At 48.0% G+C, this 69341-nt stretch overlaps 7 protein-coding genes across 7 annotated transcripts in view; 4 read left to right on the top strand and 3 right to left on the bottom strand.

Annotated features, from left to right (window-relative positions):
• Window positions 1–4765: 4765 nt before the first annotated feature.
• PIF1 (PIF1 5'-to-3' DNA helicase) lies at window positions 4766–10913 on the bottom strand (the record flags this gene model as incomplete). The annotated part of the gene is made up of 12 exons (XM_080348754.1): window positions 4766–4822; window positions 5156–5347; window positions 6083–6228; window positions 6821–6908; window positions 7694–7800; window positions 8433–8572; window positions 8963–9069; window positions 9148–9262; window positions 9782–9935; window positions 10033–10158; window positions 10240–10345; window positions 10431–10913. The coding sequence occupies 12 exons, from the start codon at window positions 10911–10913 to the stop codon at window positions 4766–4768; spliced, it is 1821 nt and encodes a 606-aa protein (XP_080204880.1).
• A 70-nt stretch (window positions 10914–10983) lies between these two features.
• CFAP144 (cilia and flagella associated protein 144) lies at window positions 10984–14413 on the top strand. Its single transcript, XM_080348806.1, has 4 exons — window positions 10984–11258; window positions 12042–12101; window positions 12984–13087; window positions 14090–14413. Exons 1-4 carry the CDS (start codon window positions 11129–11131, stop codon window positions 14189–14191), a joined length of 396 nt encoding a protein of 131 aa, XP_080204932.1. The 5' UTR covers window positions 10984–11128; the 3' UTR covers window positions 14192–14413.
• A 212-nt stretch (window positions 14414–14625) lies between these two features.
• EBNA1BP2 (EBNA1 binding protein 2) lies at window positions 14626–19177 on the bottom strand. Its single transcript, XM_080348851.1, has 9 exons — window positions 19073–19177; window positions 18885–18968; window positions 18492–18649; window positions 17784–17907; window positions 16405–16494; window positions 16106–16181; window positions 15761–15851; window positions 15258–15429; window positions 14626–14901 (listed from the first exon to the last, which is right to left on the bottom strand). The coding sequence occupies exons 1-9, from the start codon at window positions 19133–19135 to the stop codon at window positions 14851–14853; spliced, it is 909 nt and encodes a 302-aa protein (XP_080204977.1). The 5' UTR covers window positions 19136–19177; the 3' UTR covers window positions 14626–14850.
• A 72-nt stretch (window positions 19178–19249) lies between these two features.
• On the top strand, window positions 19250–41910 carry CFAP57 (cilia and flagella associated protein 57; the record flags this gene model as incomplete). The annotated part of the gene is made up of 22 exons (XM_080348923.1): window positions 19250–19406; window positions 19481–19797; window positions 21821–22104; window positions 22291–22474; window positions 23426–23578; window positions 24661–24800; window positions 25496–25661; window positions 26056–26169; window positions 26666–26878; window positions 27420–27593; window positions 28425–28586; window positions 29069–29224; window positions 31300–31393; window positions 32374–32564; window positions 33550–33723; window positions 34734–34892; window positions 35315–35458; window positions 36602–36718; window positions 37721–37855; window positions 37939–38082; window positions 41301–41427; window positions 41711–41910. 22 exons carry the CDS (start codon window positions 19250–19252, stop codon window positions 41908–41910), a joined length of 3705 nt encoding a protein of 1234 aa, XP_080205049.1.
• Window positions 41911–50788: 8878 nt separating this feature from the next.
• Window positions 50789–51451, top strand: TMEM125 (transmembrane protein 125; the record flags this gene model as incomplete). The annotated part of the gene is made up of 1 exon (XM_080349014.1): window positions 50789–51451. One exon carries the CDS (start codon window positions 50789–50791, stop codon window positions 51449–51451), a length of 663 nt encoding a protein of 220 aa, XP_080205140.1.
• Window positions 51452–56622: 5171 nt separating this feature from the next.
• LOC308043139 (leucine-rich repeat-containing protein 19) lies at window positions 56623–60843 on the bottom strand (the record flags this gene model as incomplete). Its single annotated transcript, XM_080349058.1, has 4 exons — window positions 56623–56987; window positions 57481–57627; window positions 58303–58810; window positions 60757–60843. The coding sequence occupies 4 exons, from the start codon at window positions 60841–60843 to the stop codon at window positions 56623–56625; spliced, it is 1107 nt and encodes a 368-aa protein (XP_080205184.1).
• Window positions 60844–64946: 4103 nt separating this feature from the next.
• TIE1 (tyrosine kinase with immunoglobulin like and EGF like domains 1) overlaps window positions 64947–69341 on the top strand; it is a gene marked incomplete at both ends in the record, with an annotated part of 10416 nt that continues 6021 nt past the window's right edge. Inside the window, 8 exons of the mRNA XM_080349236.1 lie at window positions 64947–64992; window positions 65467–65754; window positions 67329–67439; window positions 67548–67703; window positions 67800–67931; window positions 68232–68372; window positions 68568–68696; window positions 69068–69213. Of these exons, the coding sequence (XP_080205362.1) occupies window positions 64947–64992; window positions 65467–65754; window positions 67329–67439; window positions 67548–67703; window positions 67800–67931; window positions 68232–68372; window positions 68568–68696; window positions 69068–69213 (1149 nt within the window). The remainder of the gene's footprint in view (window positions 64993–65466; window positions 65755–67328; window positions 67440–67547; window positions 67704–67799; window positions 67932–68231; window positions 68373–68567; window positions 68697–69067; window positions 69214–69341) is intronic.

The following is a 69341-nucleotide window of genomic DNA, read 5'->3' on the forward strand; positions in this document are numbered from 1 at the left end:
AAGACAAAGCAGATCTATTACAGGACTAATTTTTGGCACTACTATCTAGGTGTTTAGCACAAAGATAATATTCCAGTAATGATCAAATCCCATGTATTCTACACTTACCTCAGACATGTTAGTCTTGTTTTTCACACAAACTGCCCACAAGCTTCACTCTGTAACAAGTGCATTTTTATTAACACACTTTCCTTGGCAGTGCGTCAAGAGTTAGTTTGAATGTGCGTACTGTTTCAGTGCAAGAGTCCTCCTCAGGCTCTTTCAGAGAGATTCCCATTGCTTAGAACAAATCATCACAAACAGTACATGCTTAGAGAAGCTTAATGTTCCGTTACTTCTGTTTCTCCTTAAAGGACCTGACCTCTGCATTTCAGACCTTACTCCCAACCAATCTTCATTCACATCACGTAGAAGCTTTAATCCGGCCATAGAGACAAATAATTTACCACATTAAACCAACTATTTGAGATCAGTGCTATTCCCTGAAAAATCCCACTACTTAATTTCACCTCTAAAAAGTTAAATGCCAAATAAATGTACTGGTTTTGGTTAGGACAAGCTCTGCACTGGGGGGTTATCACACATTCTTTCTTGTTAACTAGAAACTCAAGCAGCCCATAGCAGTTACATCATTTCAACTACTCCATACTATTGCTTTTCAGTTACAGAAAGAAGTTAATATTCACAAGTTGTAAAAAAAGTCTTATGGCAACCGAGAAGCAAGCAGCTTACCAAGCAGATGTCACAGAGTATCCAGCAGTTCTCTCATTCTCAAATTTAGGATACACACATAAGAAAATGAGACTCAATCCAATGCTGATGTTACTCTAGCGCCCCACGACTTCCAGAAACTCCTTTGCCCATTACTTTCACAACCATCCTTGTACCTTATCACTGTCTTTGGTCACAAAGTGTGAGATTCAATCCCTAGCACCTCAGGTAACCGAACTCTGCTGATAAGCTGTGATCTACTGGTAGAGGTAAGAAAATCATCAAGGAACTTTCTGCTTAACACTGCAGCTACACCACAATTAGAGCTGAGCATCTGATAACCTCCCCAGCACCAGTTCCGACCAGGCAAATGCGTTTTCTGGCCACTTACTTCTGCGGGTAGCACCACCAACTGCATCACCCCACAGCTCCACCGCAGCAGCCCTGGAAGCAAAGTGTCAGGCGAGCGCAGAAGCGAGCACACAAGGATGAAATCTTGCCAGGCGCCTGAAGTCAGATAGAGCTAATTGCAGACCTCCAGGACTGAAGTCAGGGCAGTCATGTCTCATCACACAGGCAGCTCACGCTGTCAATCACTCAACACCTATCTGCTTTAGGCTGAGGTTGCTACAGGGAGGAGGGCAAATACACAAATAGCACAACTCCGTGAGCCCACAGGCACACAGTGAAGAGTTTAGCACAAGCCAGCCTGCCAAGGCTGAGCCTTAGCCAGCAGCTCCCCTCTAAGTATCCTTTGCTTTTGGACAAGATGCAAGCAGCAGCAAACACTGGCCCCTTGCACCTCCCTCCCAGCTTACGTGCAGTTAAATACTTTATTTCTAGGCAGATTTTTTTAATGCTAATACTTGCAAAGTTAAAACGAGTACTTACATCACAATGAGAAATGCCTCAGAAGCCTGTAAAGGAAAAGTTGCTATTAGGTAGAGGCCAGCAGAAAGTTTCAGCACAAGAACAGTTTCAGGGAAATACTGTATCAGCGTTTAGTTCCAAAAACTAGGGGCTACTTGCACAGCTTATATCTTCATCTCCCAGGGCCTGTAACAAAAGAAAATAATAAATCCCATTCCCTCAGCCTTTATGGTCAAGCCTACACCTGCCAGCAAGAGATCACAAGAGCCAGACACATCAGATAGGAGCGAAAGACAAAACTGTTCTTCACAGTATATTCTGCTGCACTATGTCATCATCATTCTATCTGCCTTGGAATCAGAGTACCAAGCAATCACCTCTTGTGACAGCTTTGAAAAATTGAAGTTCCCCACATAAAACACAAATATTCAAGGGTTTTTGAATAATAGCAAGTACCATTTTTTTCTGCGGATCAGTGGAAATGAACCCCAAAATGTTTCCTCCTCATTTTAAACATCCCACCCTTTCCACCACAGTGCTTCAACAGCTCCATGGAAGAAACCCCTACCCAAACTTCACATCTCTCACCAGGTGATGTTCCTCTTCAGGTCTTTCAAGTGCACAATTCAAATCCTGGAAGAAAAAAGCTTATGAGCAGTATATTCAGAAATCAAAACATCAAAAGGAATTCTAAGTTGTGCCTCAGATAAGAGTTATGGTGGTAAATGTGCTCATCATCCTCTTGATTAAGAGTAGCAAATAAATATCATCGTTGTGGCACAAAAGGGAAACTTAGGTCGGGGATTAAAGTCTGTCTATTGATGATATTGGAATGAAAGACAAAACACCACTAAGTGCCTTTTAATGTTGAATTTTGAAGTTATTTTTTACCTTGTGAAGTAGCATCAAGTCTCCATATTCAGCAGCAGATCTGGAAGAGACAGAGCAGTTTCAGACCCCTGCAGAAGCAGAGGGAGCTCTCTGGCACTGACGGCAAACACAGAATAAAACCTCAGCACAAGAGTTTTCAGAAATCCCTTCTGTCCACTACTCTCATACTGAAACCATCATCGGCTCTCCGCTTTAATTCACATCGATCCTGATAGTTACAGGTTCTTTTTGAAACACGCATCAGGCGCTCTTCTCCAAATTATTCATCACCGTGGATGGTGAAACGGCAGCAATGAAGGAAAAAATGCATCTAGGGTACTGCTGCCAGCCCTTGGCTGTTGGGCAGACCATTACCGCGCCCGGTGCCGCGGTTGCCACGGTGACAGCAGCAGCATGGCGGCAGCATGGCGGCAGCATGGGCGCAGCCCGTGGCCGTTTTCGGCTGCCGGCCGCGGGTCACCGGCAGCGTCTGCTTCTTGGAGGATCAGGCCGTGCTGCACGCGGCGGGGCGGGCTGGCTGCAGCTCCACCTTGAGCAGAAACGGCACAAGGGAGTGGAGCACCTCCCTTGTGAGGAAAGGCTGAGAGAGCTGGGTCTCTTTAGTTTGGAGGAGACTGAGGGGTGACCTTGTTGATGTTTGTAAATATGTAGAGGGTGGGTGCCACGAGGATGGAGACAGGCTCTTCTCGGTGGCAAACAATGATAGGACGGGGGGTGGTGGGGTCAAGCTGGAGCACAGGAGGTTCCACTTAAGTTTGAGAGGGAACTTCTCAGTGGGGTGGCAGAGCCTGGTCCAGGCTGCCCAGAGGGGTTGTGGAGTCTCCTTCTCTGCAGACATTCCAACCCGCCTGGACATGTTCCTGTGCGACCTCACCTAGGCGTTCCTGCTCCAGCAGGGGGATTGGACTAGATGATCTTTTGAGGTCCCTTCCAATCCCAAACATACTGTGATACTGTGAAGTTCATCCCAGGTCGCCCCGACCACAAGCCTCCCAGGGCCAGAAAATCAATTCTCACTTTAAAAAATATATTTTGAAATCCCACCAAAAGTCTGCTTTCTGTTATGTTAACCACTGGCTAGTCAACATCCTTCCCTGGCTTTGAGAAGAGCAGTTGAAGTGGCCTTCACCTCGATCCAACTACAAGGCTTTGTTACAGAGAGCCTACTCTGCAAGAGATTAATTCCACGTGGATGTTGATTTTCACATTATTCCCACACGTTAAACATTTAAAAATATACAAGGTACTTAAGCTTTAAGCAGTGTGCTAAAATACAAAGACCAAAGCTTCTGCTTTATTAAGACTTCAAAAATACAGTGTGTTAATTCTGCTCAGCCCTGCTTTTGCTGAAGCAGGTGAAGTTACAGCTCCCTTCACATGTCCTTGCCCATTATTTCATATTGCACATTCAACTTCCACCTCATTAGTCTGATGTGTTGTTTCCATCAGAAATTCACTCCCATTTGAGTGAGCCTCTTGTGTTTAAACAAGAGGGGCTCCCACAAGCACCCATCTCATCTCTCTCCTTTCTATCTAATAGGGTAACTGAGCTCCACGATTCTTGTAGTTTCATTATCAGGGGTACAAGATGTAGGACTTCTTCCTGTTTTTAACAACACCAGCTCATTTCAGAAGGTTAAAAAAAAATAAAATCACACCTCTTTGTATGCAACAGACTGATTAAAAGGCTATGGATCAGCGTAACAGGCCAGGTATAACTCTTCGTTCTGCTTGTGGATGAAGTTATGCAAAGCCTCCTGGTGGTAAATATCTGGAAAGCAAGAACACCCCAGCATGCTATGCAGAGATAACCCAGTTCCTGGCAGCCCCTCACTTGCAGAAGCACTGCTTTCCCTCCTGTGAACAGGTCCAATCCATCCAGGCAAATAGGACACAAACCTTTTATGTCTCAGCTGTGGTACACTTGAAGAAAAGCACACGAGTTTCAGTCTGCATAGGTGGAGAATAAAATGCAACAAAGTGGACAGTACAGAACTGTAGGAAGGTCCCTCGGGCATGTCCTTGTTCAGTTATTTCATTTGATAGAATTGCATCTGTGACAAACAAGTATTCAAGACTGTGGGCCCATGAAGAAGCTACAGAAGCCTTCCAAATTTCAGAGGCATGAGGCAGAGAGACTTCTACACATCCAGGAACAACTGAATGAAGCACACATTATAAAAAAATAAAAGAATTTCCTCTGACTTTGTCTGTGTTACCAAATATACTTAATAGCAAGGTAGCTGCAAATCAGCATTCTGTCCATTGCCTCATAGAGGCCAGAAGAGCACTCTCAACTGCGTTTCCAGTTCTCCTTTTCATCAGCACCTGAATGAGTGTGTAGGGAATCCTAAGGGAAAAAAATGAAAAAGAAAACCAAACACAACTAAGATTTCTTGTGTGCCCACTTCCCCTTCAGCCCTTACTGCAAGGGGAGGATCAAAGAACCCCAACCCTTCCTTTCACCCACAGGGCCAGGCAGTGTTATACCATCCAAACACTACAGTGGATGTTTTGCCATCAAGAGCTGCTCCACCACATTCCCTCTTTGCAGTTTCAAGTCTCCTAACTCTGCAAGTTTTTGAACGGTCTTGTTACAGAAGCAAAAGGAAGGATCTCAGCACAAACAACTCTCATCCTGCTTGCACAAGGCAGTCTTTGCTAGCATGAGATTTTTCTTTACCTGGGTTAGAAGTTGATGTCGTCTCAGCTGTTTATAGAACTGCAACACAGAAGGATCAGCTCTCACTGCTTTTGGGTCAAAATCCAGAACACGGAGACCTGCAAGGCTGCGGGCTCGGGAAAGGGCTACATAAGCCTGCCCACTTTCAAAGACACGAGACAGGGAGATTTCCACACAGTCTAAAGACATGCCCTGTCAAAGACACAGAAAAGCTTGTTAAAAAACAAACAAAAAAAGAACACCACATTGTATGGACACTAACCTGTCAACCTGTTGTTTTCACTCCCAGTAATTAACTGGAGGAGGGACAGCCAGGCTCAAGCAGACCATCTGAGGCAGAGTTTGGGTAGACCTGGCCAGCCCTGTCTGCACCAAGACACATCCCAGGAAGCAACAGTATTAACAACACTGACTGTTTTCAACAGTGACACGGGAACAAACTCACGAGTCTTTTACCGAGAGATGTGTTTATCAAAGCGTATGGAGACTTCTGGAAAGGTATTACTTAGTTTGACAAAAATACAACACAACTTTGAAGGAAAAGTTCAGCCCAAAGAGCATACCTGTGACTCCTGCACCTTCCTCATGTACACTGCAAACCTCAGTGTCACTAATGGTGATGCTGTCAGGGAAACACTGCCCTGATCACAGCAGTGAACAATGATACTTTATAGTCCAACAGCAAGTATAGAGTTCACAGCACCCTTACGGAAACTCTAGGCTAGCAATACTGCTATGGACAAGCACCACAAACAGGTAAGGAGGTGCTGCCTTCTCTACCGCTAAAGACACACACACCTCCTAGACCTCCCCCACAACAAAGGCCTTTCAGTTTTCCTCCCCGTTTTACCAGCAACGTGAGCTCACTCAGAAAATAAGGCTTATGATGGTGTAAAAGTCTGTAGGCAGCTGCAAAAGAACACTCACCTGACTCTTGTGAATGGAAATAGCCCATGCCAATTTTAAAGGCAACTGTTGACGACTCAGATGAACTCCTGATGGTCCTTTGAAGACCCATTTCTCCATTTTGATGACCTGTGTGACCCCACATAGAAATCTAACCTTAGGCAGCCCTGTAGGAATGGGAGCAGGAGAGAAATAGGGATGTTTTCCTGACACTCAACAGCCAGGAGCCTAAGAACAGTTTTTCCTCCCTCCTTTCCCATGTCAGTCTTTCACGAATTTTAGAGCTGCATTAAAAAAAAAAAACCATCCCACACTAAAAATAAACTAAACCCACACACAGTAAATAGAACATCCTGAAATTACATCTGGGACCTACTTAAGCAGGAGAATTAAACTCAGATACTTTATCAGTTGGGATACAGAGAAAAATACACATGGCAGGTAGCAGAACGTTATTCTATGAGAAAAACAAACAAACTACACAGCCACTAAGATTTGCTTCAACAGAACAGACAGGAAATGCAAACAAGCATACATAGCTAGAGAATAAAGATAAGGAAACATAAGAAGCCCGACAGATAGGTACAGCTGATGCAGCATATGACACCACGGCTCATGAGAACCTCAAACCTCTCATTGTAGAGAAGACCTCCTCCCTGCTTTCTTTTAAATTATCCTTATCAGGCAGTAGACAGTCAGTAATAAGTTGCTTTCATTTTTTCCCCCCTTCCTCAATAAAGGATCAAAAAGTTTACTTACCCTTCTCTTCACTTTCAAATCCTATAACAACTCCTCGTGCCCCATTCACCAGCCCTTGAGATACATCCAGATTCTTAGCTAGCATCACCTACAGAGAAAAAGAAAAACCCCTCAGCGCTCTGGCTTTCCAGCCCATTCAGCCACCTGCAGCTCAGCTTCTAGACAGGAATCATAAGCACAGCAGGCGCATGTGGCCACAGCCACATATTGCAACTGCAGAATACAGCATCATCTCCATTTGGAACGAAACTGTTTAACAGCCTTTGCTTCCTAAGATTCCCAGCTATAACATTCTGCAGCACTATGCACTTCAGTTGCTTCTGTCCCCAGCTGTGAGCTCAGATTCAGGGAACAGATTCACCTTCCCCAAACACCAGCAAGCCTAGAACCTAGCAAACAACTTCCCAAGGCAAACAGTGCTGCTGCTAAGCACAGCCCTGCATCCTTTTCACTCTGACAGCCCTAGCTCACAGCAACCTGCCCACTCCTGTAAATATGGCAACCTGTGCTATACTCTCACAGGTCAGGAGGGCTGCTGTACGTGGAGCTGAGACTGCAGACAAGGACTGTCTGTGCTCTCTGCTACTTGGAAGCTTTAAACCTGATTTAAGGTATGTGCCAAAGTCACAGTGGTCACCACTGTCCACAAGACATGGACCTGCGCTCAAATCAAATAAATTCTCTATCTGGATAAGATTCCGAGCTGAAAGGATATGCAGACTAGGCTAGAATTTTCTGTTGGTCTGGCACAACTGTTCTATACAGAATCTGCATTCTATACATTAATCTAATATACACATCTATCTGCTGTTCCTTTATTTTTTATGCCATTTGACCCACCGGTCTTTCACAAGTGTATGTGCACACACTCACCTGAGCTCCAGGCTTTAGCTCAACTCTACCACCCACAGGACACTGAGCATCAATTAACTTCACTAGCATTGGGTCACTGTCCAAAGCCTCAAAAGCATGAACTTCTCCTGTTAAAGAAGAAAAGATGTGACAAATTGCAATTATTGAATTCATCATTCAGCAATTCATCTTTTAATATCCATTCTGCTCTGCTAATAAGACATCTTGTCATATCTAACAGCAGAATGTTCACTGTTGCCTCTCTTCCCAACATACCTCCCAGAGCATAAGAAGGCTCAGAAATCAAAGGCCAGCAGTACATAGGAACTGAGCAGTCACCATTTTGAACCTATGACTAGTTTCACTTGCTGCCAACACCAGTTCTCCAAAGAGGGCTAAGGAAGATTCCCAGGGACAGAAAGGGAGGCAGAAATGAAATAGCCCTTAATTCCAGTTGTGGCTGGATAGAGCACAGCCTTTCTGAGATGCTATGGAGAGAAGCAGCAGGGGTATGGAGGCAATACTGACCCACCATACTCCTCAGCAAGCAATGAGCTCACAATCTGTTACACACCAAGAAGTAACAGTGTGGATTTTTAAGTAAAAATCTGTGAAGTTTTGCCCCCAGGCAGCTCAGCTACAACACGCACAGCTTAGACTTGTACTGCTGTGCATGACACACCACCAATTCCTCCTGACACCCTATTGCATCCACTCAGAGCGCAGCCCCAAAGCCAGCAGCTTCCTCCAAGGAGTTCACCTGATAGCTGTTGCAAGCGTCTCTCGTTAGTTATCTCTACATCATCTTTATGGGTGCAGAGCCGCGTAGCCAGGATCCCATCGCGCTCAGACCTGTTAGTGGCAGTCTGCATCAGCAGTCTGGTAACCTCCTCTGTGCACCTTGTAACCGGGAAAAGAAGATTGTTATTTAAAGTCACCAGGAACAGGTGTTGAGCAGCGGTAAACTTCACACAGCTGGATCAGGCTGTGCAAGCCCCAGACCTCTGAAGCAATGGGCAGAGAAAGTGCAATGTCCGCCTCAGCCCTGCCCTGGCCACTGTCAGCTCAGGGTCCATTGCATTCCTCAGCAGAAACTGCAAAGAGGGACTCTAGAAAGTGTCCTACCTTATCAGAGGAGCATATATAAAACCCGCTTACATTAACTAAAGCATTTATAGCTACTGCTCCCAGCCACACGTTCCCGATAGAGCACAGAGAAGTGACAAACTGGTCTTTCTTCTGGTCCATTAGTAGGGAGCAGGGATTAAAAAGAGAGCAGTTTTTCCTTACCTGCCTAAACGGACTGCACTCAGGAGCGAGACAAAGGTCTTGTCAGTCTGTCTCCGCACTTCGGTCAGCTCCATGTTTATGTGGATGCATTTCCTCCAGCTTTTTGCCTAGCAAATCATTCTCTTGTTAAGAAAGGAAAGCAGCAGACTTGAAGGATAAGAATAAATTTCAGGTCAATTTTGTACCTGGAAGCAGAACTTGGTTTCTTCATGAGCCTTGCAGACTGGGGGTAGTTGCAAGAAGTCCCCACAGATGATCAGCTGAATTCCTCCAAAAGGCTCATCTCGTTTTCTGACTGCCCTGAAAAGGAAGGAAGAGAAGCTCTGGATGCTCTCCAGGACCTGCACATAGTCAGGTCTCAGAAGTTACTTCTTAGTCTGCCAGTATATTCAAACATACACCTGCTGCGGTAAAAGAGTATTATCCTCAGCTGAGTCAGAAGAACTCAAATAATTAAGCAATGCTATTATAAGGCATTTGTTTTGCTTTTGCCTACCTATCCCAGGTATCCTTACTCATCTTGTTTCCTTGGTAGCTGTTACACTGCTTCTTTCTCCAACAAAGAATTGCTGGACACAGCATAGACAGCTCTATAGACAACACTTGGCTTGGGAGACGGAAAGAACAACCACAACAGCCGTGGCTGGGAAACAGGGACATGATCAAAACCTATCTGAAGATAAAGGCCTGCTGGCTGTGAATTCATGCTTCCTTCCAGTCCTATCCCAATGGTTGCCTTGCACCCATTCACATAACCAGAGGAAGGAAGCAGCTTGGAAATTCAGGGAAAGTAATTTCTTTTAGGTGTTTGACACTCGCCTCGCCACTGCCTCCAGCCTGTCAAAGAACTTGCCATCCACCATGGAGATCTCATCGATAATCAAGTGCTGGCAGGCCAGCCAGTGCTGGCGCACCCCAGGCCGCTCCGCCAGCTGAACACACTGTTCCAGCGGTGCCTTCCCAGAGCCGATCCCTGGCAGGGGAAGAAGAAAGCAAAACTTTGGGAAGCTCCTGACTCTTTGAGATAGGAGCAAGAGCTCCCAGCCCTTTGGTGTTGTGCAGACCATTACCTGCAAAGGCATGGAGAGTGGTGCCACCGATGTGGCAAGCTGCCACTCCCGTGCTGGCTGTGGCATAGGTGCTCTTTGGAGGGAGGGAGCCCACGATCCTCTTCAGCAGGAACGATTTCCCGGTCCCTTAGCAGAGGGAGAAGCAGCAGGTCAGCAGTGAGCGAGGCCCGAGAACTCCACTCGGTGACAGCTGCCCCGGCCCCTCACCTGCACAGCCGGTGAAGAAGATGCTCTTCCCGCTCCGCACGGCGCCCAGCACCGCCTCCTGCTCCGCCGAGAGCCTCGCCAGGGGCCGCCTTTCCGCACGGGGCACCTGCGGGGCGGGCAGCGGCGCTGTGACGGCAGGGCCGGTAACCGGGGCCGGTAACGGGAGCTGTCCCCCTCGCCCCGGGACTCACCTCGGCCGGGCGCTCTCCCTGCCCCTCGCCGCCGCGGGGGCGGCCGGGGGCGCGCAGCAGGTCGCGCTCCTGCAGCGGGCTGATGACAGAGAAGGCCGGCGGTGGACGGTCCAGCAGGCGGGGTCCGCGGGGGGCGACCCGCGGCCCAGCTGCGACCTTGAGCCGCAGGAGGCGGAGGAAGAGGCGCAGCGCGTCCGGAGGGCAGTCGGAGAGCAGGACCTGGGCGCCGCCCGGCCCCACCCGCACCGCCGCCCGCCCGTGTCCCGCGAACCGCGTGAAGAGCCGCACAGCATCACCGACCAGCGCGAAGCTCAGCGCCGCCGCCGCCGCGCCGCTGCCGCCGACCACCCGCAGCACCGGCTGCCGCAGCTCGTTGCGGCCCAGCAGCACCAGCGCGCCCCGCATCACACGGCGCCGCAGGCCCTGTCCCCCCGGCAGCGGCTGCTCCACGGCCACCGTGCAGCGCAGCTCCGCGTCCTCCATCCCGCTGCCACCACTACCCACCGCCCGTTCAAACCCGCCGCGTGCGGCCGCCGCCAATCAGCGCCAGGGGCTTTAACTCGGCGGCCAATGGAAGGTGGGAAAAGAATCTGACCCGGGAAGGTGGGACGAAGCACCACCCGGGCCAATCAGCAGCCTCGGGGCGGACCACGTGAGGCGTTGCCAGGCTACGGGACGCCGCGTAGCCCGGCGGAGCCATGGCCGCCCGCGGCGGGAAGGAGCCGCCGAACGCGGTGCAGCTGAACCAGCTCATGTGCGAGCGGGTGCGGAAGGAGCTGCGGTGCCAGAAGCTGCACACGGAATACGGCGTGAACCCGCTGCAACGCGGTGAGGCGGCGCGGCCGGCCCCACGGTCACACAGAACCGGCGCGGAAGCCCCGAGGGCGGGACACGGATGGCACCGAGCAGCGGGGCGGAGGGAGCGGGAGGGTCCAGAACATCAACAGTGGCAAGAGGGGCAGATCTAGGAGGAGCAAGCGGTAGGGTTTTCTTTTACCCAGTGAACCCGCCTACACACTCAGAGACAGCATGGAGACATAGGGCGAATTCGCCCCGCTTAGATGGTGCTTTCGTGAGTACGACCTGGAACCCACAGATCCTGAGCAAACACCACAGAGCTAAGATGGGGCAGAGAGCTCCAACACTACACCATGTTTCTTCAGCCCCTGGGCTAATTTCTACCTGCTAATTCACAGTTGTAGAGTATCATAAACTGTGGTGGCACAGATGGGTGACATGAATGAATTCTTTCAGGTCTAGCTTTTACAATAAAACAAAAACAAACCAAAGCAAAACAATTTGCTGAAGCTTCAATCTCTGCAGGCCACCACCTGGGTGGGGTAGAACTTCGATGTGGTGAGTGCAGGCACCATCCAGGAGAAGGACCATCAGCAACACCTAACCCCTTCCCTTTCTACGAAGTTGCTATTAGTCACTATTCTAACTTGTTTTGGTCTGTTCACGTGTTGTTCTTCCTTTGCAACATGAGTGAAATAGCTGGGCCCACACTGGGGAATAACCAAAAAGAACAACTGCAATAACAGATATCCTATATCTGTCTGTGATGATAAATTCACATTAAAGTAATCCACCTCCATCATTTCTTTTCAGTTCATGCAATTGCCAAGAAGCCCATGTCTTGGCATGATAATATAGAAGAGCCAGCAGATGGTAAGAAATCTCTGAGGAGCTTGTGATAATTACATAAGAAAATGACTAATAAATAAGATTTTAAAATTCCAATTAGTCTAAAGTATTACATACAAGGAAACATCTGTGACAATATAAGAAAGTTAAACTAATTTGTGATTTTTTTTGTTAAACATAAGGTAGGGCTTTTTCTACTTTAAGGCCATTTCCTGTTACTTTTTATTATTACTACAAGCTTGCATAGAGGCAACTAGGCTTTTTTGTTGCTACAATTCTATAAAATGATGTTTGTGAATATAAATGTTAGGGGAAAACAAACAAAATCCAGAAACATATTCTATACATACATGTTGCTTATCACTGCAGATTCTACACAGCCATTGCATACGGTAAATGCTGAAATAGCTGCTGAGTCTTGCTTTAGAGCACTAAAATCAGAAACTCTTACAGCAATTGCTCCCTTATTTCTAACACACCAATTCTGTCTAAAAACCTTAATAGCTGGTTAAGGTGGGCCTGCTCTAGTCAGAGACTAAGTGGAGAGCAGGGGAACAAAATGGAAAGGCAGCAGGTCTCAGGCAACTGAGAAAGATGACAGCTGACACGGAGCACTGCTGGACACTACATGTGGTATAAGAAAAGATGCTGCAACAGAGTAGACAGGGATGGTAGAATTAACAGGACAGTATGGGCAAGCAAATCTTGAAACTTCATCAGGGTAAATTTTAGTAGAAATGTCACCCTGCGTTCTCTTACAAGAGAAGCACAGCGGTTGCCTCCAACCTTGGCTTTCTTGCTGTTGCTTGTACAGCATTAGGATGTCTCATTCTAACATACATCCACAGGTAACTACTTTTTACACATACTTTCCTTCATTTGTATTTGTGTTTCTTAAACCAACAGCCAAGTTTCTGAGCGTTATTCACGATGCAGCACTGGAGCCAACAAAAAAGTATTCGGAGCCACAAACTGAAAGCCAAGAAATTGGCTGGAACACGACACCTTTGGTGAGTAAGGTGCTTAAGGACTCAGCGCTTTGCAGATTCAGAGATTCAGCCCATCACACCAAAAGATATTCAAGCAAGAAAATAATTTATGGCAAACATGGAAAACAGGAATGACTAGGAATGAGCAGAGCTGTTCATAGACAACAAGTTTTTAAAATTTACACATAGGAGGACTCTTCACAGTGACAAAATTGAACGCAAAATATCTACAGTGACAACAGACCCCAGACATATTGTCAAACAGGTAGTCACGGCTGTTTATTAAAGCATTCAGCCATGAGAAATAGCATAGTGAGCAATATGAAGCGGCATATGTAAGTACTGTGAAAAGAAATGTGCTGCTGTAAAGTATGTTTCAAACAAATGGCAAGCAGAACCTTAAAATTAATAATCAGCGAAGTATACCCGAGGCAGAATACACCAGTGCGGATTCATCTGGGGAAGCGTGATTAAACAGGAGGAAAAGAAATCTTATGAACAAGCTGAGACATCAGTCATATCTGACAAAAGCAAATAGCTGTGTTGATGATTGACTTTTCAGATTAGTGTTTTGAGAAAGGCAAATGAAGGCTTGATTAATTTTAGCCTGTTGCAAAGAAATCGAAGATAAATAAGAAAATAAGATATTCTTGTGCAACTTTTCATATTACACTTCAAGTAAACTAGCTACTCATAACAAGGCTAAAGACACATCCCAATGGGGTTTTACGCTGTCAGGCACAATTAGGGTGGCAGGAAAGAGGCAACTAAATTTGCATGTAGGGAAGTGAGTTAAACTTAGAATCGGGACTCATGATGCTGTTTCGTATTTCAAGTTTTCCTTTTTCACCAGGTTCTACAGTTATATAGCAGTGAACAGTATAATCTCAAATAAACCGTACCCTACTCATTTGTCATACAGGCATTTCTCAGCAGGAACACCGTGCATTACTCTTCTGAGGAGGGACTACTACTCCTAATTCTAGTAGAAGCACATGACTATTCATCACTTTTCTTTCCCAGATTCAGATGGACCGTACTGATTGCAGACTCTTCTTCCCACGTCGGAAAACCGAGGTCACTAAACTAAATTGCAGCTATGGGAAACGGGGAGGAACAGTCTGAGAACTTGCAGTAGTAGAGTGGCAAAGCCACACAGCTTAGAAGAAGCTAACGACAACTGTTGGGCCTTGCTTGTCACTGGGTGAGTCTGGTAGATTTCTGACAAGAGATGGCATCTAGAAAAGGGAAGAGAGAATCTCAGTCTGTCCAGATTTGCAGCCTGACAATAGCTACAGAAATAAACCTATTGATAACATTGCTGCATTTGTCTCACTGCTGCTTCCAAACCCATCTGTACGAATAGTCTAAAAAACACTTTAACATCCTGACAGGCTTCAGACTTCTTATTCTGATGTCAATGACAAGACCCAGAACTCACATTCACGAGGTACATGTCAACAGTAGCTGTGGAAAAAGCTGCCAGAATGAAAGAAGCAAAGGGCAGGCTCCAGCCACCGTTCATAACACAACTAAACAAGAATTAGACATAATTCCGTGCAAACTATTTAATGTGTTCACACAACAAAGGTTTAAGTAGAAAACAATCCTTCAACAAAACGGACAGTAAGAAGAAATTAGTGATAAGGCACTAGTTTCCACTGACTTTTACTCTTGCCACTTGGAAGCATCCAGCTCGCTCCGCAGTTAACTGCGTGATGACAGTAGAAACACATCTTGCAACACCCAGAAACAGAGGAACCCCACTGGGGTGCACAGTCCTCTTAGCGTGCTCGGCTCTTCATTTTCTGTCTTGCTCTCTTTCCAGGTCTCTTCTGCAAAAAAAAAAAGACAGATTCAGATCTTTAGTTTCACATCCTCAATCTTTGTTCTAGCTCTATAGCTTGTGGAGGATACCAAGGAGAGGACATTTGTCAGCACCTCTGGAGAGGGAGCTTTTGGGACACAGGTAGCAACAAACAGTACTTGCTGACTCCTCCACTCGTATCCCTGCTGAGATACTGCATAACCATCCTCAACTCTGCCTGCAGCTGAATTACGGTCAGCTCCCAAAGACAGGCATTATCACTTCCAGATGCTGGAGGCACCCACCGTGTACTCAGCTCTCCCTCCCAGACCAGGGCTGGCTTCCTGGCCAACCACAATAATTTGAATGCAACATTTTACTTACATTAAGGGCTTTCTTTCCTCCTTTTCCTGCTTTTCCTGGGCCTTTGTTGTGAGCTACTTTTGATCGGAAGCTGGATACGTCATTAAAACTCTCCTTTGTGTTCCATTTTGAGCCCTTTTTCTTCCCACCAAAACCAAACTTCTGATTCTTGTACCGTCTTTTGGCATTTGGTCTGAAAAACAAATGAACAGCATCACTGCCTGTATCCTGTATTCCTTTCCTCAAGAAGCTCTGAAGAAGGCACAAGTATCTGCTGACGGACTCCCGTCAGCCATCATAAACCTTTTCCCTCTTATTGAAAAGGCAGAAATTAGCACATTTCAGTCTCTGTTCCATTCGGGCCACAGTTTTCCTCCTCTCTAGGGCCAGAAAGCCGCTTGGACTTATTTTAACAAACATTAATCAGAACCGTTTTGTCATTCTACAAACAGATCCCCTAAAAGACTGAAAACAAAAAAAACCCAGAGATTCTGCTTTTAAATATCTTTCTTTTCTGGTCTCACCCCTTCTTCATCCGTTGGCTTGCACTGCCTTTTTTATTCCCCTGAGACGATGTCTGTTCTTCATCTAGAAAATCCAGCTTGTCAGAGAGACCTGCAAGAGTGAAGACATAACAGCTGCCACCACAGAAAACACAAATTTTCAGTCAAAGTAATTTACAGCAACAAGTCTCCCTCACTGACAAACGGCTACTTGGGAGGCCTTTCCCAGGCACCGGCATTTGGTTCTGTACAACGGCAGCGTTTCAAGCTCACTGCCCAGCACTACAGACTGACACCACACATCACACTGCCTGACACCGCTCACACATCATTGTTCCCATTACACATTAGACAAGTTAACTTTACCTTTCTGGTATTTCTTGACTGCATTCAACATATTTTTTTTCTCCTTTTGCCTCCTCTGCAGAATCTCAGTTTGCACCTGCGATTAGAAGCAGAATGTTAGTGTTGCTCCTTGTAGTGTCCCATACTTGCTTTTTTAAAGGTATCCCATATTTTACTCTGCCTTTTTTCAAAGCAGCTACACAGAAGACTAGACAGATTCCATATATTTTGGGCAGCCTCCTGTGGTCTCATTTGCTAAGCTACTCATTCAGACTTTAGATTCTTGTCATACACAGGTCCCTTTTGTAGCTTCCCCTCACCTTCTTGCCATATTTTCTCATTGCACGGAGCTGTTTCGCTTTCTCGGACCTTTCCATTGCTTCCTGTTTACTCTTTAGCTTCTGTCGAATCTTATCAGATAGAAGAAAGAAAATTTATCAGTAATGTGAAAGAAAATATGAGAATTATGATTGCTCAGTAACAATATCTGAACTATCAATGACTATCGATGAGTGTATAAAAGAAAACATCTCTCAATCAGATAATGCTTTGAGGCATGACGTTCTTTCAACTCAAGGCTGAAACAGTTATTACAGAAACTCCTGAACTGATCTGTAGCCAAAATGTGGTTAAAAAGACAAAACACACAAGAGACAAGACAAAGCCTTATAATGGGATCTAGTGGAACCACTACATAAGAGTATCTTGTCACATCTTGTCAACCTACTCAGGTGTTTGTACAAGACTTGGTGGTTTCTTTCTTGTCATTATAAAAGTAAAGCACTGAAGAAGAGTCAACAACCCTTCTGTGCCATAGAAAAAACCTTTTTTGTTCCCTCCTTGTTCACAAACATTTATATAAGGATGCCAGATTACAAAGTATTACAAATATTTCAAGATAGATCTTCTAGATTCAGTCTGTGACTCCACGAGGAGATAAAAAAGCTCTGTTCTTCAAACAGAAGCCAGCAAAAGAAGCTAACAGTAATGGGCAGAATTGACTTCAGTCTCAGCACAAGCTAATTATTAACCTTCATCTTCTCCAGGAAGATTCTATCAGCCATCAAAACAGTGACCAAATCATACATGAACCTCCAGCTCATGGTTGTTTAAATTAAAATGTAGTCTTTTTTCCAAAACAAAAATTAGGGATCCATTTTGAACAAAGACCACAATCAAGAGGCAAGTTTGTGAAATTCCTACTTCCTACACAAATCTGACTTACTACCCATGATAGATTAAATCAATAACACACAGTCGACAACCACAGAGAACCACAACACGCTGATTATGAACGAAGGGTGATAGTCAAATAGGGAAAATGGAACACATTAATATCACAGTTGGTTGCAAGTCTTAGGACAAAGCATAAACACAGACAACGTTACTACCACTGTTCCACACATGGATAAAAAAGAATCTCAATTTTAATATTATATACATCCAAGACAGAATATAAACTGTGCTTTTCTACGTTATGTTCCAACTTGTTATGGAAATCCCCACATTGCACTGCAATACCTAAACAGTCACAAATTTATTTCCTGTCACAAATAAATTTCAAACACTAACACCGTCATAGGCATTTGTCAAAGAGATGAAGGTAAGTATTCCCAGATGACACCTTAAAGTTGATCCCTAACACAGGCTACAACCAACACATAACGTGGGAAAGAAAGTCGTAATTCACTGCACATACCTTCTGCATCTGTTGGTCTGATTTGGCCATCTCTGCAAAGTAATCATCTGGCCTTCTAGTAGGAACTTGGAGCTTACGCAGCTTTGGTAGGGCTTCCAGGACCGCTGCCTGAGCCTGCCGGTAACTAGGGACACAGAACAGCAGCAGCTCTGTCACTGGGTACTGGGCATCTCACAGCGCTGATAGACACTCTGCTCACATAAGATACTGGGATCTAACAAGCATTGATCTAGAATTATATCAACATTCTGTGCCCTACAGCATTCAGTGCTACTAAAAGCAATTTAGGTGCCAGTACAATATTACCACTTATAACTCGCACACATACATTTATCTAGTTTCCAGTTGCAGTTTTATATGTTGGATAATAAAAGGCAAGATAAAACAAGAGAACTGCAGTAACACCAAACCCAATCTACAAAGAAAAATCCATATCCTGTGTTAAAGCCACACTGCTGCAAGCAAGGAACTTCTAAGTAAACTTTTCATTGGAAGTCTGCTGTGAGGAGGGAAACTATTTCCAGTCACAAGAGAAGTTAAATGTACTAGCGTTATAGTTATTCTGGAAAACATTCAGAGCTATCAAATGTAAAACACACGGCCCCAGATTGCCACAGTGACAGCCAGTGTGGCAGTGTGCAGCACAGCTGTGACACAAGCCTCCAAGCATGCCGCAGTGTGCCGAGACATCTCATTTTTGACACTCACAAGCTCATCTCTCTCTGGAAATCATTCTCAGCGTCAACGGCATCTTTGTCAGACGCACTCTGCGAGGTGGGATCTGCGACCTGGCCCGAAGTCACGTCCAGCCGCTCCACCCACGCCAGCTGCTGCTTGAACTCGGCCAGGCAGTGCCTCAGGCCGGCCTGGGGAAGAAGCACAGCTCTGCACAGCTCTGCACAGCTCTGCACAGCCCCGCACAGCGCCCCACGGAACCACCTCCCCGAGGCGCGACGGCTGTGACCCCCAAGCCCCCAGGGCGGTGCAGGAGCCCCGCAGACCCCCCCTGCCCCGGCACCCCGGCCCCAGCCGCGGCTCCTCTGCCCCGCACCCGGCGCTGGGGGACGCGGGTGCGGCCCTGCCCCGGCAGGCCCCACTCACCACGTCGTTGCGCCGCTTCGGCCGCTCCTCCAGCACCACGTTGAGCCCCGGCTTCAGCGCGCCCCTGGCGAAGGCCTCCTGGAGCTGTGGGGAGGCCACGGTCAGGCCGCGCTGCCGGCGGGAGCACCGGGCGGCTTTGCCCCTCGGGGGAGGCGTCCCCGCGGGCCCGCAGCGGGCCCCAGGCTCACCTCCGAGTCTGAGAGAGACGAGTCCTCCGAGTCCGAGTCGGACAGCGATCCGCTCCGCGCCATGCTGCTGCTGCTGCCGCCGCCGCTGCTGCTGCTTCCGGCCGCGTGCGCGTGCCCGCGCCGCGGCTTCCGGCGGGGCCGGCGCCGCGGTTGCCACGGCGACGGCGCAGCGGCAGCATGGCGGCGGCGGGGGCGCAGCCCGTGGCCGTGTTCGGCTGCCGGCCGCGGGTCGCCGGCGGCGTCTGCTTCTTGGAGGACCAGGTGGTGCTGCACGCGGCGGGGGCGGGCTGCCTGCAGCTGCACCTTGAGCAGAAGTGGCACAAGTTCATCCCAGGTCGCCCCGAGCACAAGGCTCCCCCCCGCCCCGCGGTCCCGGTGCGCCCTGACCGACCCTTCTCCTCCCCGCAGGCACCGAGAGGAGCCAGGGCGTGCAGGCGCTGGCCGTCAGCCCCGACCGCCGCTACCTGGCCGTCTCGGAGACGGTGGCGGAGCAGCCGGCGCTGACAGTTTACGAGCTGTCGGCGGGGCCGGCGCGGCGGCGGAGGACGCTGGCGGCTGCCGAGCTGCCGGCGCAGGAGACCGTGTCCCTGGGCTTCTCCCCCGACTGCCGGTACCTGGCGGCCGCCACGGCCCCCCCCGACGGGCACCTCACCCTCTGGCGCTGGGAGAAGCAGCGGCTGCTGGCGCTGGTCCGCATCGAGGCCCCGGGCAGCAGCGTCTGCCAGGTAACGACCGCGGGGCTGCACATGGGGCTGCACACCCAGCTGCACACCCAGCTGCACACTCAGATGCACACTCAGATGCGCACCCAGATGCGCACCCAGCTGCACACTCAGATGCACACCCAGCTGCACACCCAGCTGCACACTCAGATGCACACTCAGATGCACACTCAGATGCACACCCAGCTGCACACCCAGCTGCACACTCAGATGCACACCCAACTGCACACTCAGATGCACACTCAGATGCACACTCAGATGCGCACCCAGATGCGCACCCAGCTGCACACTCAGATGCGCACTCAGACGCACACTCAGACGCACACCCAGCTGCACACCCAGCTGCACACCCAGCTGCGCACTCAGACGCACACTCAGACACACACCCAGCTGCACACCCAGCTGCACACTCAGATGCGCACTCAGACGCGCACTCAGATGCACACTCAGATGCACACCCAGCTGCACACCCAGCTGCACACCCAGATGCACACTCAGATGCACACTCAGATGCACACCCAGCTGCACACCCAGCTGCACACCCAGATGCACACTCAGCTGCACACTCAGCTGCACACCCAGATGCACACTCAGATGCACACCCAGCTGCACACCCAGCTGCACACCCAGCTGCACACTCAGATGCACACTCAGATGCACACACCTGCAGCCGCGGCTGAGCTGGCATCTCTATGGTGCTTTTTCAACATTTTGATTCACCGTTTCTTTGAGAACGTGTTGCACTGTTTCAAAAGGTGGATATAAGGATCAAACTTTAGTCCAACAAGTACTGGGTGCCAAGTCGCACATAAGTTCTGTCTTCAGGTTGTGTGCACAGGTACCTTTTTCTGTGCTCACGTTGCTTCTAACCAGAGCAATACAGGGAGGAGAGGGCTCCACACTGTAGATTTTATATCTTTTCTGTGGCCTTTCTTGGCATCTGCTGTTGGCCTTCCTCAGCAATAGGACACTGGGATACATGAATTTTTGCTTTGACCCATAAGGGATGTTCTTATGTCCATATCTCTTCTATCACATGAGATTCTCTTACATCACATGAGATCTATGGTATGGGGCCAGTACAGCTGGCCAGTAAGTGTGCAACACGTCCCTGCAGAAACACTCATTAAATATGTTGGCCATGCTCAGTAAGCCTAACACACATCTTGGAAGCTCTCAGCATGCTCATGCACCTTTTCCTTCCTACAGTCTGTTCTGTGTGCAGATCAGAGGAGCAGCCCAGGAAGAGGGGCTGGGAGCAGGAGGGTGACTCTCAAACAATTCCTGCATCCTGCTTTGGGTGCCCTTTTTGGTTTCTTTATTGCAGGGAAGCAAGAAGCTTTAAGTACATGGGTTGGTGGGACTCAGGCTGCCTTTCTTCTGGGGTAGAGCTACAAAGAGAGATTGGGTGAACTACTGACTTCATGAGCCCAATTCCTAAAGAGAGGGGAGTGACTGTAAAGATAACTGCTGTTTAAAGTCCCATTAAACATGAAAAATGAAGGCTAACTACCCCTCCATGTTGGGTATTGAGATGGCTATTCCAGTGTTTTAACCAATAAACACCCAATTATGTGAATTAGTATGCATAATGAGCAAGGTTTACCTGAAATAGAGAATTCCTGTCCTTTAAGAATGAATGGTTCCACTTTTCAGGAACCTGAAAATCTTGCTAATCAGCAGTAAAGATGTATTTTTGCCTTTTGTCATTTAATCCTGAAGAGCAGAGACAATTTCCTCATCAGCATTGCATTGTGATTCACATAGTGTCTTAGCTTAATAGAGTTAATGTATTTGTGGCATTGTGTAAAATTGATATACACTGTTTTGAAAGGAGAAAAACTGCAAAATGTAGTTATGATGAGTATTTCTTAGTCTCTTCTGTATTCCTATATGTTTCTATTGACCTCTTTTCCTTGTTTGTTTCCTGTATCCGGTATTGAACATCTTCAGAATAGGTATAATATTTGCTTATGTATGAATATAGTGGTTGTGTAAAATAATTTCTCTCTCTTTTGTTCCATAGGTGAGTTTTAGTCCTCAAGAAAACGCACAGGTTTGTATCACCGGAAATGGATTTTTTAAACTTTTTAAGTACAGTGAAGGAACATTGAAGCAGACAAATTTACAAAAGGGAGAGCCGCAAAACTACTTGTGCCATGCCTGGCTGTCCGAGCAAGAAGTTATATGTGGCACTGACATAGGCAAACTTTACTTGTTTGAAACCGGAGAGCTGCGCTGGGAGACAAAATTAGAGTACAAAAAACTACCCATGGAACTAGAAGAAGATGCAACAAGAGAATATGACAGGTAAATCTTCGTTAATTACTATTACTAGTAGTTTCATGCTTGTGCATGCAGATAAGTTGCAGGCCACTCACTCATTTCCTTCTTGTTCAGTTTATAAATGGGTTATAATATTTTGATTGCTGCTGATAAACATTTTTTGGTTTGTTCTTCTGTATTCTTAAGTCTTTATGAATTTCCTGCTTGCAGTTCCTGTGATGTCTCTAGTGGACTGGCCTCTGAAGACGATGGTTCACGCCAGGATTCTTTGCCTCAAATATTGGCAGTTGCAGCTTATTCCAAAGGCTTTGCATGTTCACCTAGCCCAGGAGTTGTTGTTCTGTTTGAGAAGACCAAGGAAAAGGAAGTCTACAAAGAGAGTCAAGAAATCTGGGTAGAGAGAAAAAGCTTGTCCAAGCAATTACGCAGCAGAGGCCTGTTTGGGGGTGCGAGGGTGCTTCTAATTCAGTTATTGATAATGATTTCTAGCACATCTCTAAACTACATGATAAGCATTAGCTAACTGTCATGGTGATGTTGAAAGGGAGTTGCCAGAGGTCACACTGAAAGTCAGTGACAGATGTACTTTTGTAAAGTACCTGTCCATGTTACCACTTATAAAATGTGCTTTGAGGCTGCTGAGCTTAAGGAAAACTTTAAGAAACTTGTATTTATGGAGACTTTTGGAACTAAGAAATAGTCTACATCAGTTTTAAAGAACTAGCCTGCTTGTTTTTTTCCAAGGCAAAGCTTTTCTCCTCTCTGATGTTTATTATCTCTATCATCAGACTGGTGCCCTCTTAAGTAATCAGTAAGATTTCTAACTGTTCTATAGCAAGTGGTATGAATTGACATACTGCAGTCTCTGGATAGGAACATTTAACTCTTAATTTGGTCAACCTTTCATACTCTGGGCCTAAAAGATCTGTTCTTGACTATGCATGAGACCCTGTAATAAGACCGTTAACAGCCTGAATGATACACTGCAAAGAACTGTTATTCTGAGATCACAATTTTCAGGCAGTTTTCATTCTGACATTTGCTAGGTTTTTTCCTCACTGTTTTTCTGCTACCATTTTTGTTTTTCTTTAGTGTAGTACTTAAGATTACTGCTGAAATGTCCTCTGATACTTTTTTCAACTGTAATGCTATAGGTACAGTTAGGTTATCTCGTCATCTGTTCCCTACCTTGCAGTAATTGTGTGCTATTAAATATCCAAGTTGTCTTACTGATATTATGTATATGCTTATTAGAGTAGCATTACAGCAAAAGTGTGTGTGTGCTCACTCCTACTATTAAAACATGAAGACGTGGACTATTCCATAGGATCCATTTTTTGTGCAGCTTCCTGAGGACCAATTCAGCAGTGAGCCAAAACAGTCAAGCAGACAGGACATTATATGTATATGCTTCAGCCCCTCTGAGAAAACGATAGTCGTTAACACAAATAAAAATCAGCTTTACATGTTTACTATACTCTCCACCGACTTCATGAAGGTGAGTGCAATCTTGTCATGTTTCACAGCCAGTGTGCCCAGTAAGGGGTGACTTGTAATGGCACAGGGTATTCAGTGTCGCCTTCTATGATGCGTTCTCATAAAATCCATCAAATAGTATCTGAACCCTTAAAGCTCATGATATGAAGTGCTCTCTGTGATTTTCTGAGAGCTGTATATGAGTAGCCCTTTGCTCAAGCATCCCTCCATATACATACCCGATGTTATTCAGCAGAATGGTAGGGGATGCCATCAAGGCCATTTAAGGGTGCACGTCACTATTGAATCACTTAAGTAAGACTTTAATGGAGAGACTCTTAACATAACTATAGTAGTTTATGCTCTGCTGTATTATGTGGAAACTTTAATATGATGATAAATCTGGAACAGCCATGGGATTCTCATTATTCTGAAATAATATTTGTTGAAGTCCTGGTTAGAAGTGAAACCTCTTTGTGAAGGGCAAACATAGTGGAAAACATTCCCTACTCTGGAGGAATTAAGTAGTACAAAGAGATAAATGTATTATCATGAAAAAGATTTGCATTGAGTTAAGTACCTAGCCTGTGTACAGGCACATAGAAAGATCTTTACAGGAAGGGATTTTGTGGTTGCAGGTCCTTTTGCTGCATTCAGCCAGAAATTTTATTGGTGCTTCACTTCCAGCATGTAATAGCTAAACATCCTTGCTAAGTTGCTTATCACTCAGCACTTGATTATTTTTAAATATCTGTTTGACCTGAAGGTCTTAACTGAATTCTTGCAGGTCCAGCTTTGTTTATTTATCTAAGTTGCATTTTTTTGGACACCTACAATTATGTTCTGTTCTCACTAGTGTATGAGAACTATGGAGCCTACCTCTTCCCTGCATCACTCTTCTTGATTCTTAATTGTAAAGTTAAAACCGATTCTAATATTGTTATGTTTTTAACATGGTTATGTTCAGATTGATGCAGTGAAAGGATTAAGATTTCCTCTATTCTATTTGATTAGTGCATGCAAAGAGCTATGATAGATTTCTTACCTGACTTACTGCCTGCAGCGGAATACTTATGATTTTTTTATGTTCTCATTGCTTCTCAGGAGAAGGCAGCTTATTTTGTGTATCTGAATTACCCATTGCATTCTGCTCCGATCACTGGTTTGGACGTGTGTGTTTGGAAACCCATTCTTGCTACTTGTTCCCTGGATAGATCTGTCCGCATCTGGAATTACAAGACAAAGTAAAGAGTTGTTTGTGTTTCTTATTACCTCTTTCTTTTTGTATATTGTCTTTAGCAGGCAATAGCAGCATTCTCAAATGAATGAGAATGTTGTTCTGGTAAGATTCTTTTGTGGGTGGGATGTGAATGGTCTTATTGACATGATTTGGGGAGTGTGAATATGCAGTGGCTTTAAAAGCAGTGCAAAAAGAATCGGAATCCTTTTCTATTATGGCATTTTGGTGTCAGACTTCTCTTGTGTTTTGGAAAAAAAAATATCTTCAGGAATGTTTGATTCAGCTTTGTCATAAGACACTGTTGTCCAATCTCCTGCTTCATAGCCGTAGTTCTTAAGCAAAATAACTTCAGCATTTAAGGTTCTATGGAGGGAGAGGGGGGGAAAAACCAATCTCAGAAGTGGTGTTTGTGTAGATTTGCAATCAGCAGTTCATTTACCTTCTTCATTATACTACAGTAAACAAGGATTTGCTCTTGCACCTTCCACATCTTCTCTGTGAACCAGAAAGTTCAGGTTTGCCGTTGTTTCCTGTAACATCTATGTTATCATCGCTTAACTGAATGACAACACATGTACTCAAGGACAAGGCAGAGTCAGACTATAGCTGCTGGTGTCCTTGCTGGGCCAGATAATGTCCTGTCAAGCCTGCATAGGGAGTTTGTACTGTTCCATACTGCACAATGGTTTTCTCTTTCAGCACTTTGGAGCTGTATAAGGAATATCGGGAGGAAGCATACACAGTATCAATCCATCCCAGTGGCCTTTTCTGTTTGGTTGGTTTTTCTGACAAACTACGATTTATAAGTCTACTGTATGAGGACATGCATGTTTTCAAGGAGTTTGCTGTGAGAAAGTGTAGAGAGGTAAGGAATGATGCAAAAATGAAATGGAGGAGTTAAAAGGAGCAGAATGACAAAGAACATGCAATAAGATAGAAACCTCTCCAATAGATTCTAGTAGGATTTGGGATATCAAGGCACAGAGGAAAGCATTCCAGCTACTGGAAAATGAGCCCAGAGGCTGATCCATAACTGAGGAGCTGGGAAGCAACAGAAGGGGTAGTTCACCCAGAAATACTCAAGGGCTGCATTTTATAGGGGAAAGAACCAATTAAGAAAGCAGTAAGAGGCTAATTATGTCATGTAATTTTCTTTTTTGTGTAACGCTTTGCTATTAGACAATGCCATTGGAATTCAATGCATGATTTTTTTTTGCCCACTGCATCTACAGTAATGGGTGGTTATGTTCTTTTTGTAGTGCTCATTCAGTAACGGAGGCCATCTTTTTGCTGCAGTTAACGGAAACGTAATTCAAATTTATTCCAGCATCACCTTTGAGATCGTTAATAATCTGAAAGGACATAGTGCGAAGGTTAGTAAACCAATTGTATACGATAAAACTCATTAAAGTATGAATTAGTTGGTAAGATGCATTTTGAAAAGGTAAAGTACCATTTTTTTTATCAGAAATGGGCCCAAAAATTAAAAAATAGGAAAACAGAAGTATTTTTTCTTTGGTGAGGAATCAATGTATGCATGCATCAAATACATCTAAAGAGTCTGTCCTTAATTTAAAGGTGAATGATTGGCAGGCAGCTGAACCAGGAAAAGTATCCAAGTAATGAATTATGAGAATAAAATGCACTACTCACTATTGAAATGAGCTTTATCCTCACAGTGTGTTCATGAAGTAGTTCTTACTGTTTAATTTTTTTTAATACTAAAATGGAATTAGTTGAGAAAAATCTAGGGGTTTTTAAGTAAGACTTAGAAGTACGATTCCAAAGTTGTCACAGATTTACTGCTAAAATGACTCCATGCTGCATGTCTATAACTTACACACTGGGCTCCTTGGTGTGTTTTGCCAGATTCAAGCAGTTAAATGGAGCTCAGATGATGCTAAACTTGTCTCCTGTGACACATATGGTGCTGTGTACGAGTGGAACTTGTCAACAGGTGAAAGAGAGTCAGAGTGTGTGCTCAAGTCCTGCGTCTACAGCAGCATTGCCCCATCTTCCGATGCCAAAGTCATCTTTGCTGTTGGATCTGACCAAACTCTCAAAGAAATTTCAGAGTCTTCGGTGAGCTAACGAGCATTCCTGGATTTTCCTAAATTGTCTGGGGAGGGTATTAATGCTTTGGTTTCCTTATCATCCATTTGGTAAGTAAAAATCAGTCTGGTTGTCATAGCTGCAATATTTACTGACACCTTTCTTGTGTTCTTATGTCCTTTACCATGAAACCTGAGATTTTGTTGTGGTTTTATCTTTTACAACTATTCTTGGATTTACCTAGAAATCTTCTAATCAAGCTAACAAGCGAATTGCATCTACCACTGTAGGCTACATGTGAAAAGTAGTACATTGTGTGTGATAACCATTACATCTTTCAAAAGTGATCAACTTGTGGAATTTGGCTTGAAATTTTAAGACTATAAAGCTTAAGAAATTATTAATGGTTTTACTCTTATAGGCTCATAGATTCTTTTAACTGCATTATTTGCTGCAGGCAGAGATATGGCAGTTGCTCATGCAATAACTAGTCAAATAGTATTGGGGAACTTCATGTAATGGGAGGGGTTCACATGGTTTTTTGGTTTGTTTGTTTGTTGTTGTTTTTTAGATCCAGAATGAAGTGTCTGCTTTCGGTGTTGTTTACACTGCAGTAGCTGTTTCTCATTCTGGGCACATGGTATTTGTTGGTACATCTCTGGGGACAATTCGAACTATGAAATACCCGTTACCTTCGACGAAGGATTTCAAAGAGTATCAGGCCCATGCAGGTGCTGTTACAAAGGTAACATAAAGTACTTTCTTTTCCCTTGCAATACCAACTGCATGTCTCTTTTAGCACTGATTCTCCTTCCAATTTCATAACATAATATGTTAAAACCAAAGTTGAGCCTCCATGTGGACAATGAATATTACAGCAATCATAGAAGCCCTGTCTCTAGAAATAGAAGTCATTGGAAAACTTGGATGTAGACTTCGATATAGCTTTTTCTTGTTAAAATTGTTCATAATTTTGGCTTTTTAATTATCACTGCCATATATAGCACCTTGACTCAGAGCTGCACAGTCCAGTACTAGGCTATGAACTTCAGTTATTGGAAGTCTAGCTTGACCTTGCCCATAAGCTGTGTCAGCTCCTACGTACTCTATGCCAGGCCATGCAGCCACAGGAGGTGACAGCACTTATTACTAGATAGATCTTGACAGGCTTATTTGCAGATTCAAAAGAAAACATTTACCCATCTGTTGCTCAAATGACTTCTCAAAGAAAAAAGCTAGAGACCTTTGGAATTGTCATATAAATTGCCTGTCTGTGCTATAACTGTCTACAAGGTCTTTTCTATTACAGGTTTTTGAAAACCTTTCTACAGCTTTGAGAGCAGAAGCAGATCAGTGTCTTCACATGTTCTTTTTTTCTCCTTCCCCTGTTATCTGGAGCAGGAGAAGAGGACGTAATCAAAATGTTGGTAGTAGGGCTATGTTCATGTTTCCACTGTTGACTTCCTGTGATAGAAATGACAGAGTATGTGGGTGGGGGAAATAAAAGGTATAAAATCAAATCATGTCTCAATTCTTCCTTGTCTCTACTATTATTTTGTTCTCTCTTCCTTCTAAGATGTCCATAACAAATGATGACCTATTTCTGCTGACTGCCTCAGAGGATGGCTCCATATTTGTCTGGAAATTGTATGATAAAGGAGGTGGGATACTGAAATGGGAAAAGGAATTTGATTATGCTGAGGAAGTGCTGATCATGAGATCAGATATAGAGGAGAAGGTAAGAGGAGCAACTTGTGAACATGAACCATAGGATTCCCAGTGTACAGATTATGAATTACATTTGCATGATGTTTGTGACTGCCTGTTCCTATATGGCCTTCTGTTTAAGAGAGCTTGCATGGCTTTCATCATAAAAAGAGGCTACAGCAAGTAGGTGCAGCTGTTTGTTAATATGCTAACTGCATTGTATGAACAATGAGTGTGAAGAAAAGTTTAGTCTTTTCTCTAATACTTTCCCCAATCTCTTTAAAGCAGTTTTAAGGGAGTAGGGGAGTCAGAAGCTTTGTTTTTATAAACCATCTTGTAAGATGACAAAGGAACTTTACTTCTGGGATTACTTCTTGATCTGTCTGTCTGAAAATTCTATGCCAAGGCTGTCTTTCATAAATACATGCATGTAAATAAAACATCCTTAACACTCTATTGCTAATGGCAGATGAATTCTCTGTTTAATCTGTCTACTCATCCATGTTCTAACAGAGTCAGGCATTGATAGACCTGCAGATTCGTGTGGAAGAGCTACAGACAGAAAATGATTACCAGCTACGTCTCAAGGATATGTACTGTAATGAAAAAATAAGGAAATTAGAAGAGAATTTCACTCAAGAAATAAACTCACTTAAAACCAAATACCAGGTATGATTCCTATTGCAGAACCAAATACCAAGAAATCTTTCACTGAAGAGTTTAATTCAGGCTTGCATTATATATGTATGAATGCCACAAAGCATCTGAAAAATGAAGCATTCCTTTCCAATAAAGGTATTCTTGATCTTTGTAAAGCATTGAAGCTACCTTTGAGTCAAGTCTCTTATAAGCACAAGGGATGCAAGAGTTGTCCTAGGTAGCCTGTAAGTATCTGCACATAAAACCAGTTCCAGCAATAAATACTACCTGAGACCAAGGATCTGTAAGCTATGTCACCCTTGGGTAGATATGGCACCATGCCTTAGAAGCTCCATCACATATAAAATTGCAGCTGCTGCAGGATCCAACAATTATTCTTCTTATTGACACCTTCTTTATGCCCTGGCCACTTAGCTTTTTTAAGAACGTCTGCTGAGGTGTTTTGTGTGCTTTTTGGAAATAGAAGTAAAATACGTTCCCTGGATTTCTTCTGTTCATGTGTTTATTGATTTCTCTCTGGTCATGAAGCAGGACTTCCCTGAAAGGCAAAAGCCACGATAATACTTTCCAGTGTCTTATTTATCTGTGTCTGTTAATTCTATTCTGTCTGTCTGTCTGTTGCACACACCAGATTTCTGACCTGTAATTTGCTGTATTTCCGGATCTTTTTTGAAGTTAGAAGGTAGGTCATCCAATAGCAATTTCTCTGGCAGTAAGATGGCTTGAAGTGAGAGATTACATATCACATGATTCAATTCTGTCAGCTTCATGTTCTTTTTTAAGCTTTTGGATGAATATTACCTTGTCCTGGTGATTTGTTTCTGCTTGTTTTGTTGAGTTGTATATGGTCCCTTCAAGCAGTATTTCAGTTTGACTCTACATAAAGGAGGATTCCAATATGAAAGCTTGCCAAGTTACTAGTTTTATTATTTTATAGCCTTGTCATTTTGAAGTGTTCCTTTATCTCTTTCTTACTGTTTGGTCCCACAAATATTCTGGCAGGTTTCAGCTTATTATTTTTTTGAGGAAGTTTAATTATGTTATTATTTCTTCAGGTAGTTCCTCTGACACTTTGGCTTTTCTCATTGTGGTTTTTGCATTTAAGTAACCTCAGTTTTAACCTTTCTATTTTTACTCATTTTTGTACAGATTAACCTTTTACAAGAAAGCCACTTTGCTGCTTATAGATTCCTTTAGCTGTGTTTTACCCATGCTGGTATTCTTCTATGCTTCTTGAGGTCTTGGCTATAGAATTACAATAATTTCAACTACACCGAAACTTCTTCAGGCTTGTTGGTTGTGGGTTTGTAAGGAAGTGCCTTTGAAGGTGAATAGAAGTTTTCTGGGCAGGCAAGTTGTACTTCCTGTCTGAGTATCAGTAAATATTAAAATTAAACTGAACAACAGATTTGGACAAGCTTGGAGCTAACCTTTCTAGTTGTTGTGTCCAGCAGGCAAATGGAGTATTTCTGCTTATGCAAGACCCATACAGTTGTTATAAGAAGGAAGTGAAAAAAATGTACCTATGGTACAATTCCTGGCTTTTCTGGGAAATTTCTCACCCATTTTCTTGTTCCGGTTCTTTGTGCTTTTTTAGATCAAGTCATCTGTAGGGGTAGTCAGACATTCCAAGCAAATAGCATTCAGAACTCACTTTTGCTTATGTTTAAGTCATTCTATGCAAGTGTCGGTGTTTGAAGACATCAAGGTTGCTTCAAGTGAGACAGGAGGCAGTTTGAACTGTAATATCTGGACAATGATTTGTGGAACTGCAAATTCTCCTCAAGTAGGCACACACAAAGAAGTGAAGGCTTTTGTAGCTCACAAACTTTTCTTGTTAGACTAGAATTATACAGTACACTGTATTATATGAAATTAGCTGTCCATAGTTTTGCAATTTGTCATAACAAATTAATCTCTGGAAAAGCTTAGGTTAGTGACACTTGGCATCTGAATTTTGGTGAGAGATTTCAAATATAGATTCTGTTGTGTATCTGTTCCCCAACACAGGTGAGAGCACAAACAATTCAGACACTGCTTTGGCTAGTTTCAAATTAAAATGTATTTTTCCTATTTTTTCCCAGATTTTACATGCAGAAAAAGAAAAAGCAGACCTACAACACCAGCTTCAACTGTCTGAGCTGCAGAATAAACAGGCCCAGGAGGTCCAACAGCTAGGTTAGACTATAACAAGTGTTTGTAACTTGAATATGGAGAAAGTGCATTAGATTCATAGCAAGTAATATGACAAAGAGGAATTACTAGAGTGGGTGTCGGTCTCTTTTCCCAAGTAACAAGCATAAGACAAGAGGAAATGGCCTCAAGTTGTACCGAGGGATATTTAGATTGGATATTAGGAAAAATTTCTTAACGGAAGGGGTTGTCAGGCATTGGAACAGGCTGCCCAGGGAAACGGTTGAATCACCAACCCTGAAGGTATTTAAAAGATGTAGATGTGGTGCTCAGGGACATGGTTTAGTGGTGGACTTGCCAGTGCTAGGTAACAGCTGGACTTGATGATCTTAAAGGTCTTTTCCAACCTAAATGGTTCTATGACTCTATGCAAGAAAAATGCATTTATGTCATATACGTATTGCAGATCCTGGACCCCAGATTTGAAAAGAAGATAAAGCAGAAACACTGCAAATCAGTACCGAAAAGCATAAATGAGTCCATTGCCTACTCATACTCCGTAACAGTTGTACAACTCTGTCACAGTTGTCATATTAAGGGAGTGCCTGAATTAGCTGTTACTAGTTTGTTATAATGGCAGAGTAGGAGATTTTGGAGTATGTTTTAGCCTTGTTCAGGCTCAACAGAACAACAGGCTGTCCCGATGCAGCAAGCAGGGATGTATCAGAATATCCAGAGACACAACTGAGAAAGGTGAATGACAGCTTTGGAACGGGCATTATTAGTGAAGTGGTAAGTACAAGGAAGATGAGGAAACTCAGGAGATGGTTTTCTGATGTAAAATTTTGTGTGGCCACAGAGTCTAAAACCCCTGATGAAGAAATGGGTGAAGTGCTTCTAGTGTAACTTATTGCAACCAGTGGCCAAAAAGACAATAGAGAATAGGACATAGGTGACCATAGAAAGATACAACGTACCTCTCTTTTCTATTAGTTTTATCCATTCCATATGTTTCCTGATACCAGAATCTGAAAATAATCTGAAACTCTTAATGGAAAATGAGAAATACCAGGAGCTGCAAGTGAAATCCCAGAAGATGCAGGAGCAATATGAGAGACAATTGCACAATTCAGAAGAAAGCAAAAGCAGGACTGTGAAGGAGCTAACAGAAGATTATGAGGGAAAACTTAAAGAGTTATCTCTTCTGCTGGAAGAGGTAGGAAACTTGATTTGCTGTTTGAATTACTGACTAAGTTTATCTCCAACTGTGACAGAATGTTCTGTAGGAGAGGAGAGGTTGGCCCCTCCATGCAAATCCTAATCTGACTGTAATGTTGGGGAAATGTGCTGATGGTTAGAATAGCAATGAGCTGAGTTACCAGCTTTTCTGGGCTTCATACCTTGAGTAAGTAACCTGCTAAAATTAATGTCCTTGGGCATTCTCAGCTTCACCTCTCTTTCTCCTAGATCCAAGAATTCCTGTTTATTAATGATACATTTACTGTAATTGAAGAAAGAAAGAGTCAATCATCTTGTTCTAGTGAAGAAGTATTAATAACATTTCTAAAATGCTGAATTCCATTCCAGAGTCCCTGAGGTTCCTGCCTGCATAATTTGGGGGGAACAAAGGGAAATAACCCTGAATACTTCAAAAACTCCTGCACATTGAGGTCATAGACTTGGCTTGACAAAGGGCAGCCAGATAACTGATGCTTATATATCTAAAGTCAATAATTCTATCAACGTTACTGTTTGCTTCCCTGTGTTGCAATACTAATTTGGAAAGAATGTGGGGAATGAATGTAAGAGAGGCATACAGAGACTGGTGCAAACCTGAGCGGTAATTGGTCCTAACACATCAGAAACAGCAATTTTAAAAGATCTTCTCAAGTGTTGCTCCCGTTTGTGTTTTCTGCTGCCAGAACAAGTTTGCTGATGTTAGTATTTGGGCCAGGTTCCTAACTTGAGGCATCCCAGCCTTAAGAATAATTTTTTTAAGAATAATACTTTATGTTTGTCTTAACGGTTTTTAAAGTTACTTTAATCCCCTAAGACGTTATCTTAAGTGATAATGCTGTGGTCGAAGAGTCCGCTAAATATAGATCCTCCCAGGAGAAACACAGTTACAAATAAAGAATTCTCCCCTTCTTTATTGGTCTCTTACTGTTGTCTTCTCTCATGCTTGCTTCCCTTAACTGCAGGTACGGGAGGATATGAGGCTGCAGCTTCAAGCACATGAAGAAATTAAGAAACAAATTGAAGAAGATGAAGACCAAGAAATCCTGGAAATGAAAATCAAGTATGAGAGACAGCTCATGGAAGCAAAGGAATCAAACCTCCAGCTGAAAGGAGAAATCGGAGTCATGAATAAAAGGGTATCTCTTATTCTGTGATAGGATCAGACCTGCATGTGGAGACCTATAGCCAAGGACTGAATGTGATTAATAACATGCCAATTTAGTCTGTTAATATAGTCTGTAAATATTTGGCATTTCATGTGAGAACAGTAGCCACTTCCTATGTCAGTTTGAGTATTTGGGCATAAGCAGCTGTGTGCTGATTATATTGCTGATACGACTACCGATAGATTAGAAGAAGTGTGTTTTTATTAGTACACTTTGTTTTGTCCTACATAGTTTTAAATTACAAATAATAATATTGTTCTTTCTGTGATGGGAAAGAAATGAACCTTTTCATTTTTACAAGGTCTAATGTGTCGCTTTGTTAGAAAAATGCTTCTGCTTTATTCGATGCAATAAACACTTTGTGTTTTGTATGCATCATCGTTTTTTATTTGCTTTATTTCTAGGACTTTTAAGGAGGCATAAAACCTTTTAGCTCTTTTGCTGACTGGGTATTGCATTTCCCTAAGGATGTTAGAGGGATATTTTTTCTTTCTAGTTTCTTTAGTGTCTACCTGGAGACAGAGAGGTTTTCTTCCTTCTACCCTCTATCATGGCACTGTCTTCAGTTGCATTGTTCTTTAGACAGCACAAATTTCTTCATGGGTTCTCACAGTTGACCAGCACTATTCCTTGATTCCAACCTTCTTGGCTTCACAGGTCTTAGTACTGAGGTGGGGGTTCTAAGGGTACCCAAAAGCTATGAACTAGGCACCTTTCTGGCCTACTTTTGACATCTTTAGAGATGTGTGACAAGTGATCACCTTAAAATAATTTTGTTTGGGTACAATATCCATACCCTTCTTGCTTCTGGATGCAAATTCTTTCATTCCTTGTAGTACAGTGACTATTGTGTCGGACTACATGGAAAACACTAGAATGGGTTATTCAACCCTCTTTTGAATTACAGGGTATTTGACAGGATGGCTAAGTTGTGCATAGCTGTTGGAGACTGTTAAGTTCTTACTCGTTTGCCTCTCTAGTTGAACAGCCTACAGAAAGAGCTCAAGGAGCGCAACAAGGACATTGAGGAAATGAGACTGGAACACCAGAAGCTGCAAGGCATCATCAAGTCATTGGAAAAGGACATCTCGGCACTGAAGACAGAGATTCAAGAGAGGGCTGACACTATCCAAGACAAGGTGAGAAACTGGACAACTGACTGCGATCAATGTCCCCCTCCCTTAATTTAATACATATATTTACTTTAATAGTATCATACTGTGATAATATCCCATTACTGGAAACTCCGTTTTAACTTAAAGAATTTGCGATCTTTAGTTTGAGATTTTAGTTTTCACCTGACATTCGGAGCTTTTCTTGGGGAGCTCAAGTTCAGGATGTTGAGTTTCTTGTCCCCTGTTGTGGAATCTGTAGGTGACTCTGAATGATTTGCTCTCTCTCTTCCCACCCCATCTGTGTTAGATGTGTGAATGGAGTCCAGTCTTCCACTAGATACGTGACTGCTGTACCGTACCGTACCTGTACCGTATTTGTGCCTTGCCCTAGGGATCTGTTTGAGTGCGCTGTGCCTGATTAAGATCTCTGACCCTGTTTCTCCTAGGAGAAGGATATATATGACCTAAAAAAGAAAAATCAGGAACTAGAAAAGTTCAAGTTTGTACTGGATTACAGAATAGAGGAATTTAAGAAGCAAATAGCGTCACGTGAAAATGATATCAAAACAATGAAGGAGCAGATCTGTGAGGTGAGTAACACTGTGATTTGGCCTCTGCTGCTAATCCCTTTGTCTGGATACAAAGATAGCCTGACAAACCCCATGGAAGACTCCACCCTCTGTTCCCTGACTTCTTTCAAGGTTACACAGCACTGATTCCATATCTTTATAGCTAATAACAAATAGTTACACACAGTAGCTGCTATTTAATTTTCTATCACATGCTACTGGTGATCGACACAGTTATTTAAGCTCCTGTTTCAGCATTTAATTCTAGACTCTTAAAAATATATCTTGTCCTTATGTGATTGCCCTCCACAAACGATAAAGAGTTTTACTGATCTGGAAGAAGAGAGAGTGAACAACTTCTCTCAGAAGAATTGCAGATTTATGCAAACGTCACTCTGTTTAGAGGTTAGGTACGTGGACAAATTACTGTTCATCAGCTGGTCTATGGAAAATGTCCCTATATTCATACTTAGCTTGCAGCAAATTCATTGAGGCAACATATTTTTGATAAAACTTACTGTGATCTCTCCACAGATGTAACTTTACTCAGCTAAATTAGGATTATGGTGACATAGCTAATCAGTGACCTATTTGGTTTCATAAACCCATTTATTCAGAACAAAAGCCTTTTAAATAAAATGCAAACTAATGAACAGTCTGTACGTATGCTAGACTAGCATGCTGAAAGCTCTGTTCTCTCTTCTGGTCACCATCTCATGCAGTAAATGCTGTAGTATCCTTATTCCTTTTTTTCCCTGTGTTCTACGTATGTAGCCACAGCTTTTCAATGCATCTGTTTCTTTTCAGTGTCAGGTTCTTCTTATTGCTTTGCTTACTCTTTCCAGTATTGACTGTTAATTTCCATTTCACACATTTTTGTTCAGAAGGAACAGTAAAGCTCCAATTCAGCTCAAGGAAATGAGAGGGCATCACATCATTTAAATACCTGTAGCTCAAAAGGGAGTCGAATATCTATTTTTGTGTTTTCTGTATATTCTGACAGAGGGCAGTATTGTTCCAAAATTGACTTATTTCATGTTGCAGTTCAGCCTGAAGGGGGATCTACTCCCTCAAGTCTGTATTTCCAGTCTCTGGTTTTCCCGTGGTATGTTGTTTTTCCATGTCTCCTTTTAGTTCTGATTTCCTAATTCTGCTTCCTTTCAGATGGAGGGGGAGCTGGAACGGTTTCGCAAGGAGACCACACAGTTGAAGCTGAACATCGCACAAATGCAACAGAAACTAAAGGCAACTGACCGTGAGATGCACAGAGAGAGGCAGAAGGTATGGGACACAACCACTTTGCAGGTCCTATATAATGAAGTTTGTGAGGACAGAACACTGCAGAAGCACTGATCTGAGCAGCTACTTCAGGGATACTGTGTCCAAGGAGAGTCTCTGGTCAGTGAGGACAAAGGCACAAAACTTTCAAGCCTGCAACCAGATTAGAGAATTGATATTTAAAAAACCCCAGTTATTTCTGTGTCAGTTTGTTCAATCAATACATATTCTCCTGGGTTTAACAGAGCAGTGAAGCAAATGCTTAACTAACAACTACCCTTTCCTGACCAAGCCTCAAATCTGGGGACACTTGGCCTAAACAGGAGCAGCACGTAGGCTGCCACCTGCAATGCTATGCAGACATCAGTAGGATGAAATGAAGGATGGGCTTATTAATGGAGGAGACAAGAACCCTTTGTGTTTGACAACAAGCTTGTCGGTCATGAGGGAGGAAAGGGGACTGCAAGTGAAGGTGAAGGAGCGTAGCAGGCCTGAGCAAGCACATAGAGGGTCCTGGTAGAAACCACATGAGAATGAGAAGGCAATCTTGATGTGAAATTGTCACATTGCCTATGGCTGAAATGTGTTTTGTCCCTTGCCTTCTCTCTTGAACTGTGTGTTATTTCTAAGTAAGGATGTAGGTTGTTTGGGAAAGGACAGTGGGGAATAGCATTCACGATAATAGGCTTTTCAGATGAAACCTCTGGATTCTGGCACTTACATTACCTAATGCAAGTATTTTGGAATCATATTACTGTTAAAACTTATCGCTGCTATTCGACATGTGGTGCTTACATCCCCAGCCATTTTTTTAATGGCATATTTTAAAAAAAATAAGTGGAAGTAAAGTATATCAGAGCTTTCACCAGTTCTACTAGACTTTCTAGAAAATTGCACATGATAGTGTGCTCTGCTGAGCCAAATAAGAATGTACCTATCATTCTTGAATGTACCTATCATTCTTGAATGTACCTATCATTCCTGAATGTACCATCATTCTTGCAGAAACAGAATATGGAAGTTCTCGTCAACCGATTTAAAACAGATCTTCATAATTGTGTGGGCTTCATTCAGGATTCAAAAAAATTGAAGGATGGGATCCGTGAGCTCTACACCAAGTATGTGCAGCAACCAGACGAGGTGAGTCAGGGCCTTCGCCTTCTCCTTGCAGATGAATTTCTCTGGTAGTGTAGTTACTGAGGCAACGTTCTATGCCCCCTCAGGTGGAGACTGAAGCAGCAGAGATAGATATGCAGCAGGAGTACATGAGACAGAGAGAGTATCTTGAGAGGAATTTGGCGGCTTTAAAAAAGAAGGTGGTGAAGGACCGAGAAATCCACCAAGCTGCTTACGTGCACATCATACAGGTAATAAACCTTTTCCTTGTGGTATGCAGAGGGAAAAAGGAGGCAGCTGCACAGGAGAGTCTTCAACAACCTTACCACTATGGTTTCTTTGTAAAAGTTTTGGTTTGCTTCCTTGCCAGAAATTCCTAAGTTTTTCAAGTGCTTCCACTCAAGCATAGTATTAGTTGAGCTACTGATTTCTATGATTTTCTGTACAAAAGGTACAAGATGTCTGCAGAAATTGCTGCTGTTTTGTTGATACTTTTGTTTATCTCCCACTCTCTAATGCGAAAGGAGACAGGAAACCTTTACTGCCTGGATATTTTTTACACAATCAGTGTACTTATTTTTTATTTCAAACAGTATTTATAACTACTGTCATAGTTGATGGCACTCACACCTGAGTGCCAAGCTGTAGTTGCTGTCTGATGGTGTTTAGGAAGTAATTTTGCAGGAAGAAAAGAAAAGGAAAAAAAACCCCACTTTCTTCGTCTACATAGTCCCACACTTACGGGTCTGAATTCAGAAGAACTTTCTGCTTTTCACATCCGGGATTTTCAAGGAAGTTCAGAAACACAGGATTCTACACCTATTTGTACCAAGATCTCTTGCTCAGAATCCTTGTTCTTACAAGGCAAGGTAAACTTGTGACTGCTGGGGCCAAAGATACGATTTGTTTTGATCTGGAGTGAGAGGATCTAAAGCCCCACACCAGACATCCTGGGAGGAGAGCTCTTTTGCAGCCTCATCTTACCATGATCTCCTTCTGCTCACTCAGCATTTCCTTTTCCCCTCGCTAGCCTTTTCTTCATTGTTACTTTGTTAGGCTTCCTCAGTATCATTAGACCTCAGTCCCCTCCTAAGTCATCTGTCCCTTACTATTTATTCATAATGCTTCTTCAGGCCCAGGCAGCAGTGATTTTCCTTCGCCCTGTTTTATTGTTTTAACTTCTTCTGTGTGTTAGGTGTTTCTTTTTGGCACAGAAAGTGATGACTTCAGAAAATAACCTGAAGAATTTCCTTGCCGAAATGGGATGACAGATGGTACTCATAATGATAATACTTGATGTCTTGGATCAGTAAACCTAACATGAAGTTATGATTAAAACAAAATTAATAAAACATCTGGAAGATGAAGATATCAAAGGTTCTAACCAGCCTGGTTTCTTCAAAGAAAAAGCAGTTCTCTGAAGTCTAGTGGGTTAATGAGACTTTACAGCCAGGAGGAACTATCATGGTCTTCCAGTCCTTCACAGGGGGCTTTTAACACCAGTTTTGAAACCTTCTGTCAGGGCTTGCTTTGAAAAAGTAAATAACATCTTGGCAGCCTTCTAGCTTTGTATGTCTATTACTCCTCACCTGTGCTCACATTTCCTGAGCGGTGCATTCCTCTTCGAGTGACTATTCATATGTGCATTCCACTAGTGACTGCTGCAATGGATTATTAGAACTGTCAAGATAATTTTAATTTTCTTACCAATTCTCAAGTTGCTTATTATTAGACTATACGTTTTCCCTCCAGCCTTCTGTATTTCTAATGGCTTCTTTGGTCACTTGGATACCTAAAAACAGACACACAGAATAATCCTGAAGTAACGCTACTTGAACCGAACCATGTATAGGGTGTTAATTTTTATAGTATGCCCTGCCTGTCTCTGACAGTCGGCACTGTAGGGACTTTCTAGGCTGTAGATTGCATCGGACATCACATACAGTTGTACCTGATGGACTCATCCTCCATGCATTGTTCAGTCCCTTTTCTGAAACAATTGGTACTTTGCCACAACATCCTGAACTGTGAACATTAATTTTAATCCGTTGCATGATCATTGCATTGCAGGGCAAGCTTTCTGTCAGAATGCAAGGACTGAATTAAAGGCTAATCCCTCTGGATAGCATGCCTCTTCAGAAAAATATTACCAGTGTCAAACAGCAGCCTTCTACCACCCAGTAAACCAAACAAGACGTAGCCCAGATTGCCTCACACAAGACACTATGTGTTATATTGTCTAACAGACCAAAAGCAAGGTCTTAGTGTAATAACAGCATTCAACCACTTGGAGTGGACTCATTAAGATGTTCATGACTAAAGTACACCTAACAGAAATTGTGTGACCTAACCCTGAAAGCTGGTCAAAATAAAAATATCCTTGACTGATTCTTGGAAGTTATCCTCTTCATGTGTTCCTTTCAGGATCAAGCTCTGGGATAAATGCGTAGCAGTGACATTTCACTTGTGTTTAAAGACCTGAATTAGGCAAGTTGGAGTCAACAAAATGTTATGGTTTCAGAACAGGCTGCCTAAGCTCGCCCACTCATGCTGCAGTTAGAGTCCAGCACAACCACTGCAAGAACAACTGTTCTTGCCCAACAAGTTCAAACCTTAACATATCCCATAATTTTCCTCCAGTCAGTGACTTTCAGCTGAGGGGAGACTGAAGCACAGGTGATGTACTTGTCCGAGTGTGCAGTATGGAGAATCTTCCCATGTATGTGCACCTGGAGTTATTGCTGCCAACTTGAACTCCTTGAGTGCATCTATATACAGATAATTGTGGTGGTGAACTTTTTTATTCATCAGGTTTCAGTTGTGTGGTGCCAATAATTTGTAAGTATAGTGTAAGGAACCAAATCATGCGCCTTACATAAATCTCTTATGGCAACATAATTATCTCTATCAAACAAAATTATCATTAAAGAAAAAATCAAGATTTGAAGACATCTTTTTCATAGGAAATTGTCGTTAATCCTGGTTCTTATCTCCTGTTGTTTAGGTAGGTTCCCTATTGCTTGAGGCTGGTATTATATGAGGTACTAAAAGCATTACTTTTGGCCATTTATCCTTTTAAAACATTGCCATTTATGATGAAGTTCCAGAGGTTGGAGTGGTGCTGTGTTCCAAAGCTTCTAAAAAACCACCACAGGTAGCAGAAATCATTGCTATTCTTGGTTCAAGTATGATGGCAGCTGTTTAACATCTGCACTAGCTGTTGATGTGATAAGGTATTTCACTGTCTTTGTAAGAGGCAAATATATAATTCTGCTTCAATTCAGAAAAGAAATTCAGTCAGTAAAGTACATTCACTTGTACTTTCACAACTCCTTCAGCAAGATGCTTTGTTGTAGGCTATTAAAAAAATAGGGAATTGAACTTTTATATCCTTCCCAAGGATATAAAGATGTATTACTGAGCCAGGTAGTACCTTTGCTTTTCCTCATACGACATATTGTTTTTGCAGGAAAATGTGAGTCTGATTAAAGAAATTAATAACTTGCGGCAAGAACTGAAGGTGGCCCACACCCAGATACATGACCTTCAGTCAACAATAAGATTAATGGAGAAAAAACAAGCAGTTCAAGGCACAGGTGAATAGTGCTTGTTGTATGTTTTCCATCTTTTCAGTACTCAGTTCAGAAGCCCTTTTTGTCCTTGGTGAACAATTCTGTTACTGTCTCCATATCATTCCGGCTTGTCTGCCTGGTGGTGCCTGTTATAATGTCAGCTGTAGAAGCTGCTAAATGCTGCAGAATCTTATCATCTGGCTGTACTCCTTCAGCCCTGAAAGATGCCTTTCCTTATTCATGCCCAAGAACTATGCGAGCTGGACTTTTGTTGCTCTGCTCTATCCTCTCCTATTTTATCTTCCAGCTCCCTCCAGTGAAGTGCTGCCCAGCCCAACTGTCCTGATGTTAAATGCACAGAAGGAAAATGAGAAAATCATAGAAATGCAGCAGATAGAAATTCAATACCTGCGAGACCAAATCAAAGTCCTTGCAGCTGAGCCTCTGTCAGATGGAAATCTTCCTCCACTGAATCTGGAAAGAAGCCACAAGACACAGCAGCAGTAATGTGGTTCAAGGATGCTTTACATTATTATATTCCCCTGGCATGATCAGAAATGCAACAGCATAGATTAGGCTTCCATGATACTATACTCTTCCACTAGAAGCATTTGTGCAGCACTCACTGCTCTGAACATTATGGCAGCAACCTTCACTCCCTTTCTGCTTTCCTGAAAAATAAATGTGTTAGTGCAAAACTGATCTTTGTACCTTAATCCTAGGACAGGTGCACATCTTTTGCTTGAAAAATAATGTGTCCCAATTCAGATGAGCTTGTCAAACTCTGTAAGCCTTTTCCGCTAGAATTCTGATCTAGTGTCATTGTGTTGCAAAAATCAACACCAGCCTTTTATTATCCAGTGCTGATTTGACTGTATCCATACAAAGCTCACACTTAAGGCAGATGTCAGTGTTATTCCAAGCAGGTGTCCAGTCACAGACTAAAAATCAATTACATTTGAAGGCAGCCTTTGACTACTGGTCAAGCACAACTGAGCTAGAGCTGTTGCTCAAGCTTCTGCCTCCTGTCTAGAGATGTGTTGGCTTATCTGTGACAATCATTTTGTTGGGACAAAAAGTCAGCCTAGTTTCAGACTCCAAAGTCTGGAATAAAGTCCTAACCTTATGTCATAACTCTCCTATAACTCTGGTAAGTTAATATTTGCTGGTCTTTTTTTCCAGTGTTTGTAATCCCTTTAGTGCAGTTTTTCAGTGAAATTCTCCAAGTAAGTAACTGTGCAAAGTACTCGTGTAGAAAAAGGCAGGGAGTAATTTCTTTAATAATGAGGGGGGGGAATGAATTCTTCATCCTTTGTTGTCAGTGCATGACACACTGTCTCACTGAGGAATACTTCACATATATGAGAAGCTTAAGCTTGAGCATGGATCTATATGGTATTGTAACAGCCAGTATGTTACTGTTTCCATTTCCTATCCTGAATTGTAGAGAAGTGTCGAGTGATTTCAACATACTGACAATAATTTATACAGAAGATGGTGGTGCCAAGGCTGGATAACGTGTAAGCTGTATGACCATCGGGGATACTAGACTCATGTCCAGGCTAACACCCTGACAAAACAGCTGGTTGCACAAACTCCTATGACCCATGAGACTTCAGTTGAGTGCTTTTAATTAACATGGAATTAAGTTCCTTTAGTCTTTTTTCATTTTGCAGCTTTAACCTGTATGAAGCGTAGGTTTCTCAGGAACAAAAGGAAGAAGTTACGATGGAATTGGTCTGTTAATGTGGTAGCTTAACACCTTTTCTTCCTGCCCCCATCCCCTTATAATCATCTTGATACTTCCTGTACAGAAAGAGGATGTAATTAATGTAATTAGCAAATATTTTAGAAACCAGTTCCCTCTTAAATTTTCAGAACACACCCATTTTAATTTGCTAGAGTCCCATGTGGTATAATTTTCCCCTCACTCTGTCAGAATAAATTTAGTGGTAGAAGCCACTGCTTTAATAGATGTGGTTTAGAAAAACTGAAGCCATCTTTCTGAAAAAATAAGAACCTTGTCCTAATAAGAGAAAGAAGCATATGCAGATGAAGAATTATTTCTAAGTGGTGATTAATATGCTTTAAACTATGCCTGTGTGTCACCCTCATTAGAAAGATTTTAAAAGCAATCCAAGGCTTGTCAGATGAAGCCAAGGTAGGCAACTGGCTTGGACTTGATCTTAGTGGCTAAGAGGCAGCTAAAATATTGTAAGGGAGAACATTAAATGTCAGGCACAGCACAGTGTCACAACTGAGGTTTATCAGAGACCTGCTGGAAGCAAAATAGATTTACAAACCCATTCTATACTGGGAAAACTAGAGGAAGGTCAATCTCCCACACATGTGCTGTAGAAATGTTTTCAGAATTAAGTTGTAACCGGATTATGTTTTGTCTGCTAATAGTCTTCTGAATTCTCTCAAGGCACAAAGACACTTTCCACTTTCATCCTCTCTTGCTCTGCACTGTCTCTTTCTCCTCTTGGTACCTCTCTAAAGGAGCTGGTAAGCGACTCATACTCTTACAAGTTTTCAGCCCACTTTTTAAAGTGAATATATGTCTATCTTTAAAGCTGAATAAGATTTCCCTTTGGCTGACGTGTTTGTTAACTGGTCCAACTAAAGGACAGGTTTTTCTGGGTAGGGGCAAGCTCATTGTCCCAGGGTGTTTGTATAGGGAAATCCACCACATACCATTTGTTGCTTTAGGTTTAGGACAACAACCACTGGATATAAGATATTTCACAAGTTTCAAAAGATCTTTCAGATTGTACCTCAGACAAATTCCTGAAGTTGTCACACTAATTACTATCTGTTATATTAGCATTTCCCTTCTCATAGCCTGCTAAAAAACTAGCATGTGTCTTAGGAACTGAGCCTCTGTTTACATTAGTCAGGCAAGAGCTGTTGTTCAGCCCCATTCGCTTGTTCCTACATCTCCCAGGAGATTTTCCACCTGCTCAGGCTCACAGTACTGATCCCTCTGGAGCCTTCTGCTGTCATTAAGCCCTGCCACAAAGGAGGGGACACGCACTCAGTCTGGGAGTCCCCTTCTCCCGCTGGCTTCAGTGTTCCTGCTGCTCCCTTTTTAACTCTGCCTCGCTCAAGTGTGTCCTTTTCTGTTTCCCTAATTCAAAATGGTCACCCTTTTCTTCCCGCTAGATTACCAGGAGGTCAGCTCTCTTACAGCGCGGTGGGCTCTGCTGATGCCGCTGTCTCGCAGGGAGGGGGTGCCCGGTGATGTGGAGATGGCACCGCAGTTAGAAGAACCACAATGTCATCTTGCCTGACTTAAGTGCCTGCCTGGACTAATGCCATACAAAGATCCAGTCCTGCTGCGACCAGATGGCCCTAGCCTATGCAGTACTGCGGGAGCTACTTTATTTAATACCACGTAATACAAAATACTTGCTGAATGTGTCAAATCTTCCCTAGCGCTGCCAACCTGGCTGCAGGCTTCCTCTTACCTGCTGCCTGGGAGCTGCTCCCTGGCTCCGGCACCCCTTCACCTCCAGCTGGGAGGAAATGAGCCACCTTCCAGGACGGGTGCGCAGCCAGGTCCTGCCCGGGGAGGGAGGGAGGGGTAGTGCCTGCACGCCGACACCACTCTGGAGCCTCTCCAAGGCCAGCAGCAGGTTTGCTGAGACGCCACCCTGCTGGGGAATGCACCTGCCGGGGCGAGAGGTGAGGGTTTGCAGGCTGTCGTTGGCGCTGCCCGGCTGCACCAGGAAGCGGAGCCAGCAGGAGCACCTGTTTCTTGGTGGACGGTTGCTGGAGGAAGGGAAGATATTTTCTCCGTGAGTTCCCTCGGTAGGAAGGAAAGCCCAGGAAAACCATTGCTGCCAGCCAGAGAACAGTGCCGGGCTCTCACGTGTGGGCAGCGTCTGCTGCAGGTGAGTCCTCCCCGGGACCCGTGTGTGTGTGGGAAGGACCGTACTTCAGCAGCAGCTGCTGGCAGGTTTTGGGGTTGCTTCAGACATGCTTCTTAGGAGATTCTGCCTCTTGTCTCCACATCATCTCTTCCTTGCGCTGTTGTGTTTTCTCTCAGCACCTAAGGCTCAGGAGTTTCTTGTTCCTTCAGGACTCCCAGGTCTCCCCTGGCAGAAGTGCATCAGGACAGGCTCTGTGGGGTCACAGAGAGGAAGGGGAACATGAAACTCTGTAATGGAGCGTGCCAAAGCTCTACAGATTCCTGTAAAAAGCAGCTGCACATTGGCCCCATTGCAACAAGCCCTCCACCACGCTTACCCCCAGAGCCTCCCGACTTGGTGAAAGGAAGAGACCATCTGCCATCACCCAGGGCTTCCCCAGGGCTTCCAGAATGATGTCTGGTGGCAGGAGTGCTGGTGGAGGGATGCTCGCTTCTGGGAAAGCATTATCCCTCTGGCAGAGTAGAGAGGGTAGGCTCCCCCCAGATATAGGCTGCATAGGTTTGCCTGGATTTTGAGCAGCCCCAGAAAGGATGAGCATTGGGAATTGGTGGTTGACGTAGCAGCCAGAAGAGTGTGGATCTCTTGCCAGGATTTTTGTTGAGACAGATAGATGCCATATAAAAGCCACATTACTTCTATTCCCCGCAGATTCCTCTAACCCCACTCCTGAGCTCTCAGGAGAAGAGAAGGGACCTTCCCACACACCCCAGGGCAGCAGCATTCCCGCTCCCAGGGGCACAGGTAGGCCCTGAGCACTCCAAAGTTCAGAGCTGCTTCTCTGTGCGTTGTTAGTAATTCAGGCATAAAACAAGACCTATCAGCTTCTCTTTGAGCCTGCTAAGGAGTTGGAAAAATGGCATGAAAGGATAGGAAAATATTAATGCCTATTCTGGGCTAGAGGTTTCTGTGGGGCTGGGTAAGGGGTAACATGAGACACAAAGTGGTGGCGAGTCCATCCCAAACAGGCTATGGCCAGACCTGGCCAAGAAGCGAGTAAGCTGTGATGGACTGGAGAAGTGGGGAAGGAGATGGCTTGTATCTCTTTGAGGCTGCAAGGCTCTGTTGGCTTTCATCTAGATTGCTTGTTCAAATCATTTTATGTATTATTGTTTATTTTGCAGCAAATCTTGCCAGACCCTGGTCTCCATGATGCTCACATAGCTCACACAGCTGCATAAAACCCTTCCAAAGACTGGAAGCGCTGCAGGAGCCTGTCCCACCCTCAGGGTTCCCCTCCTGAACACTGTGGGTAAGCAACATCTCATTGTGTACCCTGGGTTTGGAGAGATGCGGGAAGTGGGGAATATTTCAATAACTGAGTTGTATGTGGCTCTGAAATGGAAATATTAATTAACATACAATCTGTGGCCTATCTGTCAGATATCGGACAGTCAGACATAAAAAGCCTGTACCTAAATAAATAAAGGCATATGCCATTCCCAGGCGGTCGGCAGGCATGCATCTCTCACACCTGCAGCCAGGAGTGACCAGAAACTAGTTGATGATGACCCTGAAATCCCATTAAATGTTGTCAGAATAGGAAAAGAGAAAAGAAAGGAAAAAATAAAAAAAAGCTAAGACATTAACGTATTTGTTTTCCTGCGTTCCCAGTGCATTCCTGTTCTTCCTCCCCAGCTGCTGGCCAGCAGTGGGGAAGGACAGCCTGTCTGTTTTTCCTGAGATGTGGCCTTCGGTCAGAAATCATTGTGTGACGAGGCTGGTCCTCTTCTTTTTTGTCTTACACATGAAGAGGGGAGAGCTGAAGGTACTGGGTTCAGTGTAAAGTAAATGGTAGAGATTGATATGATGCATGTTGTCAGGCTGACTAATCTGATGGTCTAACTGGCTTAAGCTCCTGAAGGGTTTGTGTTATGGTCTATCCCAGACCAGTGAGAGCAGGTAGCCCAAAGGAGAGCTGCAGGAGGGGCAGCTGATGTGAAAAGGCTGTCCTTCTCCAAGGATGCACATTCCTCCCTTCCTCTCAGTCTGATCTGGGCAAACCGATGTGCTGCATAATGCCAAGAAACCAGATCAGCAAAGCTGCTGCGATATCTTGTTTCATCCCTTCTTCAAGGAGCGGTGGGTAACAGACCAGGATAGGGCTTGCTCTGGTTTAAAATATAAAGACAGACAGATATTTCTTAAGAGGTACGCAAGAGAAGGATGAGAGGTAACGCACCAATGCTGAGGAATCGGAAATTATAGTCAGACTTAAGGAAAAAATTATTCATGGTGAGGATGGTTAAACACTGGAATGATCCCAGAGGGACTGTGGATCCTTGGCAGTATCCAGCACCTGAGTGGATGAGGCCCTGAGCTATTCAGTCTGACTTTGAGGTTACCTCTGCTTTAAGCAGGTGGTTGGACCAGGTGACTTTGCAAAGTCCCATCCCACCTGAATTGTTCTGTGATTCTAAGAATAAAAATACTGTCACTAGTGACTCAAACCCTCGCAGTGTAGAGAAGGCCAAGCAAGTGTGGATGCTTATAGAGCAAAATATAATATTCCCAGAGCATTTTCAAACAGACAAAAGAAACCATGAGGGCAGTGGAAGTTTTTCCCTCTCCAAATAATTTGTTTAATAGATGTGAATATGACACTAGGAAATGTGTGCCCATAGAGGTCATGCCTTATTTTGTTCTGCAGCCAGATGTTTTATCTTGCTCCATGACCTTCTGCTGTGCAAATAAAAATTAAAATGGCTAAATTTGTAAAAGTAACATGAGAATGCGGTGCTGTAGCTTGCTTTTTGGTCGTGTTTTTCCTCATTGTGGTTTGTGCTGTTGTGGTTTTTATTGCTTACTGTTTGACTCACAACTTCTGTGTACAACCTCGGTCAAGCGGCAGAAGGCCGCAGACTTTGCACTTCTTCGAGCTTTATGTTTTATTGGTCCAAAATCTCGATGTAATCTACAAACCTGCTATCTACTAGACTCACCCATTTGCTGGTAATGAGGAGATAAGGCACCTCTGTGCTTGGAGAAGGAAAGGCAGGAGGAAGTAGTGCTTAGCACCAAGCTGGTTTGCATAGGCTGTGAAATGTCTCCAGGCTCAACATCTTCTCACCTCTCTCCTTTGAAAGTGCCCTGAGATATCGTGACCTTCTCAGGGGCATGTGTCCTGGGCACCTGCAGACAGCACAAGATATCTGCTGCCTCGTGCAAAATCAAAGCACATCCCAGCAGGCACAAATCAGTATGCTCAACCACAGCTTTCTACCCCCCCCCTCTAATTGTTGTTTTCTGATTGTTCTGGCTCTAGCCAGGAGCTGCAGATCTCCCACGGATCTCCAGGCAGGGGTACCCTCTGTAGCCTGGGTTTCCGTACCCCAGCTTGCTCCCCGCCCAGGGAATCTGAGCACCAGTGGCTGCACAGGGAAACAGCACAGCGTGAGCTCACACGGTGCAATGGGTCCTGGGCCTGCGAACCCGCCATGGTTAGAGACTTCCTGGACACGTGCTGCCAGCTGGCAGCATGCCCGCGCCACGTCCAAAGTGACCTCATGCTCCATCACAGCCGGGGAGTGACTCAGGAGGAGCCTGGCCTGACACTGTCAGGCGGTGTCTGGTTCGGGCACCCCCACACTATTGTTCTCTCTTCCCACCCGCCTCCCCCCCCCACCCCGTCCTTGGCTGGTCCCCGATGGAGGGGGATTGTGAGGCGTTTGCAGGTAGCAAAGGCAGTGCCATAAGTGGATGCTGTTTGTGGAGACTGTCTGAGGATGGGGAGAGCTGTGGGAGCAAAGATCCCTGGTGTGTGCAGAGCTGCCATGCGTGAAGGTCACAAATTGTCCCCACCCATCTATAATGAGCTCAGAGTCTTAGTGCCATGCAGAGCAGGGCACAAAGACAGGCAGGGTGTGTGTGGCTGGGCTGGTGGGCTCCTGGAGAGCCCTTTGTAGCAGGCAGGGTGCTGTGTGGCTGTCTTGTCACCCAGAAGTGACAGCTCTGACACAGGGGATCTGCCTCAGTTCCTGTCCCCACCACAGGCTCCTGTGGAACTCTGAGCAGTTTGTGTGCATGTGCTGTGATGGCCGAGGGTGTGTTGTCATGGTCTGGAGGTGACTGGGGAGGAAGTTCAGGGGTCTCCAGGGTCTGCCCCACGTCTCAAGGGTTCAACCATAACTCAGCACCCCTATGCCATCCTCCTCAGCACCTTTCCTTGCTTTAGATACCAGCTATGCTGGAGGGTCCCTCTGGTGCTGTGGGACCAGCTGGAGCACTCACATGCTGGAGCGGGATGTTACATGAAACAAATGCAAATGATTTCTATACTTGGAGTAAAACAGTACCCAGAGAAGCATAAAGAGGGCAGAACACTGAGGAGGTGATCAGCCTGGGAAGCTGGGCCACAGGCTGAGCAAGGCACTGTGCTGAGGGGAGCTCAGCTGAGCCCAGCACCGTGGAGCCTGAGTCCACCTTGCAGCGTCAGTGCCTTTCCCTGCTCCCCTCTGGTGATGCCATGAGGGCTTCAGGGACCAAGAGGAGCAGAGAGGCGAGCAAAATTGCAGGGTGCCAGGTCCCAGCTGCTTGGGGGCTCTTTCCAGGGAAGTGCTGAGGCCACTGGACACATAACCATCACATTCCTGCAGGGGACTAGGCAGGAAGGACCGCCGGTGGTGCAGGGGTAGGGACAGGGCTGAGGACATGCAGACCGGGCAGCTCTAACTCTTCCAGCAACTGGACTGGAAGGGTTAAGCCCCAGTCCTGACCCCCACCTCCTGCTGTCATTCTGGGCAGCAGAGCCAGTTGGTGACAAGAGGCTGATGCTGATGAGGGAGCATGTGAAGTCAGAGATGTGAATGGAGCTTTATCCCAGCCGGGACCTGCCTCTGCTCCATCCCTGCCCTGCTGCCAGCACCAGCTGCGGGCAGAGTCCTGTGGGCAGTGATGTGCCAGCAGCCTCTGAGCGCGGGAGTCTCACCCCTGGGGCAGCTGAGCCCCCCTGCAGTGCATGGAGGTCTCCCAGGAAGGCGTATGTTGCTGACCTGTGCTCCAGTGCACGGGGCTTTTGAGAGGAAAAGGTCTGCAGGCCACCCTTGAACAACCGAGGCCCGGGGTTTGGCAGGGGATTGTTTGGTACAGGGGAGTATGGTTAGTCTCTGTTTAATGCTAACTTCTCTTCTTGACTCTTTCAGATGAAGCACACAGGAAAGGAAGGACATGGCCCTTATAGTTCCCTTATGATGCTGCTCTGGGGATGCTCCACTATGTCCTGCAGCCCTGCCTGGAGGGTGGGCTCAGCCTCAGCACATGGGCCATAATTCTCCAGGTGGCACTGCTGCAGAAGGGAGCTCCACCAGGCTCCAAAGAATGTGACAGAGGCATCCCTGCTTGAGAAATGTGTCTGCCTTCGCAATCATTGCTGTCTTGACCTTCCACTTTGCTGTAAGGATCTAGCCTCATCTGTGTGACCACCCTGCCGTGCCCTCCCCACCCAGCCGCCCACCATGCCAGAGCTGGCAGAGATGAGCACCCCCCGCACCCCTGCAGACGCAGATCACATCCAGAGGAACATCCTGGATGAGCACGTGGAGCTCTGGTGGTTCCAGGACCCCAAGAAGTCCATCCTGTGCTACGGGATGGCTGTGGTGCTGATCCTGGCTTGCGGGATCGGGGGCATCATCCTGCTGTATAGCACGAGCAGCCGCTCTGGGGAGTGGCGGCTGGCGGTGGGCACCACGCTCTGCCTCCTGGCCCTGCTTGTGCTGCTGAAGCAGCTGCTGAGCTCTGCAATCCAGGACATGAACTGCATCCGCAGTCGGGATCAGATCGAGCTCCTGAAGAGCGGAGGATTCTCAGACTGCTTGGTGCTGCTGCTCAGTGCCCTGGTGCTGCTTATCTGTGGGGTCGTGCTCACCACCCTGTCCACCACGACCATGCAGCTCAGCCCTGCCCGGCCCCTGGCCAGCATGTTCACCAGCGGGGTTGTCCTCCTGACTGCTGGCAGTGCCATCCTCCTCTGCCTGCTGCTCTACCTGCTCTGCACCTCCTGCCGCCGGGCTGCTCCTGGGAGCCTGGAGACTGGCGAGATCCGTGTCTTCACCATCTCCGGCCGCCTCACCGCAAACAGGCGGCTTCCTCCCACCTCCAGCATGGCGAACCTCATCTGACCCAGGACACCCCTGCGTGAGCCTCACTGGATACAACCCATCAGCAGAGCTTGTGCTGGCCTTTCCCCAAGGAAGGACGAGTGTTCCGGGGTGCCTTGCACTTCTTTGGAAGGTGACTGGCATTTGCATTGCCCAGGCTGACGGTGCAGCAGGGACCTGGGTTGTCTGGATGGGCTCCATGGCTGGGCGCGTTAGGAGTGCAGCACTGCCCTGGTTGGCGTTTTATCTGCACAAATCCTCCTGCAACAGCTGCTGCCTGCCCAGCTGTGACCCTGTCACAGAGTTAAGGTGAGCCTGTCCTGTACCCCTGGGGACCCCAGTACTTGCTTGGTTCCTGCAGCTCCTGGGGCCGTGTCGTGCACCCTCCTGGCAGGAGAGGCTGTGACTGTAGGCAGTATAAAACTACCCTGTGCTGCATGCAGAGCTGCCAGCTCAGTCCCCTGTCTCAGCTGCTACCAGTGCTTTGTGCCTCTGAGCCCGTGAAGGTGGGCACACATTGACCATGCTGTAATGCCCTGTGTCGTGTGCCACCTTATTCCGAGGCTGTGGGACCCCTGAGCAAAGCAGAGCCTCCAGGAGCTGAGGAATGGCAGGGAATATTCTGTGTGTCAGCAGGTGTGCAATGCAAGCAAAGGGAGCTCGGGGGGCAAATACAGCTGCAAGGGTTGCTCCCAAGAGAGCACCTGTGTGGCTGTGGGAGGGAGTGTGGGATTTGTGAGGGATTCTGTGTGCCAGAACCCCCAGCATGGCTAGCCCTCACATAAAATGCCATTTGTATTTGCAGTGCCAAGATCTGTTCCAATATTACCTTTCTGCAGCCCACCATGTTTTGTGGTGTATCGGAGGGGTGACCAGAGGGTGTTGGTGTCAGGGCCCTGATAGGTTCTCAGTGCCGGGCTGTATGCTGGGGCTCTGTTACCACACCAGTGTGCTGCAGCCATGCCAGCCATAAACAGCCAGGTGCAGTCACTGGGGGTTGGCAGTGGGATGCCCGAAGCCCGGGGCTGGGGCTGGTCCCAGCGAGCACCGCTGCCCCGCGAGGGCGATGCGAGGAGAGAGCTGCTACCCCCGGACAGGGGTTTCCCAAGCAGAGGCACCTCTGCTGCTGCGGGAGCGCTGCAGCTCGTCCCAGCCCCTGCGCGTTCCTGCACTGGTTCTGTCTCCCAAGTGCTGCAAGGCAGAAAAGTTCTGCTGCTGCTGCCTGAGCCTTACCTGGAGCTTTTTTGGTGTTTTATCTCTACAAGGTGTCAATCACTGAGGTGCCTTTCCCAGAGGGAGACTAACATCTCACCCCTGGGAGCTTTTCCTGTGACTTGAGGCTACCTTACCTGTCAAAATTTTCAGTTCCTCCATAGGCTTACAAATCATTTCCCTGCTCTTTCCACAGACACAGATTTTAACCTCCTAGTGAAGCTGCTCCTGTGCAGCCTTCATCTTCCTGTCAGCTCCTGTCTCTCCTTTAACTGAGCTGCTCTGCCCCAGCTATTGTTCTTGCTCATTATTTACTAAGTTCCCTCTGTAATGGAACAAGACTGAGCTGTTCTTTTTTCATGCCTTGTAGCAAATTTATTTGGAAGCGGATAGTAGCTCATTCCCTTAGTAACAGCACAAATCACTGTCCATATTACACCTGGAGGCAGTTTAGCAGCAGTGAACCCCACCAGGTATATGCTGGACAGTGAGGATTTCATCCCTTTGCAGCTCCAGACCACACCATCCCCAATGCACTCAGCTCACATCGGGGCACTTCTGTGTTCACCTGCTCTTATCCTGCTCCTGCTGGCTTTCCTTTCCCCAAGGCCTCGGATAATTTTCCCTGAAGTATGGGAATACCATTTTGGCTTATATTTTCTGGATCTATGTTTTTTCTACATTTTTCTCTGTCACTTTCATGTCATCCATAGGTTTTATTAAACTGCTGTTTCTTCCTCTCTCTTTATCACTTCCCTTAATCCACCCAAGACTTCAGACTGTGTTACTAAGATCAGGTCTTTCTGTGCTAAATCCTCTCCAAATTCTTCCCCTCTGGGCTGTTTGACCCCAGTTCCAGCAGGGACCCCTGTGCATACGCAGGGAAGGACAGACCAGAGCCGGACAGTTTTGCACCATCACCGTTGCTACTCCTCTGCACGTCTGTGTTGGTGCATGTGCAGTTGTGCAAAGCTGTGCCACCTCTGCCTGCACCAGTGTTTTGGTGGTCACTCCCAGCTGCAGGTGTGGACAGCCCGCAGCTGCCTGCACGCCAGCTGTTTTTCACATCTGTGCATTTCTGTGAAGATGCGAGACTGTGCCCAGGTCGCAGCTCTGCACTGCCTCCATGTCACTGTGAATCCTCGCACCCCCCGCCATGGCCCCTCCGAAATGTGCCCCAAGTGCCCATGACTTGTGCCAGAAAAGGATGCTTGGGGGCTGTGTCAGCAATGTAATGAAATAACAGGCTGTCCCAAAGATGGCATTTTGTGTGTCTGGCTGCCCGGATGGACAGCCTGCTCTGCCCCAGGCACTGGCTCACCTCTGCAGCAGTACTGGGTTGTTCCTTTCTTCATCCCTGTGTTATGTGTGAAAATACATAATAAAGTGTTGTGGAAGTCGATGGTGTTGAGGGCTGATGCTTGAGTGCCGGCCTCTCTGTGGAGCGGGAGGTGGAAGGGCTGTGCAGAGTTGGGCTCTGCACAGGATGAGCCTAGGGCAGAAATCATGGCAGCCCCGGGTCCCTCCTGTCCCTATGGATCTGGCTTAAGTTAGTGTCGCAACACCACCACAGCCCCCTAAGTGCATGTACTTATTTCCTGATATCTGACTCCCACTCCAGATGTGCATGCATCTCCTGCTGCTTAAGGACCTAGACAGAGTGGTCCCTCTTACCACCGCTCTGTGAACCCAAAATCTTGCCGTGGCACTGAGAGGAGCTCATGGGACATATGCAAAGCCCCCTGAATATGTCAATGCTGGCTGGTTTGTTTACAGAGAAGCTGTTTCGCCCTGCGGCAGGGCCGATCCTTGAGCCTCACAGCAGCAGCAGCTGCCTGTGGCAACCCTGGAACCAGCCTGCCTGCATACCTGCTACTGCTCCCATCCACCGGCCTCACCTGCTGCCCTTCTGCAGCTTCCTGGGGCCACCCCCCTTGAGAAGGCTCCTCCTTTTCTGCTCTGACCCGCTTGTATTCCCAGCTCATGCCAGATGCATTTCTCTCCACGAGAACTGCTGGGGTCCTGCCCACTTGTGCTGGAGTTCCCCCAAGCAGGGGCAGAGGGGCTGCATTAAAGAATAAATGGATGGGCCTCCCAGCAGGGTCAAAGTAGACAAGCAAGCCACCATTAGGTACTGAGAGATGAGAGTAAGAGAGATCCTGGATAAATAAGCCTGGGAAGCCATCATATTTTTAATCTCCTTTAAGACATCACAGAGACCAAAAGTAAAATATTGTACCTAACATGAGTTCATGGGATTGAAATGCGTCTTGAAAAGGTCAGAGAATACTTTCCAAAAGATAACTGAAATGCATTTTTTCAGCCCTCAGATTTAAGTCTCTCATGTTATCTGAAAGATGTTAGAAATTTCAAAAAAATTACAACATGTATTGTATTTTCACAGGCAGCTGTTAGGATCAGCCCAGGAGGCAAAACATGAGGCAGTGATTGCAAAAGTAAATCACAGTATAGAGATATGGTATTTAAGAGCAAACACTAGCTGGCTGCTAAAACAAGCTAGCAGGCTTTCCTCCTCCTCCAGGCTTCAAACAGCACTTTGCTCCCCCTCTGGAAGGTGCTTTAAGTCAAGGGCCTGTATCACCCATCCAGTGCCTGAGACACTTTGGTTTACATTCTGTGACGTGTATTATTTGCTTTTGTATACATTGTGTTCTATAAATATCTTAATAAGCAGAGAAATAAAAAGGCAGCTCACAGTGAAATGTAGGTTTGAAGGAGATGAGGGAGCTAGCCGTGTGGCAGGGCTGCAGGAAATGCCGTCCCTGTGATGATCCTTCATGCTCCAGAGCATGACGGAGAGATTCCCAGGATATCAGGGATGGTAACGACTGGGCTGTGCCCTGGGAAATATTCCCAGCTGGATGGTACCAGCCTCGTGAATCACTTACTGAGGGTAAATGCTGCTCCTGCTCCCTGTTTTTAACTCCAGCACGAGCCACGAGGGCATGACCGGCTACAGCAGAAACAACATGGAGTTACCTATGTCTCATGTGCTGTTTATCATACCACAAAGATGACAGGAATGCAAAAATTATAATGTTTGTATAACTCCACGGTTAGAGATACACGGCTCTGTAATGGGCGCCAGGGGACAGGGCTGTCTCACCCCAGCGCACGTGTCTGCCTGGTGCTGCAACTGGCGCCGCCAGCGAGTTTGCTCAGCTCTGCAGAACTGACACGGGAAAGGTAAGTGCCTTTCTAGCACATCTTGCTGGAGAAGGAGGAGAGAAAACTGTGAAGCAACACAGCGAGAAGCAACACTGGAGAGAAGTGCACGGGCTGTGATGATGCACCAGGGCTGTCTGCACCTGATCAGGTAGCAGATTTGTTTGCACAGGAGTACTTGTTGTGCCACAGACCTGTTCTCTCACCACCACAGTTAACAACGAATGTGTTTATGGTCCTTGAAAGGACATGTAAAAAAAGCCACACTCCAGCTGTGGGCCTGGCGGTCTTGTCCCAGTATGGCTGATGGGAGAGCCCAAACAAACCATTGCAGCCAGAGCAGAGTTAAAACATGCTTTAATCACATCATGGAGTGACACTGCATTGAGGGACAGAGCAGGGCTGGGGTCGGCACCATGGGGCAGCAGGGCTGGTGCCCAAGAGCCCATAGGGAGCACCAGGACAGGCTCCTCTTCCCATCCCACCAGGATGCCCAGGTGCAACAGGCACCATCTCCACCGTCAGCATCCGAGCAGCGCTGGGAGAGCAGCAGCGGTTCCACCGTCACCATGCTGGTTCAGCCCCTCTGGCATCACACTGTGGCACCAGGGGTCTGGCTGCCTTCAGCCTCCATCACCATTCTGAGCCCACCCCTCCTCCTTCTCCTCGTTGTTCCTTTCTGCCTGTCCCCAGACACGTGGGGCCAAAAGCCAAGGGCAGGTGGGAAAGGGCAGGAAGGGGATGGAGGTGGACGAACAGGGAGAGACCACAGCAGTGGTGTCTGGGCTGCAGGCTCAGATGGAGAGGTGCGACTCCTGCTCCTCTTCCTCTGGAAGATGCTCGCTTGGCTGGATGTAGTTGTCCTCGATGAAGCCATCGTCATCCTCAGCTTGCAGGTCAGCAGCACCAGGCATGGGGTGGCTCTCGCTGGCCTCCTGGCCTGAGAAGCCCCTGTCCCAGGTGCTGCCATCCTCCATGGGGCTGCCTCCGATTGAGCTGGTTTCAGGCAGCGGCCGGTGGCGGTAGCTGGCCAAGTTCTTGTGGAAGAGCTTGCACTTGGCGGCCAGTGCAATCAGGATGGAGATGCCGATTGCTGCCACCAGGAAGCCCACCAGGTACGGCCAGCTCCTTCCTCCCTTCCCGGCGGGTGGTGTGGTGGCTGCGGTGCAGGAAAGCCACATCAGGGCATAGCAGGTCAGCCTGTGGCACAGCTGGCACCCCTCAGCAGCCAGCCCTGTGCATGCCTGAGGCGTGCAGCCAGCGCTGGATTGCTTTCCTTAGGAGCAATATAAATGCTCTTCATCAAGAGCTAGCAACCAAGGGCATGTGAACACTGTGGGGAAAGCTGCCAGACGGCTGTCTGATACCGCTGCCCATCATCGTTAATTCTGCCTTCTGTGTAGCTCTGTGGCCTCTGCTAACTTTTCTGTTGCAAAACCAGCAGACACCTCCAGGTGGTGGCCACCCTCCCCACCAAGCCACCACTGGAGGCCACCCTCCCCACCAAGCCACTGTACCAGCCATGGCCGGGCAGCCTGAGCCCCTGGAGCTGCAGGTGAGAGCAGGGGGTCTCCACCTGCGGTCCCCTCTGAGGTGATGGAGGGCAGGAGGGAGCTACACCTCTCAAACACCTCCATGGCTGCACAACTTACCGTTGCTGTGGGTCACTGTGACCTGCTGCACTGTGCTCACTCCTCGAGGAAACCGCTGCTTCATCCGGCAGCCCAGGTCCTGGGAACCCAGAGCTGCGACCTCCCGGCCCCGCAGCCCCGGGGGTGATGTGCAGGTCACCTGTACAGCTGGGAGACACACAGGCTAAGGTGGGATGGGGCCTTCGCCTGTCCCCTTCCCAGTTTAGAAAAGATGATCCCTGCTTGCTCCTGGGTTGATGGGATGCATCACAAGGTGTTCCTGGCTCTGCCCTCCAGCCTCGATGGCCCTCAGTACATTGTAAGGCACAACCGAAGAAAAAAAATCCTTGACCAAGGAACCGTGCAAGTTTGTGACTGTGATTAGCAGGCTCCTTGTAAAAGGATAACGCCAAATTCACGAATACGGAAAGAAATCCCACTGCTGCAGGGCTGTTCTTGCATGGGAACTGAACTGAGAGGGCTGGAGCCTGACCCAGCTCCACAGGAGGAGCTGCCAAGTGCTCAGTGGCTCTTGACAACGTGGTCACTTCACATAGATACATACAGGTGGATTTAGGGGTTGAAGACTATGTGTACCCCTTTTCCTGGAAGAGTGGCTAAATTATCCTGTCTGTTGTTCCTAGAAATCTTTGGTATCATGTGTAACTGCAAGTAAGGAACCGACACATTTCAATTCGGTGTCCCTCAACAGTGTGGGAGAGGTCCCTGGGGAGCCATCTCAGAGCCAGCCCAGGGGTTGGAGCAAGAGGATTGAGCAAGACTGCTGTTCCCAGGGCTCCTCCTGCCCGACATCTCTTTTACCCCTCACCCCTGTCCGCTCACCTTGCCTGCGCCACAGCCACTGCTGCAGAGGGCGCGCGCTGCAGTCGCAGACCCAGGGGTTCCCTTCCAGTCGGACCTGCGGGACTGCCTCCATCAGCTGCAGGCTCAGAGCGTCCACAGACACCAGCGCGTTGTGCTGCAGATCCAGATGGAAAAGAGCCTTCAGCGGCAGGAAGAAAGGGACCTCAACTTCTTGCAGACTGTTATTTCTTAGGAGCAATGTGTGCAAGTTTTCCAAGCCCTTGAAAGCGTCCGTATGGAGGTAGGTGATGCTGCAGCTGCTCAGGTCCAGCAAGCGCAGTGCCCTGAGGTTGGAGAAGACTGCTGGGCTCAGTGCCAGCAGGGCATTGCTGGAGAGGTTGAGGGAGCGCAGGGAAGGGAAATGCATCAAGAGAGTCCCATGACGGGGCATGACCAAGTTGTTGAAGGAGAGGTCCAAATCGGTGATGTTGCTTGGAAGGGAACTTGGAGCGTGCAGGAGGCTCTTCCCACTGCAGTTGGCCCATCCCTGGGAAAAAAAAAAGCTGCTGTCTGACATAGGCTTTCTGCCCTGGGGAGGATCTCTAGACTGAGACTCTGCAGTCTTAGTTAATTACCCTTGCAGATTTTAAAAAAGCAAAGATACAAACAGGTGTGAAAAACACAAGCTGCCAATTTTGTGTGAGGCAAGGATAAATGTAGAAAGATGAGCAGGACAAACCAGGAGTGAGAGCAACCAGCTGAAGGGGAGCTGAAGGAGACGCAAACAGATGGCGTGGGTGCGAAGGGACCAAGTTGCCACCCTCTTGTCCTCCCTTATAGGGCAGTTGTCATACAGCGTCAGCTTGCAGAGGGCCTTCCTCGTCCTCCCCCAGATCCCCATCTCCAGCCTCCCAGGAGCTCTTGCGTGGCACAAGGGCACAGAGATGCGGGTGAGACCCCAGCCCGCTGTGAGGGCAGGCAGGGGCAGGCAGGTAAGCAGGCAGCGGCAGCCAGACGGGCTGCAAGGCGGTGGGCACCTGCACCAGGCACCTGTGTCAAGAGCCGCTCCCTGAGACCTGTGCAGGATACCCCAGCCCTGTCTCCAGCCCTCCCGTGTTTCAGAAGAGACACGGTGCGTGGCAGCAGCTTAGTGCAGGCTGGCTGTGGCTACACTAGTAAACAAACCAGCCCAGCAAACACATGCTGTCCCAAAAGGCCAGCAGTGCATGCTGGATCAGTCAACCCACATGGATTGATTTTTTTTCCCCAAAAGAGCAGGATGGGCAAATTCAAGCTGGTTTGGGGGAGCAGTCCCCAGCATGTGTTACACATGCCTGGGCTTTGGGCCAGCTGCCCAAACTGAAGTTGTCAGAGAGCAGGTCAGCAATTTAAGTTTGGTTGGGCAGGCGTGAGCTCCTTCTTGATGCCATGTTTGGGCTCCACAGGCAGATAAGCTGGAAGTTTGCTGCGGTCTGTGGTCCTGGCTTTGTAGGTCTGGCTGCTTTCCAGCTAGCCAGCCTCTCTGCTTCCTTGCCTCTCGCGTGATTGCCTTTCCTCCTGCTGTTCACCTAAATCTCCTATCAGGCTTTGCTGTCCCTGCTCACTGGAGGAACAGATGTACCCTTACAAACCTGGGCTGCCAAGGACTGGGTTATAATGGGGCTGAGCAATGGGGGAGCTGCACAGGTCCTGTCTCAAGCTCACATAGGGCTGAGCATGAGGAGTCAGGGGAAAACAGCAAAAATCTTTTGAGGGAGTATCTGAGAGCTCCATGGGCAGGTCTGCCCTGTGCCATCCGCCTGTGACAGCCACTTTTCCTGCCTCCTCCTGGCTCCCGCCCGGCACAGCCGAGCCACTGGCTGCGGCACTTGTCCCGGAGGAATGGGTTAGTTATATTTCCTGCTCCTCACCAGACGCTCAAGGATCCTGACCCTACAGTTGCCCTGACCCTGGCTTTGGTTACTGCATCACCATGCAGTGAAGGGAGTGAGGGGGTGGGACCCCCTCGGGGATGTGCCGTGCTGCTGCTCACCATGCGCTCCTTATCAGAAGCTGTGTTATGGCAGCAGCCAAGAGACCCCCAGAGTCAGAAATGCCATTGCTCAGGCAATGCTTTGCCAGCCCTGCTGTGCTTTGGTGAACAGGCTGGACAATGTGACGTGCTCAGCCTGAGGCTGGGAACAGGGTGCTGCTGGGCTGGGACAGGGGACCTGCAGGGCTGGGGGCAGGACAGCCAGACTCCAGGTATGGGTGACCCATCCCTGCGGCTGGTGGCCAGCGGCACAGCACACCTCCCAGTACACTCCACTTGCTCCCATAGGTTATCATTGCTCGTTGTGTCTCAAGCCATGCAGAGTGGGATCTGCCTGCCAGGGTCTGCCGCCCCGCCGGCGCATGGTGCCAGCACCCCGGCCCTGCTGGCAGGACCGGCAGTGGGGTGCCCCTGCCCACCCCCAGCTACTGCCCCCACCAGAGCCCCCTCGGCCCCCCTACCTGGTGGTCGAGGCTGCAGGGGTGTCCCGTCACCACTGACCAAGCGCAGAGGAGGCTGCAGACCCTGAGCAGGCAGGCAGGAGCCATTTGGCTCCAGGAAACTGCTGGGCAGAAAAACAAGTCTCAGAATAAGTGGGGAAGCCGGCAGAGCCGGCCGTGCCGAGCAAGGTGTGGCCACAGCCACACAGCCTGGGGGCCCCGCCAAGCCCCCGCGCCCCGGCCACACGGCCCTGCAGACCACCAGCACCTGCAAGCCAGCGTGGGGGCCGCCACGGCCCGGCGCTCTCCCGCGGGCTGCGCACGGGTGAAAGGTGGCGGCACCAGTTACACATTAACGACCGCGCCCGACACCTCTCACGCGCTGCCTCCCGTGGCGGGCGACCAGGGACTGCCAGCATCCGCCTGGCAGAACATGGGGTGCCGTGAGGGTGCCTTGGTGGGAGCAGAGCACTGGGAGGTGCTGGGGGGACAGAGGAGGAGGAGGGCACCTCTGTGGCATCCACCCTGAGATGGCCGTGCTTGAGGAGAGCAGCCCCCAGCCGCTGTGCGCCCAGCGGTGCGGGGGCATGCAGCAAACCTCAGCTGAAGAAGCTGGGGCTGAGGCAGCAGGAAAGTTTCCTGCAGGAAAATCAAAGTCTCACTGGGACTCAGGCGGAAAGGTGTTTAAAACGTGCAACAAACTGTCAGGTCCCTGGGCCCCACAGTGGCTGGGTAGGGTTGGCTTTCCAGCATCAGGGAGTTGCTAGTAAAATTTGTGATTTCCTTGAGCCATCCTCTGAAGGTCCCAGAGGATGGGGGTGCCTCACTGCCTCTAGCACCCTCACACAGACCCACCACTCACCACCAGCGCTCCCTGCCAGTCCTGCCATGGAGTCACAGAAAATCAGGGAAATTGTGTCAAAGCAGCATCTTGCAGATGTTTGCTGGCACATGGTTGGGCAGGATGTGCTCCCATGCCCATGGGTGCTGGGGCACCTGAGAGGCCAAGGGCTGGCAGAGGCGCAGCCCGGGTGGGGAGGTGCTGCCAGCACCCACTTTGCAGCAGGGAGCCCCCAGCTCTGCCCCGCTCATCATTCTCCATTGCCACCCAGCAGCAGGAAGCCGCCTGCCCACAAGAGCACAGCCGCTGCACAGTTTCCATTCTGGCGGTGGCCAGCACAGGGCGGCCCGGCTTCCCCCAGCTGTCAGGAGGCTCCTCCACAGCCACGCGTCCCACCCTTTCCTCAGGGACAGGGCTTCCCAGCAGCACATCCTTGATCCTATGAGCTTGCGCTGAACACAAGCGTAGCCCAGCAGCTGCCTGCTCCCCAGCTGTCCTGACATGCGACCGGGCAGGCTGGGGGTGCTTGACCACCCTGCTCCTGGGCTGCTCTTGTGCCTCAGGGCAGCAGCCCTTAACTCAGCATTGCAGGTCCCCGGGATCCACCATGCACACAAACCAAAACAAACAGCCAGACAAACAGGGCTAGAAAAATGTTGCTGAGGCAACCCAGCCCACCGGTGGATTTGCAGGGTGTTTGCGTTTCCTATCAGGAAATGTATCGGTGTGTTATGGTTTCTGGCATCTGGTGCTGTGCATTAAAATATGCAAATGATAACAAAAAGGGGTATTTTTATTACTTTTTTTTTTTTTTTAGCCCATCATGATTCAGCAAAAAATTTGTGGTCTGTGGATTCAGCAGAAATTCAGGTGCTTTCAGTGTGCTGTGGGTTGGGCAGCTGGAGCTTTTTGTGTTACAGGAGAGCAAGTGTGGTGAGTTGCTTTGGCTGGGCTCGGCTGCACCCAGCTCCCTGGTTCCTCCTCTGGAGCTACATAAGGTTAAACTGGAGCTTTAGGGTCCTGGTTGGGTCTCCCCACAAAATCTGCCAGAGAGGTTTCCCACCCCACCTCCCAACCAAGGGATCTGCACAGGTAGAAACCTCTTATCCAGATGTTCCTAGAAAAAATGCAAGGGGACAAATCAGCTTAGGTTAGACCTCTTGATGGATGCCTGAGATCTTCTGGGCATCACCTGGTGTGGAGATCTGATGCCAAATGGTTCCCATTTCCGAAAAGAGCAAAGCAATGTGCCGGTTCCCCTCAGGCAGTAAGAGCAGCCATGCTGTGCTCTCCGGAGGTGCACACCACATGGCCCGCAGTTGCAAAGCCTTCCCATAAAGCCTGTTTGGTCTGTGTAAATAATCCTGTCCTCAAAGTGATCCCTCATGTCAGAGGACATTTCACAGAGTGCATTGTCACTCATGGCTGTGCACGTGCTGCTGGGGAGCACAGCACGTGTGTGCTCCCTTGTTACTGCCCCACGTGCAGAGTATGTAAGCACACGCTGGCACCATGGCAATTAGAGTTCTGAGTGAGACTGACCTCTACAGCCAGTGAACTCGGGGAAGAAGCCATTTATTTATCTATCCATGTACCTGTCCTGCTTTCTGCAGCTGTACAGAGGTGTGGATGAGCCCCTGACCCAACACTTCTGCAAATGAGCTTGAGATTGGCCAGGCAAATAGGGATATGGGAGACTCTGGGAGAGAACAGACAGCATCAGGGACCAGCCTCAACTGCCCAGCCCCTGCGTGTCCCACTGTGGGCCGGCCAGGCACATGGCATTTACATGGTGGTTGTGCCTCAAGTGCCCTCAGGGTCTCCCAGAAACAGAGCCCCTTGCCTACACACAGCCCATGGCAAAACACCAGGCTTAGTTTTTCAGTCAAATGTGGGCAGTTGCATCCAGTGTCACAACTTTCTCAGACCCTCTCCATTTCTCCCATCAGGGGTGGCCGGGTGGCTGCGCTGGGGGAGCCCCTGCCCGCTGCCATCCCTCCCTCAGCATGCCGCGGGCACCGTGTGGCCCCGGAGCACACTGTAAATAGTCGGAAGTGATGAACGGATTTCCCCTTCCTTTCCATGTGTGCTTTAGATTTTTGGCCGGATACAGCATGGGCTCGAGACTCACCAAAACATGAGGCTCGCTCCCTGGCAGCCCTGACTTTCACGTGGGAACAACTTGGTTTGTGAAGCGGTGTGAGGTTCGGTGGGTGAAGCTTGCAGTGATTTCCTAGTGAATGCCTTTTATTTGCCAGGTGAAGAGCCAAGAGCCAGCCAGAGACCACGGTGGCACACAGGAGGGCTGGGGGTGGGACTCCTGTGGCTGGGGGGACAGCAGGGTCATGCCATGCCACATCCGTGCCCATGCTGGCACCATGCATGGGAAAGCACTCAGGGAAAGCTGGGCTTTCTGCTGCTTTCCTCTTCTCCCAGACATGTTTGCTGCAACATGGAGGGTTTTCTGCCCTGGCAGTGGCTGCCCTCCCATGCAGGCTGGTGAGCATTTTGTTGCCCTGCCTGTGCTCCTCCTCAGCCCCTTTCAACCTGGACAGCAGCCACATGACGGGCTGCGGTGCAACATGGAGCCCAGGTGGGGCCATGCCTGGGTGCCCCGGCTCGTGGCGGCGGGAGGCCGAAGTGTCACGAGGTGTGCACAGCCTTGCTATGGCCACACGCCAGTCGCCGGGGGACAGCCTGAGAGGGGCAGCTCCTGCCGTCTCCTGGAGTCAGGGCCGTCTCCAAACAATGGGTGGAGAGCAGGAAACGCCGCATGGGAAACAGGATTTGGCTCCGCCGCCGCCGCCAGCCACGGCCCCTTGGCCCCTTTCCTTTCCCTACTCCAGAGAGCCCTTCCCACAGCCATCGGCTGAGGGGCTGCGCTGAGGGGATGGGGATGCTGCCGCTCGGGCGGCCTGGGGCATGAGACCCACTGCATGGTGGGTGAGGAGGGGCGTCAGGGCTCCTGGCCGAGCGCGGGGCTCAGCATGGCTCTGGGAGCCCTGAGCATGCAGCCCTAGCCCTGGAGGGGTGGGCGCCTGCTCCCCAGGAGAGCTGCCACCAGGCAGGGCACATCAGTGGCCTCTTCGCCACCAAGCCCCGCTCCTGAGCAGGTGGGTAGCCGCAGAGCAAGCGGGGACGGGGGCATCTTCCTCACCGTGCGCAGGCTATGCACCATAGGAGGTGGTCCCAGCTGCCCCAGATGCCGAGCAGCAGCGCAAGAGGCAAGATGAGGGGTGCGGGCAGGGAGCAGGGGTCCTGAGCTCCTGTGGAGCCCCTAGGCAGCCACAACCTCTGGCTTCAACTCCCGTGGCTAAGACATGCCGTGGATTTCCTGACCTGTGCCAGATTCAGGACACGCTCCAAGGATATGGGACTCCAAGTTTATCTTCTGCTTCTCCTCCCACGGCTGGCAGGTAAATCACCCCTTTCCCTCTGCCCCAGGGAGCAGCTCTTGCCCCAGAGAGTCTTGGTGGGACGATGTGGCTGTGGGAGCTCAGTGGCGCCATCAGAGCAGGGTTTGAAGGGACGAAGCATCCCTTTGTCATCCGCCATTTGGAGACCTCAGAGGCCAGCAGCGCCCTCCCCTGCCTGCCTCTCCCCAGCTCGGGGCTGGCGTGTGGGTAGCTCACGGGATGAGAGGGAACCCGGGACCCCCACCCTACTGCAAGCTGGGCTCGTGTTGGAGGGCACTGAGTTCATGGGGATCTCCAAAAGGAAAGTGGAAATGCCCACCATGTCATGCAGATGAGTCTGCACCCAGCTTGGCTGTGCCCTGGTTGTGCCTCTTGGGCTGGGGGTGGCAAAAATGTCCTGGAAAGAGGGATGGGGTCTGGCCCTGAGGGAGATGGCTGTCCAGCATGACGTACCCTCATGCTCCCCCACCCCAGGGGCCATACTGGACATCACCCTGATCGCCAATGTGCAGAGCGTGTCCCACTCCGACTTCTACCTCTCCTGTGTCATGGGGGAGCACGATGTGAGCTACCTGCAGATTGAGCGGGAGAACAAGATTGTGATGACACACCCCAAGACGAGCTTCCAAAACTACCGCAACAGCAGCAACCACGTCCAGGCCAGGGGATTCTCCATGGCTGACCTGGTGGGGATCCTCTACTGCATGGGGCGCACCCCATCCGAGCAGGCACAGGTGGTCTATGTGCACAACAGCCACAACGGTGAGCAGCTGGGGGGAGTGGGGAGCCCCTTGCTTACCAGTGTGGGAGCTGCCTGTCCTGTGCTTTGCAATCCTGGCACTTTGCCCACGTGGTGGGGGGATGACAGTGACCCACGGGCTAGGTTTGGGGTCCACTGGCACCGGTGGGGTGGAGAGGGGAGGGATGTTCAGCTGGAGGAGCACAGCCAAGCCCTGCGGAGGTGCGTGGGGATGGGTGGCAGCATGGGCAGCCGCTGGGCTAGGAATGGTGCCTGGCAGCAGGGCAAGGTCCAAGAGGAAGTCAGGCGCCCTTGAAGGAGGTGGTGGGGTCTGGAAAACATTAACCAGGGCGGGGGGCAGCCCCTGGGAGCCGTGCCAGTCTCGTGTCCCTGCCATGGGCTCCTGGGGAGGGCAATGCGGCAGGAGGTAGCACTGAAGCATGTCTCTGGCCGCCTTCCTGGGTGCTTGGCTGCCCCCAAGCTGCACAGGGAGGGGTGAGCTCTGTGGGGGCTGCAGGCACTGCAGGCGGGAGGTGGAGCAGCAGATAAATGCAATGCGCTGTGTGTGTGATCCCTGAGGGACCTATTGGGCTCTCACTCTGGCGAGCGAGATGGCGTGAGACAGGACAAGGGCCACATCTGTGCGGCCTTTGCAAGGGATTGCAAAGTCCATGGCAGAAAGATATCAACTGGAGGGATAAGAACTGACTCAGGAAGCTCCCGGGCTGCAAACTACTGAAGTCAGGGGGGCAATTCTGGGGAATGATCAGGATGCATGATCTGCGATGCCCTTCCCTGGGCAGCCATGGTGTGTGCTGCTTCCTCCCGTCCTCCCACCTCTCCGGGGCAGGACACAGTGCTGGAGGTGCCTTAGCTCTGAGCTGGCACAGCTGCTTCGAGTGCGTTAAAGCCGGACTTGGCGTGCAGGCAGGCTCTGAGAGCCAGCACCTGCTTGTGCCCTCTTTTGTGTCTGTCCTGACACACCCAGGGCTTGGTTTCCCAGACCTTAAAGTATTTATGGCCCCGTTTGTGCTCAAAGCTGGGCTCTGGCTGACTCACAGTAATACCGTGAGAGATCATTGCTGCTGCACGACCCAACACCTGCGACATCAGGAAAACAGCCATGACAGGGCTGCTGGTCCCTCCAGACTCCTGCTTCCACTCACCACCGCTCACCTGCCCGTGCTGCCACTGAATGCAGCTGCTCCGCACTCTCCAGGCTGGCAGTGAGCAGGGTGCACCGTGCAGATTTGTCCCCACTGTCACTTCCCTGGGGTTCTGTCACTGGCATCCCACGCTGGGCTGAGGCTGGTGGGCTGGCTGGTGGACAGGGTGCCCCATCCCACTCTTTGGTGTCTGCCCATGGGGGCTGGAGGGGACAGGAGGGGCCCATCCCTGTGGAGGCTCAAGGGGCCCCAGTTCCCATATGGGGCAACAGGGAGACGCATCGTAACATCCCGGCAGAAACATGCATGGTGGGTGCTGGGCTGCACCAGGGCTGCATTTTAGAGTTGCTAGTTTGGGGGTGTCCATGCTGACCTTGGGTGTGAGTGCCCTGACTGCTGCTCAGCCTGCTCCTCCTCATCCTCCTCCACAGCCCACCTCTTCCCAGTGAAGGTCACACAGTCTGTGAATGTCGCCGAGATGGCCACCTTCTCTGCCAGGGTCCTCAAGAGGAAGGAGACGGACGTTATGTGGAAAAGAAATGGCAAGTGGTCCTGAGAGCAGGCGTGGGGCTGAGGCTGCTCCCAGCCAGTGCCTGGTGCTGGCCCTGGGGGCACAAGGGGCCCCTGAGTCACCCTCTCCCCCCTTGCAGGCACCTACTACCAGACCACCGACCGGGGTGAGGTGAGGGGTGACCTCGTCACCCTGACGCTCCCCAATGTCAGCGTGAGTGAAAATGGGGTCTACAGTGCCACATTCATGGGTGACAGCCCTCTCTGGAGTGCCTTCTACCGCCTGATCGTGCGAGGTGAGCAGGGACACAGCTCCCCAGGATGCAATGACAAGCAGCCGTAACCCAACCCCAGCTGAGTGCAACCCTATGTCCCCTCCACTCTCCCTGCAGCCTGCCCTGCGAAGAAATGGGGACCGTCCTGTAAGAAGGACTGTCCTGACTGTCTGAACGGCGGTGTCTGCCATGACCACGTTGGTGAATGCATCTGCCCTCCTGGGTTCATGGGCACCCGCTGCGAGCGAGGTAGGTACGGCTCTGCCCGGCAGCAGGAGCTGCGCCCAGGGCACACGTGGGGTCCCTTCTGCACCCCCAGACCCTGGCACTGTGACCAGAAATGCCACATGTATCTCCAGTATCTCCCTGCTCATGGTGCCCCCTGTTTCTGGAGCAGGGCTGGACTATTCACCTTCTCAGCAGGACACAGCTTCTGTACCTGCTCAGCATGGCAATGTGGGGCTCAGGGAGCCCAAGCCAATGCCAAGCCATCCACAAACAGTGCATGGTCAAACAGCAGGTGAGGGCAGACCACACTTGTTTTTCCAGCCTGCCAGGAAGGCCAGTTTGGCCGCAACTGCCAGGAGACGTGCCAGAGAGCCCAGGGCTGCAAGGGGCTGAGCTTCTGCCTGCCGGACCCCTACGGCTGCTCCTGCGCCTCGGGCTGGAGAGGCCCCCGCTGCAGCCAAGGTATGGGGATGTGGTATCCATTGAGTTGTCCATCCAACCTGGGTTTCCTCTGGGGCCAGTGCAAACCTCTCCTGGGCTGAGAGCTGGCCTGGGCTGGGCAGTGCTGCTGCCTGCCTGCAGTCTCTGCCTGCACAGTTCTATGCTGTGTCAGCCCCATGCCATGGCCAGGTCTAGCAGAGAGTTCTCTTCCCACAGCCTGTCCCCCGGGATACTACGGCCCTGACTGTGCCCTGGGGTGTGCCTGCCAGAATGGAGGCAGCTGTAACCGCTTCAGCGGCTGCATCTGCCCAGCGGGATGGCACGGGCAGCACTGTGAGAAGTCAGGTAAGGCTGGTGAGGGCCCACAGTGGGTTTCTGTCCCTCACTCTTGGGTGGGTTCCAGCTTCTTCCTCACCAGTGACTGGGGGGCCTTCAGCTACCAGTCTCGCCAGCTGGCTCAGCAGCCCACTTTGACTGCAGAAATAGCCCCCAACCCTATGGAAACCAGGGGAGCATCTAGCCTGGCCCCCTGGGATTAGTTGTGCTGAGAGCACTGCTGAGCCCAGCACGTGGGGCAGGGACGGGAGCTGGACCGCAGCAGCCAGCACCAGCACCCCCCCGGCATGAGGATCCAGCTGAGGCTGGAGAAAGGTGCCAGCCCCTCTTGTGCCTGGGGAGGAGTGGGAGCAGCCTTAACGCCAATTTCTCTGTGCCAGACCGGTTCCCCCAGATCATCCAACTGGCCTCAGAGCTGGAGTTCAACCTGGGCTCGGAGCCCATTGTCAGCTGCGTGACCACTGGCAACCCACTGCCTGCCAGCGACAGTGTGGAGATGCGCAAGGCTGATGGCACCATGCTCAAGGTATTGCTGCTTGCTTGGCACCTGCTCCTTGCCCCTCCGCTATCCCTTCACACCAGCCCCAACCTGCATTGCTCCCAGAAGCACCCATTTCCCCATCAGTCTGCTCCACAGCTTCAGGCCAGCATGGG

Source organism: Nesoenas mayeri (assembly GCF_963082525.1).
Source record: "Nesoenas mayeri genome assembly, chromosome: 8".
In the NCBI taxonomy this organism is placed as follows: Eukaryota; Metazoa; Chordata; class Aves; order Columbiformes; family Columbidae; genus Nesoenas; species Nesoenas mayeri.

Bases quoted from the DNA above. Each gene is read 5' to 3' on its own strand.
- CFAP144 (XM_080348806.1), top strand. From the start codon at position 11,129: ATGGCCGCCCGCGGCGGGAAGGAGCCGCCGAACGCGGTGCAGCTGAAC. The intron at 11,259-12,041 runs GTGAGGCGGCGC...ATTTCTTTTCAG, and splicing joins CGTGAACCCGCTGCAACGCG to TTCATGCAATTGCCAAGAAG. The intron at 13,088-14,089 runs GTGAGTAAGGTG...TTTCTTTCCCAG, and splicing joins GCTGGAACACGACACCTTTG to ATTCAGATGGACCGTACTGA.
- EBNA1BP2 (XM_080348851.1), bottom strand. From the start codon at position 19,135: ATGGCGCGGAGCGGATCGCTGTCCGACTCGGACTCGGAGGACTCGTCT. The intron at 18,969-19,072 runs GTGAGCCTGGGG...GCCTCCCCACAG, and splicing joins CGTCTCTCTCAGACTCGGAG to CTCCAGGAGGCCTTCGCCAG. The intron at 15,430-15,760 runs GTGAGACCAGAA...TTTGTTTTTCAG, and splicing joins AGCCAACGGATGAAGAAGGG to ACCAAATGCCAAAAGACGGT.